This window comes from Microtus oregoni, unplaced genomic scaffold (genome assembly GCF_018167655.1).
Source record: "Microtus oregoni isolate MIOR12 unplaced genomic scaffold, Mior012 000080F_ref0000499, whole genome shotgun sequence".
NCBI classification, from domain to species: Eukaryota; Metazoa; Chordata; class Mammalia; order Rodentia; family Cricetidae; genus Microtus; species Microtus oregoni.
In genome coordinates, this window is record NW_024544538.1 from 569155 (window position 1) to 641243 (window position 72089).

Here is a 72089-nt window from a genome sequence, read left to right on the forward strand (position 1 = left end):
TATTAGGCATAAGGTGAGCTCTAGGAGGGACCAACAGACCACAAAGACATGCCATAGAATAATGGGTAGGCAGCCAAAGGTCCTGAAGTAGTATAAAGATAATTTGGTGGCCTACCTGGGGTCAAGAGAGAAGGCGAATGGCAGTGGGAGACTCGGGATGGAGCCAGAGCAGGACCTTCCAAACAGAATGTGACCAACAGTGGTGGACAGTGGTCCATATGAGCTGAATCAGATTAAAACAGCCTCAAGACTGCAGGGCGGCATGCAGAGTGTTCTAACCCTTTCGCCTAGTAAACGTTCAACTTTGCTTTGCCCTTTCTTTCTTTCTTTCTTTCTTTCTTTCTTTCTTTCTTTCTTTCTTTCTTTCTTTCTTTCTTTCTTTCTTTCTTTCTTTCTTTCTTTCTCTCTCTCTCTCTCTTCCTTCTTTCTTTCTTCCTTCCTTTCTCTTTTTCTTTCTTTCTTTCCTTCCTTCCTTCCATCCATCCGTCCGTCTGTCTTATTATTCTGAGTTTCTCTGTAGCCCTGGCTGTCCTGGAACATTCTTTATAAACCAGACTGGCCAAGAACTCAGAGATTCATGCGCCTCTGCTTCGAAGTCCTAGGATTAATGGCGTGCACCAACATAACTGACAAACTTCAGTTGTTTCTTAACTTGTTACATATTCTTGCATCATATACACTTCTGAGAAAAGCACAAACTTTGTCTAGAAGTATCCATTCTAGGGTGAGCACAAAGGAGAGATGGACAGTGAGAAGAGAAATTTAGGCCCTGGGCCCACTAGAATCTAGGTTGCTGCATCTTGACTTGGCCGGTTGGGTTTGCCTTCGTGATTGCTCTGCTTACATTCTTGAGTACTTGACCAACTACTGCATCCTATCAGAATTCTTCTCTTTTGAAAACAAGAAGGATCAAATGAACAAATGAATGAAAGTAAGAGAGACAGAAAGAATGAAGGATGGAAGAGCGAAAGGAAGAGACTGCTTCTAAGGTCAAGACCAGAAAAAAACAGAGATCCTCTCCACTTAATAAGAAAAACCAGTGAGGTAACTGGAAGTAGGAGTCAGAAGGCTGGAATTACATAGGGTAATATCACCTGATTTCTTAGCACTGATACATGGAACTCCTCTCAGGCAAATCAAATTATCCTTTGGGCATAAGGTCCAAAATTCACTCACTCTCTCTCCCACCCTTCGTGTGTGTGTGTGGGGGTATGTTGTGAGGTTGTATTGGTGTGTGTGGTATGTAAACTCCTAGTATGATTTCGTGAGGTATCCAGGGATGAGAACCTCCACACCAGATGATCAAATGTAGGTGTGTGTGTGTGTGTGTGCGCGCGCACACACACACACACACAGATGTCTGTGCACACATTTGGTGGATGCCAAAGAACAGCTTTGGGTGTGTTTTCTCAGGTTTGTCTACTTTTTTTCTGAGACAGAGTCTTTCATTGGCCTGAAGCTCACAAAATAGGGTAAGCTTTCTGATCGGTAAACCCCAGGAATATTACATCTCCACAGTTTTGTGCTGGGATTCCACAACTGGAGTTTTATGTAAGTTCTGGGGATTGCGAAGCAAGCACCTTGTTAACTGAGCCATCCCCTCAAATCCTAGGATGACGTTTTTAATTGGGGAAGAAGATAATCACTTAGAAATGTGGTTTTTAAAACGTGGATGTACTTTTTAAAAAAGGAGTGTGGTGTATTCTGAAAACATTTACTTAGATTCTGAGTGCTAAGTGTTTCCCAAATCAGGTAGGGCTCCAACAGACCAAGGTATTATTCCACCAAAACACAGCTTGGTGAGCCAAAGAGTTTAAAAGTTACAGCTTACGAATGAGGGATTGCTTACAGCAGCAAAGCAGCAACTGACTGCTGGGTGGAAGAAGGATTCCTTCTCTGTAGCTGGATAGATGAAAGTGCCTGCCGCGTCAGTTGACCGCCCACACTCTTGGTACTCTAGCGTCTCCAGAGGCTAGGAAACCACATGTAACTGGGAGAGAATCAACACACAGCTGTAAACGTGATGCCTCAAAGAGAGGCTGGATTCACAGGTGAAAGTTCAATAACACCCGCACCAAGCCCAACACCTTTAGAGAAACTTCCTCTAAAAAGTGGTGACAGAAAAAGTTAACTCAGTCTCTTACCCATTGAAAACATTCTCCATGCCTGAAGGTGACAGAGATGCTTTCAGAAAGAAAGAAAAGTAAGAGTCCTGGGAACAAGCACAAATACACAAATATAAACAATCAGAAATTCTTCTGGTTGAAGAAAAAGACCAGAAACAACAATATCCTTTGGTGCAAATAAAGACCATGAGAACGCTTGAATGTCATCTTAATACCAAGTTCCCTATTTCCACGTTTTTCTTTATAATACCCACAGTGCCTGGCAAGATGGCCCTGTGCCTACAGATGCTTGCACCAAGCACAATGGCCTGAGTTTGACGCCGCAGGTACAGTGAAAAGAAGAAGTGACTCCTAAAAGTAGCCTGCTACCTCCACGTGTATATTGTGACAGACATGCATAAATACATGTGTACAAAATGTAAAATATATGTGGATGCTAAAAAGCAAATAATGATATTTTAGGTATGTTTAACATATATGCACATGAATTAACCACAGTGTATTGTAGAATAAAGAGCACTAGAAAATGGCAAATGAATTTCTATTGTTAAAAAGTTTTACTTTTGAAATATGGTCTCACCTTGTAAACTATAATAAACTGAACCTCACCATGTGACCCCTCCTGGCCTCATATTCATGTCAACCCCTTTGCTTCCACTTCCTGAGCCCTGGGATTACAGATGTGAGGCACCACACTAATATCAGGATTTACTTTCTGGATAAAGGGGTCAAAAAGCAATACTGTGTAGACTATAAAAGAATAAGGGCATATAGTTTATAATCAACAAAACATATCAGAAAGGCTGATGAGAAATTAGAGTTCTTCTAAAGCTAAAACATTAACAATAAGAATTAAAGAAACAAAATATGAGGGGGATAAGAGTGCAAATGATAAAGAGTAGAACGTCACAACAGATACATTAGCTATTAATGGATCAAACACTGCAAATAAAGAGTAGAACGTCACAACAGATACATTTGCTATTAATGGATCAAACACAGCAAATAAAGAGTAGAACGTCACAACAGATACATTAGCTATTAATGCATCAAACACTACAAATAAAGGTGGAATATTTTCTGAACAGATGCAAAAGCAAGAACAGTAATACCTTATCAGTAAGATAGAGATATTGAGGGCTGGGAGGATGGCACAGCAGTTAGCATCACTGTCTGCTCTTCCAGAGGACCCGGGTTCAATTCCCAGCACCCACATGGCAGCTCACAGCTGGCTGTCAATAAAATTACAGGGGACCTGGCACCTTCACACAGGCCTATATCATGCAGGTCAAACACTCACGCACGTAAAATAAAAATAAGTAATTCTCTTTAATGTAGATGGAAAAGATGCTGGTGACAGTGGTAAAGCTGTCACTGCCTTTATAATCATTTACTGCTCATTTAGGAAGGGCTGGTTGCTGGGAATAGCTGCTGCCTTCAGTTCAGTTTAGTCTACTTAGATTGTTGGTGGGGTTTGCAAGTTTGATGGTTGAGCACTTAGCCCCCATCAGGTGGCACTGTTGTAGGACTGTGGGGAGCATCCCAGGCCTGTAGCATGAGGGCAGGGCCTTTGAAGGTTGTTACACTTGCCACTCACTGAATCTGATCTATAAGCTTTGCATCCTGTCCACTGCCACATGAGGAGTCTCCACCATGTGCCGCGGTCCCCATTAACAGCACCGTGATGGCATTGGTGACACTTTTCCTGGGTAGGGAACCCATGAGAGACCAAATTGTGGGTAAGGAGTTTACAGAAACAGGGGTGATTCTAAAGCACTTGCATCACTAAAAGCTCACTCTGTCACGGTTGAGGACCCACGGAGTCTGCATCTATCTGAATCTACAGAGGAGTTGGATGACTCCAAAGCAGCATCGTTCTCCAGACCCAACAGAGCTGATGCACATAGGACCCCACAGAGACAGTGAGATAACTCACAAGATCGGCAGGAGCTCAAGCCAGATAAAATCCCAGCATGGAGGAGGGGAAGTGGTCACAAAGCCCTACACCCAGCCATGTAGCTGTTTGTGATTGATAGTTGCTTTCTCAATGGAGTGACACTGCATATAGCAAACACACCCCAGAAAAGGCCCCATGCCCAGTAGTTTCCAGTATAAATAGGACTCCATGGTTTTGTTATTGACTTATAAACAGACTGTTTTGTTTGTTTTAACCAAGAGAAAGAGCATGATGTTGAGTTGGGAGGAGTTGGGGAAGAGAGAAAATATGATAAAAGTAAATTAAAATTTTAAAAACAAAGAAAACTTAAAAGTAAAATATATATGTTGAGGCAAGGCTGAGGGGATGGCTCTTTCAGAGGACCTGACTTCAGTCCCGAGACCCTAAATGGTGGCTCACAACTGCCTATTATTCCAGTTCAAGGGATCTGACACCATTTTATGACCTCTGTGGGCAAATACACAGACACACACGCAGGTAAAATAACCATACAAATAAAATTAAAATAAACAAAACCTGAAATAATAATAAGATACATACTTTGATCTGGATAATGCTCTTAACCAGCGGACCTGAGTTCAGGTTGCAGTACTTACTAACAGCAATCTAGAACTGTGAGGCCTCCCTGGGTTATTTCGCCCATGTTTATGTAGCCCATGTTACATAGCAATACATACATACATACACACACACACGTTCTCCACATACTCTGTACATTTATATATTTACTTCACCATTAGAGTGACTCCATATCATAAGTATTGTTGCCATCCATATTGTACACAAGACACAAAACGCCCAGAGAGGATGAATAAGTAGCTCCCAAGTCACAGAGCAACTAAGATGTTACCAATAATTTAGTCATGCCTCCTAGTCATCCTGATCATTGTGAGGTCAGGATGCAACCTGGGCCCTCAGTATGTAACCATATGAAAAAGGCAGTAGACACAGGAAATTGAGAAACACCCCAAGATGGCAAGTTCATGCCTCATTTCCTAGATTCTGCCAATTACTCGCTCTCAGCTCTATGATTTGGAAAAAGATCGGAAAGTAAAGCCTGGGATCCCTGGTGGGCCATATACTGGTTCTCAGACTTTATTCACTGGAAGACTTATATGAAAGAGAGATATGAGTGTGTGTGGAGAAAGTATGGGGACACTTGTTTGTCTGCCTCCCTAATTTCCTGTAGTGGACCAGAAGAAAATCTACCTGTGATTGGAAATGTTGGCCCAGCCTGAGAAGAACAGAAAAGCTTCTTGCCAGTATCTCTGTCAACGTCTAGTGGTCGAAGATGTGAATGACACCTCACTGGGAATGTGCCTGTGGGGTCCAGCAATGAAGACAGTAAGGACCATGAGCAGAAGGGGAGAAGAGTCACGGCTGTGAGAACAAGACACCCAGTCACTGTGAGGAGCTGCTCTGATGTGTTTCCTGGCAATTATTGTCACGTTGTCCACAGTGGGCACAATGATGCATAAAACTGATGTCACAAAGCTTCTGAAAACCAGAGCTGGAGCCATGAATTCATGTGTTCACAGTAGAGAACAAGTCTCCACCCATCTAGCCATGGTTTTGTAAAGATATGAACCACAGGAAGGCCCTTAGCCCTATGCTTCCTGCTTCCTATTCTGGAGGGCTTCCGGGTGCTTGATGGACACCCCTGGGGTCAGAGAACCTGACAGGACCTGCCCTTTTGGGACCATCTACTTTCCTTGGCCAGAATGGACTGGCGGTACACCCTGCCACTCTCCTCTCTGCTCAGCATCCCTGGGGCCCTTTTCAGGCCTATCACCTCATTCTTACCTTCCAGGTTTAAGGTCTGAGGATTCTGCCTCCTCTCCAAGCTGAAGCCATCCTCCTACTACTGCAGTCGGCTTCAGTGCCCTTCCCGACCATGGCCAGACCAACTCGCTCTGTCCCAATGGTCCCAGATAGGATGTGTTGCTCACTCTTGCTTAAAATGCTTTTGTTGGTCAGGCTTGAAACATGAGCAAGAAAGTAACTTCCAGATGGCTAGACTCACCCTGACTGGTGTACAGTTTCATCATCTTCTCTTTCCACTCAGCATGATTCTGGGAAGACTGTGCTGGCTGTCGCTGGCTGCTTTCTTCTCTGAGAGCTGGTGCACTGCCCCAAATGAGCTGAGGAATAACCAAGATCTGAGTCAGATGTCCGGACACCAGACTGTCTCCATTGTGCTGAAGGAAAAACACTTAAATGACCTTGGATTTGGAGTATGATGTCAGTTGCCAGTGAAGCTATTAGGATAACGTGAGCTCTGGGAGGGACCAACAGACCACATACAATGGGTAGGCAGCCTAAGATCCTGAGATGGCATGAAGATAATGGTGGTGGCCTACTTGGGGTCAAGAGAGAAGGAGAATGGCAGTGGGAGACTCTGGAAGAGTCAGCTCAGGACTTTCCAAATAGGATGTGACCAACAATGGGGGCGGTGGTCCATATTAGCTGGATCAGATTAAAACAGCCTCAAGAAATCCTCTGCAGGGTGGCATCTAGAGTACTCTAACCCTTTCCCCTAGTAAACTTTCAATTTAGCTGTAATCTATCTATCTATCTATCTATCTATCTATCTATCTATCTATCTATCTATCTATCTATCTATCTATCTATCTTTCTTTCTTTCTTTCTTCCTTCCTTTCTTTCTTTGTTCCTTTCTTCTCTTTCTTCCTTGCTCCCATCCTTTCTTCTTTCTTGCCTTACTTCTTTCTTGTTTATCTGAGTTTCTCTGTGTAGCCCTGGCTGTCCTGAAACATTATCTCCAAACCAGATTGGCCGACAACTCAGACATTCATCTGCCTCTGCCTCCAGAGTTCTGAGGTTAAAGGTGTGCACCACCATGCCTGGCAAGCATCAGCTGTTTCTTAAACTTCTATTCATATTCTTGCATCTTATACACCTACTTACGTATAACAGATTGAATTCTAGGTAAGCTTGGCTTCTGAGAAAAGCACAGCCTTTTCCAAGGAGTATCTATTCTAGGGAGAGCACAAAGGAGACATGGACAGTGAGAAGAGAAATTGAGGCCCTGTGCCCATGAGAATTGGGGTTGCTGTATCTCAACTTGGCCAGTTTGCTTTGCCTCCTTGATTGCTCTGCTGACACTCTTGAGTACTTGTCCAACCACTGCATCCTATCTGAATTCTTCTCTTTTGAGAACAAGAAGGATCAAATGAAGAAATGAATGAAAGAAAGACAGACAGAAAGAAGAAAGGAAAGAAGCGAGAAAGGAAGAGACTGCTGCTAAGATCAAGCCCAGAGAAAAAGAGAGATCCTCTCCACTTAATAAGAAAAACCAGTGAGGTAACTGGAAGTAGGAGTCAGGAGGCCGGAACTAGATAGGGTAACATCACCTGATTTCTTAGCACTGATACCTGAACCTCCATTCAGGCAAATCAAATTAGACTTTGGGCATAAGGTCCAAAATTCACTCACTCTCCCTCCCACCCTCTGTGTATGGGGACGTAGTTTGAGAGGTTGTAGTGGTGTGTGTGGTATGTAAGCTCCTATTATAATTTCGTGAGATATCCAGGGAGGAGAATCGCCACACCAGATGATCAGATGTAGGGGTTTGTGTGTAGGTGCGTGTTCACGCGCAAATGTGTCTGTGCACACTTGTAGTGGATGCCAAAGGAGAGCTTTGGGTGTGTTTTCTCAAGTGCTGTCCACTTTTTTCTCAGACAAATTCTTTAATTTGCCTGAAGCTCACAAAATAGGGTAAGCTATCTGACCGTTAAATCCTAGGAACATTACTTCTCCACAGTTTTGTGCTGGGATTCCACAACTGGAGTTTTATGTAGATTCTGGGTTTTGGAAATCAAGCACCTTGCTTACTGAGCTTTCCCGGAAGGTACTAGGATGAAATATTTAATTGGGAAAGAAGATAATGCGTTAGAAATGTGGTTTTAAAAAAAGTGGATGTACTTAAGAAAAAAGTGGGTGTTTCTGCAAACCCTGAATTAGACCCTGAGAGTTAAGTGTTTCCCAAATCAGCTAGCGCTCCAACAGACCAAGGTATCATTCCACCAAAATTCAACTTGGTGATCCAAAGTTTAAAACTTACAACTAACGGATGAGGGATTACTTACAGGAGCAAAGCAGCAACTGACTGCTGCGTGGAACAAGGAGGCCTTCTCTGTAACTGGATAGATGGAAGTGCCTGCCATGTCAGTCAACTGCCCAGACTCTCGGTAATCTAGTGTCTCCAGAGGCTACAGAACCACATGTAACTGGGACAGAATCACACACAGCTGAAAAGGAAAAGCCTCATGAGAAGCTGGAATCTCAGGTGAGAGTCTAATGACACCCATCTCTAGCCCAACGCCCTTGTATAAAACTTCAGCAGGCAGGTTGTGGTAGGGCATATAACAAGGAAGGTAAGTAAGCCATGGAAAGCAAGCCAGTAAGCAGCATTCCCGCCATGGCCTCTGTATACTGGTATATTTGTGTTTAAATGAATAAAGCTTGCCTGAAGATCAGCGGGCAAAGCAGCCACACTCGACGGCTATACAGGACAAAGGGGTGGTGGTAGCACACCCCTTTAATCCCAGGACTTGGAAGACAGAGGCAGGCAAATCTCTGTGAGTTCAAGGCTACCCCGGGCTATACAAGATTGATCCAGAAACAGATCCAGGTGGTGGTGGTTTACTCCTTTAATCTCAGTGTTTGAGAGTCACACACTTTTAATCCCAGCACTGGGGATGTAGAGACAGTGGCAATATGCTGGGCAGAGAGATAAATATAAAGGGGAAGAGACAGGAACTCACTGGAGTGTAGAGTCGGAGGATTTGTGGAGACAGCATCTCGCCCTTTGAGTCTGATTACTTGGTAGAGGTAAAAGTTCTCTCTAGTGGTTCCCTGCTTTGCGTTTCTGATCTTCAGCTTGAACCCCAATACCTGCCTCTGGATTTGTATTATTCTGCTACACCTCTGTTGATTCCTGCTTCGAGATTCCTCCTTGAGTTCCTTTCATGATGGACTACAACTGTAAACTTAAATAAACCCTTTCATGTTGCTTTTGACCATAGTGATTACAATTTAAAACTAAGACAGCATATTCCCAAGTGGGGCATAAACCAGACACCTTAAACCTCACATTTGGGCCATCCATAATCTTCAGCATGACACATACCCTGTATTCAGAGCCCCTAACCACCATAAGGCCATTTATCTTTAAGAAAAAAAAATTAATTAAAACGGTTTATATTTACAGAAAATTTGCAAAAATAGGACAGAATATTCCCAAATGCCCTGCTCCTGTTTGATTCTTTTGTTACTACTTTGAGTGGATGTGTCACTATTGTCGAGCCAATCAAGGCATTTCTAATTACTAAACCCATGGTTCATTCAGATTTCCTTACCTTTTACGATTACTCTTTACCATTGTCCATTACAAAATCCCGCGAGGAGCCTAATTCCTACAGCCATGGGTCCCATGGCTTTCCTGCAAGACATTTATATTGTGCTGAGGAATCTTTTATACTTCTAGGGTAAAATGAAACGTTAGTCTGTTGCATCCTTTCATCCTGTCTTTATCTTAATGGTGTCAATTTTAGGGAAGAGCATGTGCACATTAGAGCATGGTCAGGCTTCCGTAAAATGTTCTTTTTTAAAGTAGATCACCTCCGTCAAAGTTGCAGAGAACATGAAGTTTTTCATGTTGTATATTGTTCATTTTATAAAAGCTCCCTCCAAAAATTGAAGCCTCAGAGACACAGTGAATAGAGTGAGAGAGGAGGAAAGCCTCATTTGTATACATGGATAGCCAGAAATCCCAAGACCACGTATTGAAAAGATGGCCAATCCCCTCCATAAACTTGATGTGCTAGCATATCATGCATTACATGTTTTATCAAAAAGCTGTGACTTTCTCATCAGTGACCATGCAAACTAGAAGAGAGCAACTTCCTCTAAAAGGTGGTGACAAAAAAAAGTTAACTCAGTCTCTTAGCCATTGAAAACATTCTTCATGCCTGAAGGTGACATAAATGTTTTCAGAAAGAAAGAAAAGTAAGAGTCCTGGGAACAAGCAGAAACACACAAATATATACAATCAGAAATTCTTCAGGTTGAAGAAAAAGAAAATCTGAAATAACAACATCCTTTGGTGCAAATAAAGACCATCAGAAGGCTTGAATGTCATCTTAATGCCAAGATCCCTATTTCCACATTTTCCTTTAAAATACACACAGGGCTTGGCAAGATGGCCCAGTGCCTACAGATGCTTGTGCAGAGCATGATGGCCTCAGTTTGCCTCCCTGGGTACAGTAAAAAGAAGTGACTCCTAAAAGTAGCCTGCTACCTCCACGTGTATATTGTGACAGACATGCATAAACACATAAACACAGATAAAATATAAAATATATGTGAATGCTTAAAAGCAAATGATGATATTTTATGTGTGTTTAACACATATGCACGTGGATTATCTATAGGGTACTGTAGAATAAAGAGCACTAGAAAATGGCAAATGTATTACTATTGTTAAATATTTTTCTTTTGAAATATGATCTCACCCTATAACCCATAATGGCCTGAACCTCACCATGTGTCCACGGCTGACCTCAAACTCATGTCCAACCCTTTGCTTCCACTTCTTGAGTTCTGGGATTACAGGTGTGAGGCACCACACCTAACATCAGGATTTAAACTCTGGAGAAAGTGGTCAAAAAGCAATACTGTGTAGACTATTAAATAGTAAGGACATATAATTTATAATCACTAAAATATATCAGAAAGGCTGATGAGAAATTATAGATTTCTAAAGCTTAAACATTAATAATAAGAATTAGAGAAACAAAATATGAGGGGGATAAAGAAGTCAAGAAACTAGATATCAAGAGAACAAATATCACAATTAAAAATCGTTATAGATATAAGCAGAGAATTCTCTTTAGAGGAAACTCAGATGGCTAAGAAACACTTAAAGAAATGTTTAACATCCTTAGCCATCAGGGAAATGTAAACAAAAACTACTTTGATGTTTCTTCTTACAACTGTCAGAATGGCCACGATCAATAAAAGAAGTGACAGCTCATGCTGCTGAGGATGTGGAGTAAGAGGAACACTCCTCTGTTACTGGTGGGAGTGCAAACTTGTACAGCCACTGTGGAAATCAATGTAGTGGTCCCTTAGGAAGTTGGGAATCCATCTACTTCAAGACCACTATAGGACTCTTGGGCAAATACCCAAAGGCTTCATCCCACCACAGAGACACTTGCTCAACCATAATATCCAGAAATGGTGGCCAACCTGGATATCCCTCAACAGAGGAAGTGCTGAAGAAAATGTGGTACATTGACACAATGGAGTATTACTCAGCTGCTAAGAAAATGGCATCATGAAATTTTCAGGAAAATGGATGGAACTAGAAAAAAATCAACTTGAGTGAGGTAACCCAGACCCAGAAAAACAAATACGGTGTGTGTTCACTTATATGTGGATATTAGCTGTACGTCATTGATAACCAAGCTACAATCCATACTATCAGAGAAGGTGGGTGTAGAGTAAGAGACTATAGGGAACAGATAGATCTCATTAGATAAGAAATTGAACAATATATATGTATAGAAAGGAAAGCTGGAATTGGAGGATCGAGTGAGGAGTGGGAATCGAGGGGGTTGTGGGAAGGAATATGGGGTAAAAACAGGTAAAATTAAGGGGCATTTCAGGGGTAGTATGGAAAAATACAGTAGAAATTAAAATATATACATATATGAAGGCAATCCAGATGAAATCACCAAATAGTGGAGGAGACAGAGTCACCAAATGAAGCTTCCAGTATCAGGATTGGGTTATCTAATTGAGTTGTTGGCCAAAGGGGTTCCATGAGAAATGGCAAACAACTCAGACTATTGCCAAGATTGTAGGTTTCTCTCTGTAAACCGAGAGCGAGGCTCCATTGATGAAGACAACACCCACACAAGTCAATAAACATGTCAAGCTGGTGCCTACATAAAGTCTTCACCCCCATGTTCCAGTGTCTCCGATACAGTATGGTATTCTGTATGTTATCAGAAGAGAAACGTAACCATCGAGTGAGCTACAAACCATTCGTCTACAGAGGTGTGCTCTCTGCAAGATATACGAGGGCAGTGGTGGCACAGTGCTTGTGGGAGTAACCAAACAAGAACTGATTTAACCTAGGGTTCATTCCATGAGACGGAACCCATACCTCACACTGCATGGGTGAACAAAAAGCTGAGATTAGAAAGCCAAGAAACCTAGGGCAAAATCAAATACTTCTAATATTGAAGAAGAAAAGAACATAGTGATGACGCCTAATGATATTCTGCTAGACTCATCACCAGAGAAGCTTCCTCCTGCAACAGATGAGAACAAACATTTTCACTTTCTGCTTTCAGGACACATGTGGTCCATTGTGCTCTGTTTTTTTCCTCTCCATCCTCAAGACCTCTTCCTCTCCTCTCAAGTTCCCCTTTCTATTTTCATGCCCTACATATGTATGTGAATATGCACACACATATACAGACATTTAACTCTAGAATGTATACATGAGGAAAAATGAGATATTTTGCTTATCTTAATATTTAGATGTTTGTAGAAATGTCTGTGTGTACATCACATGTGTGTGGGTGCCCTAGGAAGGCAGAAAAGAATTTTGGGTCTACTGGAGCTGATGTTACAGACACTTGTGAGTGGCCAAATGTGGATGCTAGAAACTGAACTCCAATCCTCTGAAAGAACAGTAAGTGTTCTTAACTGCTGAGCCATCTCTTCAGTCCCTTTTGCTCGTAAAATACATTTATCACCATCATTAGTGGTGGTGGTGGTGGTGGTGGTGGTGGTGGTGGTGGTGGTGGTGGTGGTGGTGTGTGTGTGTGTGTATGTGGTATGTGCAATGACCCGTGTGTAAAAGTAAGAGGGCAGACAACTTTTTAGGAGTTGTTTCTTTCCTTCCACTGTGTTTGGAAGTAAGTTCTCCCTTGAAGTTTGTCATACTGAGTTCCCCAAACTAATTGAGCCACTACATTCATCCATTTATAAAAGACCTAAAAAGACAAACTACTCAGGATGTGGGAGGAGAACCTACAAGTACCACTTTACTAAGCTAGATATCAATTTTTATATACATATATATGCTGTGATAATTGTATTTTAATGGCTACAGGAAAAACCTTTTTGGCAAATAATTACATAATATAAAGTCTAGTCTTTTTAGGCACATTTAGTGACATTTAAAGTCGCTTTTCAAAATAAAAGATCAAAGAAAGGGAAAACTTTCAAAAAAGAATTCTCATTTGCAAATCATGACATTGAAATACATGTCCCCAAATTCCTGCACAAAGACAACAGAGAGACAGAGACAGAGAGAGAATGCATATAAACAAATGGTAGAACACCATAGATTGAAATATCAGCTGAGTTAATATGATAAGGAGTAACTTAAGAAGTAACTTCTGTCTTATAATTACCCAGCTTATCATTTGTTTTCTCCATGTGTATATTATCCTCAGGAATTGGTCAACAAGTGGGTTGTAGATGGTATAAGAAGAAGCTTCAGGGTGGGGGCATGGTGGTGCAGATCTTGGGACAAGGGAGCCTGAGCCATCGGGTCTTGAGTTGAAGGGTAGCCTGGGCTACAAAGAGAGAACCTGAATTAAAAAAAAAAAGAATGTTATAAAATTAAAACAAGCCAATGAATATTTATTCTGTTAGAAAGTATTCATTTTGCAATGCTAGATAAATAAACAGTGGCAGAAAACACGACCATTAGAACTGGGATGTGACTGAAGAAAATAAATAATGAAGTGTTTATGTGTGAGTGAAGGCGCTTCAGGCATCTTGTAAGCAAACAGTTTATTGACGTGCAGGTGGCCATACGCATTTGGTTAAACAATGTCGGTTCTCATGAGTAGCTGTACATCTTGTTTACATTTGAACACAAGTACCCATTAAGGTGCCAATAGGAGCTCCCCTGGGACAGGCTGATTTTAGATAAAGTGCTTCCATATGGCTTTTATAGACTTGTGTATGCTACAAGAATTTTCATAATGCTTATACATGTGATTCAGTAACAGATCCAGAACGTAATTATTGTGCTGTCCACATGTAAGAGGCTTAAGTATATATGCACATATATTTTAAATTTCTTAAAAGATTTTTTTTCATTTTACATACCAACCACAGTTCCCCTCCTGCCACTGTTTCTCCCCCACCTTTCCCTCACCCAGCCCCCCACCCACTCTTCAGAAAGGGTGAGGTTTCTCTTGGGGAGTCAAAATGGAAGCACCTAAGACTTTAGCTAACATAAAGTTCTGTCCCCAGCCACTGGGTATTGTCCTGTTCTCTGCAGTCAGATTCTGCTACTAAAAGTACCCTACACCTCGGAGATCCCACGCACGTGTTGGTCTCCTCGGTGGTCCAAGGGAAAAAAGGTGGAAAGTCGGTCCGCGGGTGGCCTCCCTAGTCCCGCCTACTCTCCGAGAGTACTATCTTCTGTAACATGAAGAATAAACATCCAGAGACAGATATTGGGGTTCAACCTGAAGATCAGAAAACCAAAGCAGCCATATGGTCAGCCGTACGACCCAGGGAGTAGTGGCACACACCTTTAAACCCGGGACTCCTGAGACAGTGGCAGATGGATCTCGTGGAGGAGATAGGTTCTTTTAGATAGAGTTCTGAGTGCGACTCCGCCATGGTGAGGACATTTCTGGAAAATTTTGCGAAGCTTTTTTTTCCAACAGAGCAATCCCCACAGGGCAGATTGCATCTTTGGTTCTCAAGACCTCCCTCTGGAGTCCACGTGTGGTGAGATGGCCTATGGAGGAAGCGCAAGTAGGGGAGGTGCTGAGAAGCAGCGGGAGGTTCTCGGAGAGTAGGCGGGACTAGGGAGGCCACCCGCGGACCGACTCCCCTTCTAGCTGTTCTACTTTCCGCCTTTTTCCCTTGGACCTCCGAGGAGACCAGCACGTGCGTGGGATCTCCGAGGTGTAGGGTACTTTTAGTAGCAGAATCTGACTGCAGAGAACAGGACAATACCCAGTGGCTGGGGACAGAACTTTATGTTAGCTAAAGTCTCAGGTGCTTCCATTTTGTTTCAGAGACTTAGAGAGGAGTGGAAGAACCAGGGTAAGCGAAAAGAAGTCAGGATGTGGAGGAAGCCGACTACGGCAAACTTACTGCAACCACAGAGGAGACCAGAGGACCGAAGACGAGCAGCCAGGTCATCTGCTAGAAGTGAGTAACTTAGCTTCGCTTTTTCAAACATAGGTGTTATATGGTAGGTCGTAATTTGGAGGCATGGTTGTTTCTAGAAAATACAAAAGCAGGAGAATTTTTTTTAAAGCATCAGCATTCTAAAGATTACTAATATTTTTAAAAGCAGTAAAGCTACAAATGAGGAAATCTAATGATTTAATGCCCAATGTACAAGGGAATGTATCCATTTTTTTAAAAAAGTCTATATTCCACACGCAAAGCAAAGCTTTGAGAATGTGTGGCAAGGCCGTTTTGGTTGCTTTTGCGATTAAGGTGCCATTTGTTTTTACTCTGTAATTTCTCAAAATTGAATACTTTGCCAGGAGCAGGTAAACTTTTATTATTTTTTGAGGTCGAAAGGGCTTCCAGGGTAAAATACAAGCAGTGATACTAATTCGAAGCAGTTAGAATTCTACAGTGATTTGTTGGGCAGCAAAATGATTTAGCACCGAGCACTTTGCGAAAAGCTATACCCGACACGCGTCCGGGTATGTTTAAAGAGAAGCGAGCAACGAGTTCATGGTTATATGCAACCATTTCCTTGTAGACATTGTTTAAAGGTTTATACTTTCAATCCTGGTCGGTGTTAAGCCGGAATGACTGCGCTATTCAACCTGAACATCTCAGCCAGTGTTGGGTATTCCTATCTATATGGTATTTATATGCCTATACTATACAAAGACATAACTGAAAGAATACTGCGACGTACAAAGAGTGTGAATTGCATCTGCTGGCCAGTTTTCTTAGACTATACACGTGTGACTGTATTTCGGAAATACCTGTTTTGTTTTCATAAAGAAACCTGCTTTTACTAACTGAAAGAATACTGCGACTTAGAAAGAGTGTGAATTGCATCTGCTGGCCAGTTTTCTTAGAATAAACACGTGTGACTGAATTTCGGAAATACCTGCTTTGTTTTCATAAAGAAACCTGATTTTAAGATCAAAATAACTGCTGAATTCTGTATAGTGACTAAGTTCTAAACAGATAGCTTTTTTTCTGCCTTTACTAAAATATGATTAACACATGAAAATTGGGTGGGTGTATTCAGGTATACTACATGTTTATATATAACATGTATTCTGAAATGATGAGCCCAATCAAGCTGAATGCCACAAGTTACTGTTTTCCATGTGTGGCGAGAATGTTTGAAATCTTCTGGGTTGGCAATTTTCAAGAGAAATACCAATATCAACCATTAGTTGTTAAATTCTGCTTGTTTTCCAGTGTTTAGAGACATTTTTTGAGATGAAGATTTGGCTAGAGTTCCTATGTTTCTTAAGCTTCATTGTGTAGTACCTGTTTTTTTTATCGCGTGGCAGGTTAGGTAAGGAAGGCCTCGCTAAGAAATTTGAAATTCTTTGAATGGTAATATAGTTATTTTATATGCTATGTAGATTTTTTAATATTAAAGGAGAAAATAATATTCTTTAATGAGCAAGGTCAATGAAGAAACTCTTTGTAAATCTTTTACTTATCTAAAATCCAGGCCTTTCAAATATTTCAGGTTATTTTAATCTACCCAGAAATACAGGTTTGAAATTTAAAATGTGAATGTGTGTCAGTCCAATTTTGTGATAAATTGATTGCAGTTTATCGACCTTATGTGTGCTGAAAAAATGGGTAAACTTGAAAAAATCAGGGTTTAGATAGTGCTTTCATTCCTGATCAAGACAGGGCAACTTTCTAAATTCTTTGCAAACACTGGATCTTAGGAGAAAACACTGTAAGGCCGACTCCTAAGCCTTGATGATTGTACAATAACGTTATAGGAAGCATTAATGGTTCATGTGTGAAGGAAACGTGTTTGTGCTCCAACATCAAATGAACTTATGAGATAGACTCATGGTCCTTTGGCAGGAATGATAAAGTCACTCCAGGAGGGACATAATACTATGGAATTGGGCTGTGCAGTTCCTTTGACCCTCCATTTAGACTTCCAGCCACACTGCCTCCTACTGAAAGACAAAAGGCCAAAGACCTTGGTGAGAAAATGGAGGATTCATTGGGCATCTATCCTGAGACCTAAGTCACCTAAAATGGTGCCGAAATTTGCATTTCTCTAGGAGCTAAATTTCAGAGTGCTCTTTTAGAATTCATGAAAACAAAGCAGAGTTAATGAAACTAGGTGCTACAGGCCTGCTTGATATCCCCCATGGGAGCAAATGGATCTTTCCTCAAAGAGGTTTTGGTTTGTGTGTGTGTGCGCACGCGTGCGCACGTGCGTGTGTGTTTTTTCCAGCCAACGAAAGGGAGTAGAAGCGCCAGGGCTAAGCAGGTTTTCCAGAACAGTATTACTGCCCAGAGGAAGTTGTTTGCCAATATCCTGTGGTGTGAGTGGGATCTCCAGTAAGTTTAGCAGTTAAGAAAGCTTGCCTCTTTGGTAAAGTTGAGTGAGTAAAGGCCCTGAGCAGACCGGCAGACCTCCTTCAATTTCAAAGTAGGAGTCTGATGGACTCCAAGGGAAGAAACTAATGGGGCAGACAGTGGCTGTAGAACTGGGGCTAACTACCAGGTAGATCAGGGCCTAGTGGAAAGGATACTCTAGAGCCGGCGGCCTCCAACCATAAAATTATTTGGTTGCTCCTTCATGACTGTCATTTTGCTACTGTTATTATGCATCATAATGTGAATATCTGTTTTCCGATGGTCTTAGGCAGCCCCTGTGGAAGGGTTGTTCGACCCCCAATGTGGTCCTGACCTACAGGTTCATGGACTGTAGGGGGACATGCTCATACCTCAGTTTTTTTTTGGTTTTTCGAGACAGGGTTTCTCTGTGGCTGTGGAGCCTGTCCTGGAACTAGCTCTGTAGACCAGGCTGGTCTCGAACTCACAGAGATCCGCCTGCCTCTGCCTCCCGAGTGCTGGGATTAAAGGCGTCCGCCACCATTGCCCGGCTATACCTCAGTTTTTATAATGGGGTGAGACTTTGCCTATTTAAACCTGTTGTCATTCTGGTAATAAAACTGAAACTCATATGGGACCTAACTGTTTATTCATGTTAGCAGGTATTCAACTTCCTGCTTCATAGCATTTTCTATTGAGTATTCGTTATAGGCCTACTGTGATACCCTCTTATGAGAATTTTAAGTGCACCAGGAACCCTAGGTCACTCGGTCAAGCAAAGTAAGAAATATTGAATATTTCATAGGATTCGCTGAAATGCACATTTCTTTGTACCAATGACAGTGTTGGTAATGACCACTTACAAGAGAGGACAGAATTGTATTTTGGTATACTGTTGTAATGTTTTTCTCACCACTTGAACACTATTTACCCCGAATGTTTCACCTCTACTATGAAGCCTTCATCTGTTGGACCCTAGCGTTCAATCACTGAGGAGGAGGAGTCGCCCGAAGAGACCATCTGTCATATCACAGCTGACGTAAAAGCATGAGGATTTTACTAATTCTGTCATGACAGGGTCTTCCAGCAGTCGGGAGGCTAGAAGTCCCTGAATGGCTAGTACAGGCTATTTTTAAAGGGAAAAACCACAGAAGGAACGGGTGTCTAGGGGTTGTTCTTTAACTATTATGATTGGCTTAATCAAAGGGGCTGTTACCAATAATTGGCTGGAGAGTGGTTACCAGATCAGATGAGGTAAAGGAAAACTTCTGAGGGTCACTTTGCCTCTTCCCAGGGAGTAAGTCAAAACATCAGTAACTGAGTCAACACCTAAGGGTTATCATGCCCCTATTCAGGGGGATGGAAAGTTCCCAACATCTCAGTACATGTATGCATAGCTGTTATGTCCTTGGTTCCCAGGGGAGGAGGGGAAGTACTGAGAGTTGTCAGAAATGACTTCAGAATTGTCTTAAAGTTCTACATTTCCCCCTCTTATGTGGTCAAATATCCCAATCCTGGGATATTAGTAAATTTGGGGCACTAATTTGATCAGTACAGAGAAATAAGCAGTATCATCAGAGATACAAGGGGTTAAACCAATGTTGTAGGCCCATCATAGATCAATAGAGGGCACCAGTACCAGTTTCCTGTTGTCTTGGGATTTGGGAGAGTCAGGTTACACAGGTACTGATATTGAGGGGTTGGAGTCCCCAAACATACTTTTGTTAAGGTTAACTTTTTCTCTTGCCCCCATCTACAGGACGTATGAGAGGTGATATTGTTGAAACTGCCAGATGAGGCTATTCCCTCGTAATAGGGAGATCTTCCTGACAGGCAGAGCCAGCAAGATTGTGTCAAGCTGGGGTCAGTACTATTTAGTAAGGAAAAGGCTCCCTGCACAAGGTTGAATAGTCCTTGGCTGGTGGTGGGAGGTGCCAGCAGAGAAGCAGGGAGAGTAGCTTAGTCCAGCTGGCAGCAGCAGGCTCTGGTCAGATAGTACTTGGTTCTCTACCTTAGCATAATGGAGAAGGTGGCACCTAAATCTTGCTGCTGTATCCTGTTTGGGAAATACCATGGCATGCCCCAATTCCTTTCCGACATCCATGGAGACAGTCCTGCTGCTTGCCCCTGGGAGACAAGTGTGGGAGATGTCACAGGTCCCTGTGCTCCACATGGAGCATTGCTTTGGAAGTCTAATTTTTACAAACAGTTATCCAGTCCCAGGAAGAACTAGATTTTCAATAAGCATCCCCAGTAGTTTTACATTTTCAGGCACCACAGTATAAAAATCTAGCTTTCCCAAGTGGCATCTATGTTCTGGACCCCCATACCTGAATATTTCCTACAGGGGAAAATCTTCTGCCAGCCTTCGGGGCAGCTGTGGGGGATGTGCATCTCGGATATCCCAGGATACTAGTTGACAGAAATCAGGGACTGTTTTGGAGTTGGTCCATACCACCTTTCCAGTTTGTAAGGAAACCTGCCAAGTCAGTTTCTGGGGTGCATAGGGATCATTACAAAAGCGTTGGAGTAACAAAGCAAGGGCTTGAGGAGGCGTGGATTGCGGCACAAACAGATGTGAGCTGGCGGTTGCTGTTCTGGCTGTGGAGATTTTGCTGTGCTTTTCTCACGTCCCTCCAGATATACCCCAGGAGTCACAATTCTGGAACGGATGCGAGATTTCCGGGTGCCCGGGCTGGTTCAGATTGATAGATAACAGTCTGGGAAGAACAGCATTAGGATTATATACTGTTTTACATAGGATCCTGAAAGGGGGGTTTCGGACCCAGAACAGGACAAAGGAAGGGAGGGGCTGCTCAGTCATTCCCCCCACGGTCTTTTTTTTATATATATACCTGTCCTGAACACTGGAGTCAGTAATTTTTCTCAGTCTTGTCCACATCCAGATTTATCTGGGCAACAAGGCAGTTTTATCAACAATCCTGATTACCTCGAGCAGGCCAAACCTCAGAAAGATTTCTTTTTCATTTGCTTTACCACCAATTGAGCTATTTCTCATTTGGTGGGAAAAACTTCTGTCTAACCGGAGAAGGTGCTATAAAAACTAGGAGATATTTATTACCATATTTTCCTGGTTTTATCTCAGTGAAGTCCACTTGTGTACCAGGTCGGTCTCCCCTTATTCTTATGCCCTCCGGGGCATTCTGATGACCTGCATTTACCTTGGTACAGGGGACACAAGTTGACATTACCTGCTGTATGAGGGACTTAAGGTCTGGAATATAAAAAAATCTGTCTTTTTCATTAGAGATTTAATTTTTTTTCCTAAATGAGTCCATCGGTGCATATGGGCGACCAGCTCAGGGGCATCCTTCTTGGGTAACATGATTTTGTCCTGATACTTTCAAGCTTTTTGTTGTTCATCAAAGTCTTCATTAAGTTTCTGGATAGTCTCTAGATCCTGGGCAGAGTATTGGAACTAATTCTCTGACTCTGGAGAATCTGGTATCTCCACCAGAGACAATATTCTCGAGCCTAGTGCAGCATGCTTGGCTACCTTATCGCCACACGATTTTCTCTGACTGCAAGGTCATTGTCTTTTTTTGGTGTCCTGGGCAATGAATAATGCTCACCTTTTTTGAGCAGAAAGAGGGCCTTCAATAGCACCAAGATTTCAGTATTGCTTTTAATCTCCTTTCCTGGCTGATGTTAACAATCCCCGCCTCTTATAGATCTCCCCGTGCAGTGGGCCATTGCAAACAATAGCGGCTGGAGGAGGCGAAAATTTTTTTCAACAACAACAAAAAAATAAATAAACAACAAAAAAAAAACGCATAACGGCTATCGGTGTAGATGTTTACTTTTTGTCCTTCTGATAGATCTAGTGCCTTCATCAGGGCTATTAATTCTGCATATGGGCTGAGGTTTCTGGCAGCAGTGCCGCTGCCCATACGATGTCTTGCCCATCTACCACCGCCGCCCCTCCCGCTTTGTGCTCACCTTCTTTGAGGAAACTGCTGCCATCTGTAAGTCTGCTCAGCTCTGCCACCGGCTCTGTTTGGGCAACTTTGTTTGAAGCTGGGAGCTGGGAGCTGGGAGCAGTTGTTTTCTGTGAAACTTGCAAGCAGCTCCGGAAGGCTGTTTGGAATTGCTCCAGCACCTCCCGGACCCCTCCTCACTTCAGTCAGTCGCTGCCTGCTGAGACTGGCGCTGTAAGCAGAGTTCCTGGGCTTGGGTTGCAACCAAGGCAGCTTCCTCAGCGAGGTGGGCAAGGCGAAGGCTGAGAGCAGCCTGCTTTTCCCTGCAACACTCGGGAACAGCAGGGAGTGAAAACAAAAAAAAAAGGCTTTTGATCACCTTCACCTAAACCTAAACGGGGCCTTTGACTTTGTCAGTAAGTCTCTTTCTAATGAAGTCCTGAGACACTCAGAGTCACTGGATCTTTTTCTCAGCCCTACAGTTCCTAAGGTGGTTCGCTCATAAAGGTTGTTTTAACATAGAGTGCTCAGCCCTTGTGTCCACAGTCAAATGTTTTAGACACAGCAGTCAAATGTTTTAGACACAGAGAGGAGGAACCCCTCCCCCTTTTCCCCCCCGTACACCCAGCCTGGGTGCACAGCATAAGCAAGGGAGGGTGTCAGGCTACTGTGCTCCAGCATGGTCACCTCGGCAGTTGCGCGGCAGTTGCATAGACCTCTCAGGTGGGCAGAGCGCTGCTTCAGTAGCAGGCTGTGCTCCTTGCCGTTCTCCACCCCTCACTTCTGCTCAGGAGCTGCTTTAGGAAGGGTCTCTTTCTGCGGCTGCAGGGCCGCTCCTCTTCACTGTTTTCTTTTGTCACTGGGCCCAGGCGGTGGTCCACAAGTCTGCATTCGGCCAGGTCAGGGGCTGCTCTGTCTGAGGCGCGCAGTCTCTGAAGCTGCTGTCTTTTGTTGCGTCCCTATCTGCCTAATTCTTTCTCTCCTACCACTGTGGCCAAAATTCTTTACAAATTTCTTTCTTGCTTACGATCCCTCCGGTCTGCTTTCTTTTGCTTCCTGCCTCCCCCACTTTCTTTTCACTTTCTCAGCCTCCTGCTTCTGAAACAGTTATTCAGACCTTTCGTTTAAATCTAACCACTGTTCTTTCCCCTTATCTCTGATGCTGACTGTTCTATGAAGGCCATAGCTCCCGCTGCCTGCTGACTATCAGAGGCTGGGTCAAAGGGAGTAAAACGCCTGGAAATCTTAAGAAACACAACTATTTGTTTAACTGGCCCCTGAAGAACCTCTCTTACCTTGACCAAATTAGTGGGATGCCTTACAACCAACCCCCTGAGATAGAGAGACTGGTGGCTTTGACTGTCAGCCACCCCCTACCTGCTGCCATATTAAGATTCCAAGTGGGCTGGTGGGTAGTCAGAACAGATTCTATGAGTCCAGTCACAGCCTGAGAGTCTGAGAAAAAGGGGAAATGTTTGGGAGGTCCCTCCCCTTTTACTCCCTTCTCCACACCCGTTCCTGAGGAGCTAGAAGACCTTGAATGCCTGGTACAGGCTATTTTTAAAGGGAAAAACCACAGAAGGAAGGGGTGGCTGGGGGTTGTTCTTTAACTATTATGATTGGCTTATTCAAAAGGGCTATTATCAATAATTGGCTAGAGAGCGGTTGCCAGATCAGATGAGGTAAGGGAAAATATGAGGGTCACTTTGCCCCTTCCCAGGGACTAAGTCAAAACATCAGTAATTGAGTCAACACCTAAGGGTTATCTTGGCCCTATTCAGGGAGATCAGTACATGCATGCATAGCTGTTATGTCCTTGGTTCCCAGAGGAGGATGGGAAGTACTGAGAGTTGTCAGAAATGGCTTCAGAATTGTCTTAAAGTTCTACACATCCATGTCTACAAGAACAAGAAAGTTCCTGGGGAAATTGGTGATGGGCCTGGCTGGCCTTGAGGATGCTCTTGAGTGAGGTAAGCTACCCAGTGAATGGTGATGTTTGATGAAACAGCATGTTTCCATGGTTTTGGGTAATAGATGAAAGCCCTGAAGTGACCCATGCCTTCTTCAGCGCATTGCAGATACGCTCGTGGGCATGAGAAAAGCTGTGCTGGCTAGGTTAAGCTGCGTGCAGTGAAGTAATAGTTTCTCCAGGGTCTAGACTAAGGAACCTGCACCTGTGATGATGGTGTGTTGTTTCTGAAGTCAGACTTTTGGATCACAGATAAGATAGCAGAAGCCCCTGCCTCCAGAGGGCAGGCGGATCTCTGTGAGTTCGAGACCAGCCTGGTCTAGTTCCAGGACAGGCTCCAAAGCCACAGAGAAACCCTATCTCGAAAAAACCAAAAAAAGGGCTGGAGAGATGGCTCAGCGGTTAAGAGCATTGCCTGCTCTTCCAAAGGTCCTGAGTTCAATTCCCAGCAACCACATGGTGGCTCACAACCATCTGGAATGAGGTCTGGTGCCCTCCTCTTCTGGCCTGCAGGCATACACACAGACAGAATATTGTATACATAATAAATAAATAAATATTTAAAAAAAATAGCCTAAGCCCTAGAAATCATCAGGTGTGTGAACTTCCTATTTGCCTGGCTGTAGTGGTGCACACCTTTAATTCTAGCACTTGGCTAGCGGAGCTCTGAGTTCAAGGCCTTCCTGGTCTAGAGAGCAAGTTGAGTTCTGGGACAGCCAAGACTACACACACAAAAAAAAAACAAACCAAACCAAACCAAAACAAAAACAAAAAAAACCCCATCCTATCTTGGAAAACCAAAAACCAAACCACACCAAGTTTGTATTCACATACATTTTAGTTTAGACTAAGAGGTTACATCTAGCCAGTCCTTTTCAGGACACAGATATATGCCTTTGTTTTAGGAATGGAAAACAAACTTTAGTTCTTTTTTGTTGTTGTTGGAACTTTAGGATGAAGCTATTTTAGTTAGGGAATACAAGAGAAACAATGTGTCTTTCTCCACTTACTACATACATGTTTAAGTCAAGTAGACCACAGAAACATGGATTCAAAAAGTGAGTAGGTACAAAGGAAGTATATGGAAACTTTCAAAGGAAATAACTAATTACATAACTGTCAGTTGTTTAATTGCCTTAAAAGTTTAAAGGTGTGTGTGTGTGTGTGTGTTTGCGCGCGCGTGTGCATACTTTTTATTTTCTGCGAATGGGTATTTTGTCTGTATGAGAATGGAGACACACATGAATGGTGCGCCTTGGAGGCCAGAAGAGGGCATCATATCCCCTGGAACTGGAGTTAAAGCTGTTGTGAGCCACATGTGGGAGTTGGGAACAGAACTCAGGTCCTGGAAGAGCAACAAGAGTGCTTCATTACTTAGTCACCTCTTCAGCCGCAGCCTTGACTCTTTAACTTAGTCTTGTGTTTAGACTTATAATGTTGAAATTAGAAAACATGTCATATTTGAAATAATTGGTAGTAATAATTACCAATAAAAATAAAAGGTAAACCTTGGTGCCAATCAAAAATACAATTGGAAAATATCCTTGTGTTTTTTCTCTAGAAATAATCATACTTCTATCCAAGATTTAAAGACCTCACGTTTTACTGGCCTGAATTACTGTACAAAGTAGTGGGTTTCACTTTGGTATTTTTCTATTTTGTAGGGAGAGGGCCAGGGCTTAAGACTCTCAAATTCAGACTAGGCTGGAACCATGATATAGTCCAGATTGTCCTCAAATTCGTGACCATCCTCCTGCCACTCTGGAATTAGACATGCACCATCATAGAGATGTGTAACAAACTTTGATAATATATATCCCTTCTAATACCTTGTACCTTGTAACACACTTTTTCCCCATTTCATATCGCCTTATCCCCAGTAGCCCCTAAAGGCCCCACTCTTAAAAGACCTCACTCTTCACTCTTCTTTTTTATGCATGTGTAATGCTATCTTTAACTTTTATATCTAATGACACATGACAAGTTTTGTGATTGGAGAAAATTATAATTGAAGCAACTGAAGAGGTATATATCATACAAGTCAAAGTCCATGCCAGTAAATCCTTTGGCCTATATACATACATGTCCCCACACATGTCTAATAAACATAACAGCAGAATGTAAGGGATCAAAGATTACATAGCTATAACATATTTTAAGAGTATTTGCTCCAGCTGCTATTATTTTGTTTGTGTTTTGTGGGCTTTTTGTTTGTTTGTTTTTGCCACAATGCATTTTAGTCTTTGTATTTGCTAACTACAAGGTAATACTTTGAAGGGCCTGGAGAGATGGCTCAGCAGTTACAAGCACTGGCTGCTCTTGGTTAAGAGCACTGGCTGCTCTTGCAGAGGATCTGAGTTCAATTCCCAGCACCCAGATTGTAGTTTATAGCCTCTATAACTCCAGTTCCAGGGGATCTGATGCACTTTCCTAATTTCTACGAGGACAAGGCACATGTGGGAGACATGCAAACAACATTCCTACAATAAAAGTAAATTAAAAAAAAATTAAAGAAATGCTGTCTTCGGGGCTGGAGCAATGGCTCAGCGGTTAAGAGCACTGGCTGCTCTTCCAGACGACCTGAGTTCAATTCCCAGCACCCACATGGCAGCTCACAACTGTCTGTAACTCCAGTTCCAGGGCATCTGACCATCACACAAATAAAGATAAAGTAATAAAAATAAAAAAATAGAAATGATATCTTTCCCCCAAAAGCTCCTGTCAATTGTTAATGCTTACTATCCCGTGTTGAGTGAAGGACTCATGCACCAAGCTGTATGTATAATGTAATAAAAAAGGAAAAAATAGAAATGTTTTGTGTATGTCAATAAGCCTGCCTTAGATAATACAGGAGTAACTGGGCTTAGCACTTGAAAAGTGCATCAAGAGTTCAAGACCAGTGTCATAACAGGTTGTAGGACAGCCTGGGCTGAGACCCTGTCTCTCTTACAAAAGAATGTGGGGGGAGCTGTAGAGATGGCTCAGAGGTTAAGAGCATTGCCTGCTCTTCCAAAGGTCCTGAGTTCAATTCCCGGCAACCACATGATGGCTCACAACCATCTGTAATGAGGTCTTGTACCCTCTTCTGGCCTGCAGACATACACACAGACAGAATATTGTATACATAATAAATAAATAAATAAAATAAATTAAAAAAAGAATGTGGGATGTTTAAATAATGAGGGAACTAAAACTGATTTAGTTAGATAACTCCAATCCTTTTACAGAGTTTTCCATCACTTTGGTAATGTTTAAGCTGGGGCTAGGAGTACCGCTTAGTGTTAGAGCATCTACCAGCATTGCAAGGCCATGGGTTCCATCCACTGTGATGCGTCTAAAGAAATAGGTAGCCGAAAAACTTTTAGGGTTTTCGAGACAGGGTTTCTCTGTAGCTTTGGAGCCTGTCCTGGACTTGCTCTGCAGACCAAGCTGGTCTCAAACTCAGAGATACACTTGTCTCTGCTTTCCGAGTTGTGGGATTAAAGGCGCGCGCCACTACCGCCTGGCGATGGATGAGAATCGAAAGATGTACTGCTCTCAGCTCTTAATAGTCTTTGCAGAAAATTGAATTTGTGTTAGATAAGTTGTGATGTCCAGAGAATCTTTAAGAATTGTGAATCAATTTAGAACAAATAATGTGCAGAAAAAATTGCTCATGAAATGTGATTCATTGGCTATTTGTGATTTCATATATTTTTATCTCCAGTTGTTCATAGGAAACAGAACTAAAGACACTTTATAAAATCCTTTGTGTGCCTGAATTTGTGGTGCTGGTAACCTCTGCACTTTTTTTTTCTTTTCTTTTTTTTTTAAAGATTTATTTATTATGTATACAACTTTCTGCCTCCATTTATACCCACACGCCAGAGGAGGGCGCCAGATCTCTTTACAGATGGTTTGGAGCCACCATGTGGTTGCTGGGAATTGAACTCAGGACCTCTGGAAGAGCAGACAGTGCTCTTAACCACTGAGCCATCTCTCCAGCCCCACCTCTGCACTTTTTATCCATGACTAGTTCGCAACTCAAAGAAATGTTTAATTCTAAAACCATTGGAGTTAAGAAATATTAAAAATATTATACTCCAGGGCTGGGTGTGGTGGCACTGCCTTTAGTCCCAGCAGCCAGTCATTCACAGGCAGGTGTGTGTGTGTGTGTGTGTGTGTGTGTGTGTGTAGTTGGATTTTCTTTGTGTTTACTCTTTGGGGGCCCACAGCCCAGCTCCCATATGTAATGTATCTTCAACTAATATTCCATATGTAGTGTGTGATATGTGGATAGAGGCAATATGAGAATATATAAAGAAGTTGTTCTAATTTTGATTAGGTGTTTAACAATCTTTTGACTTTGTAATTCTCCAAATGAGAACACATTACCAGCAATGGTGCGATTTTTGTAATTTGGAAGAAGATCTACTTCTAAGAATAAATATAAAAAGATTTCCGTCTAGGGAAAATGTCTTAATATGGAAGTAATGGAAGCCTGCGGAGTATATCATTGACATAGAAGACAAAAGAAAATCCTACTCGGGATGAGTCATTGTCATTAAGGTTTCAACCTTAATGTGCATTTATATACGTATGGATACTATGTAGCACATGTGGGTGAATATAGTGAATGAAATGACAAGTATCTTTTGTAATGATTTACTTTCTAAAAATGAGAACTTGATAATTTATATGTAATTTTGTTACTCCGTGAATTTGTTTTGGCAGCTTTCACTGAGTCCAGGCTGCCCAGGAACTTAATGTAGCCAAGGTCTTAATCCTGTGCATTCTGCTTCCACCTCCCAGTTTCCAGGAACTTAGCACCTAGTGCCTGTTTGGAGGTGCTATTTTAAAGCAGCATATGTGCTTGCTCAGGTATATGGACACAGCAAAAGTCTATCTCATTGCCTTGAACAACGAGAGCAACTGGAGAAGGGGTAGAGGCCAAGTTGGCTTCAGGATCTGAGTTCATTTATTTCCTTGGCCCAAAAATTAAAAATTTGGTTTAGGGCCAATAAATAGAAGATTACAGGGAAAGAAGCAGTGCTAATATTAACATCAAACTAACACACTTGAAGTTTTCCTTTCAAGGATATTTGCAATGATAAAGTAGAGTAGCATAAACTAGATAAGTGAAATCAAATTCATATCTTTATATCTGTGATCAAACCATTTCGTCATAGCCAATCCTGGTACTTTTTTATGAGATCTAACTAAAATAATTATTGGTAGTGTTGTACATGTTTTTAATAATACTAATGATTTTTATTTCATTTTTCTACTTTCATTATCTTCAGGACTCCACTCAAAAGTTTGAGAAATGAAGACTTTTCTGTTATTTGTGGTGTTAGGAACCCTTTCGCTAGTTTCCCACTGATCAGTAAGTTAAATGTAGATTTTTTTTAAATGGAAATTACTTGTACAGTATCAAGTTTCCTGTGACATTTTCATTTACGTTTAGCATGCTTCGATTTTATGCATCCGCAGAACCCTAACTTTTCATCTCTTATCCTTTTCCTGTTCCCTAGTAAACGCCCATCTACTTTCGTGGCCCAAGGAAGATATCTGAGAATGCCTTCTAGGAAGCAAATAGGTACTTTCTGATAAGCTTCTAATTTTTAAAAAATTTATTCTCTGATTTTTTTTTTCTTTTGTTGTTTTTTGAGACAGGAGTGCCTCATCTCCTGTCGCTACCTTGTCCTGGGGTTACAGGGATGTGCCACCATTCTTGCTTTGCTATGCTGGGGATGGTGTCCAGGGTCTCCCTCCTTACTAAACAACATATTTCCCTCCCCTACCCCTGTGGACTCCCCCTCCACGCATTATTTTCCCTGCACATCTCTCCATCCCTCCTTTAGCTCCTGCCTGTAAATCCCCAGCTGCCTCTGCTGAATTCAGGATTGAGCCTGATTTATGTCTTCCCCCATTGAAAAATTCCTGTAGCAATAATCTTGGTTGTTTTAACAATGATCAAAGTAATTTTGTCATTAATATTAGTAAGTCAAGTCAGGATGCTTACAGATGGCCTATTTCTGCCACTGATTTTTTTGAATTTCTTTATATCCTTTAGGTGAGGCTTATGAAGATTTGCTCATAAAGCAAGAAGTTGAGAATTTGGGTTGCCAAAGACAAAGCAAAGAATGGTAGTAAATAATCGCAAGATATCAAGACTACTGCTGAGAATGTAGTGAGGTAGTTCTCGATTTGGTTTCAAACAGAAACTAAGAATTTACTGCTGTGAGCTTATCCATACAAATCAAATGTAAAGCAGCCTCCATGTTTCTTGATGCCTTTGCCTCTGATTAGTATTTTTTTTTTTTTTTTTGAGATGGGCTAGGCAGGGGAGGAGTACGCATATGTACAAATAATACCCAGAGTGCTTCTGCAAACTTGCTAGTTTCTTTAAGAAAGAAAAGGTGCCTAGTCTGGTGGCACCGCTAATGGCAGCGTGATTTAATTGCAGCCCTTGAGTGGCTGGATCTGGCAGATTTTGGCGAGCTGTAGGCTGCCAGTCTACGCAGTGAGTTACAGTGGCCAATTTACTGGACAGGTACTGCGGTGGAAATTTACCTTGAGAAAAGGCGAAAGTCCGAACTCAGTGGTTTTAGTTCTTAATTTGGCCTAGAAGGAAGACAAAAGTAAAATGGCTGCTCTAGGGGCTCCACTGATTTCGAACAGGACGGAGGATGGTCGATTTTCTTGGCCTTTTTTTTTTTTTTTGGTCTCAGTGGTGTTTTTGTTTTTTCAGACTACGAAGGGCGGGAGAGGAGACAGCTAAGATGGCGGTGCTGGCGCTCTCTGGAGCACTACTGCCATCGTGCGGTCAGAGTTTCAGAGACTCAATGAACAGTTTCTTCACTGTATGCAATGCCAAGGCCGCTCTAGGCATACTTCTTTAGGCATGGGCATATTCTGTGTTAGGGTTGGTTCGCTAGGCACAGCCGTATTTCTAAGGCCCTAAGTATGATCCGAACCCAAGCACTATTTGTGTAGAACCTGGAACGCGAGAGGCCTGTGTACCAGGGACTTGGAAGCTTCCAGGACGTAAAGACACAGGAAGTCCTAGGGCGGGACTTATGTTTTGAATACAAACAAACACTTGGCATTTGTTAATTGTGTCTGAGAGAGGATTTACAGGCTTCATAGTTGTCTCTTCTCTGCCTTCATCCACCAAGTTTAGCCTTTGAAACACAAGTTAACTTCAAGGGAAGTAAAACATGTCTGAATGGATAAGGTTCAGTGGAGAATTATCAGTTACAAAATGCTAACCAACCACGTTCCTAGGCCTTTGTGTCTAGATTCTGATTCTGACTATTACTAGAATCACTATTGGGCTTGGAGGGCGGGAGTAAAGCAGTCAAGGGTGGCCCTTGTGACTGTCTGTGGAGCACTATTGCCATTGTGCAGGAATAATTACAGTACACACGGCACCATTACAGCTTCATTCCCGTGAGTCTAGCAGTGGGGAAAGAATTCCTGGAAGGATCCACCTGGCTTAGACTTTGGGGCCCAGGGCCTTTCCCCTGAGGCAAGAGGAGAAACTTGGACAGCAGTACAATCGTAGTATTAAAAATGAAGTAAGTGCAAGGAGCCAACAGAGGACCTGCAGGTGCTTAGACTAGCAGACAGGAAGTTGCTGGTTGGCATTTTGGTCCTTTTATCTGGGTCATAAACTTTCAACTCTTGGTGGGGACGCCTGTCTCCTGCTCCTTATAGTATGAGTCAGCAGGATTTTAAGTAGTGTCCTCTTACTAACAGGCTACATCTCACCTACGTGACCACGAGATACATGCCATGTTTGTGGGGTGGAAAGCTAACTATAGTTAAGTTGGCCATATTACCAGAAGAGATTTTCAGTGTTATGGCAGACCTCATTGTCCTAATGACCATTCTGCAGAAGCAGAATGCCTGACCCTAAAGGTCATATGGAATTTTGATTGACCGACAAATCTAAAATTATCTTAAAATAACCAAATTACAGCATCTAGATCTCATAACTTAGTGTCAAAATGGAATTAATCTAACAAGCATGTTACGTACGTTAATCTAACAAGTATATTTGTGGCATATAGACAGGTTGGTGAACTCTATTGCGAACCCAGAAATCCACTGAGGCAGAATCTCAGCATCAAGCTTAAGCGACCCTGGAACACATTATGTAGGCCAAGGGAAAGTGTAAGACTAAAGTATGCTAAACAGTCCAGTATAAAAACAACAACATGTATGCAGTTAAACTATAGGAAAGAGCAGTGGGCTGCCTATGTTCCCATGGGATAGGAGGGAGCCCCGAGAGAAACTCTGATATATCCAATTGGAAATCAGAGACATTTCAATACACACATGTGTTTCTCCTTGTAGGGATTTGTCCAGCATTTGGTGTTGACAGGTATCTGTGCCACTAATGTCAGCCTCCCACTGTGCACCCAGGCCCATTTTTCTAGATCTCTTTCTGTAGATCTCCAGTGGTCTATGATAGCCAGGTAAGTTGTGGTGTGAAGGTAGATAATAACAATTAGATTTGCTTTTTTTCAAGCACTGTGGTGACCGCATGTTTTTTCCTACCTAGACCTGGATGCCTAGTTCTGCGAGGCAAGACCAGAAAACAGGCAGCCACCCTGAGCAAGCACTAGATGGAGAAGCTGCTGGGTGCAGACCAGGAGAAATGCAAGATTGGACCATTGACAGAACATTGACTTCTTCCAAAGAGAAGGTGGTTGCCTCAGATCTCACTTTCATCTGTCTTTTCTTCTTCCTGGTATTGCTCTGAGATGTATTTATTTATCCATTTACTCATGTATCTATTTACGGGCTTCTTTTTGTCTTTTGATACTGGAGGTCCAATGCAGGTGCAGACCCATTAGATATGGCATTGATATAAATGAAAAATAGAAGCTAAGTTCTCAGAGTGCAGTGCAGCATGCACCCAAACAGGGAACAAAGAAAGCAAGGCTCACTCAGTTACTGGAGACTTTGCAAGGGATTTTTTTTTTTTTTTTTTTTTTTTCCCCAGTCTGGAAAGGCCTGCTTGGAGATGCATGCAGGATGCCTTCTCTATTCTGGGGCAACACTGCCCTCGTGTGGAAATTGTTTCGTACATACCCTTCCATGTGTAAAATCGGCTTCTACCCATTTGGAAGGTGAGGGTCAGGGAATTTTAAATTACCAAGTTTGCCTGGCCTCATACCATTTTTTTTTCTTTTTCTGTAGGCAAACTGAAACGAGGAGCCCTTTTAGAGTCTTAATATAAACCCTGTTGACTGAAGGCCCAGTTACTAGTGCACAGCTGTCCTGAGGTCCAAAAACAGGAAGGGGGGGCGGGGTTTGCACTGCTCAGATCGCAAATTGAATCTACTAGCACGTATCTTGGGGCAGGAAGGCGCCTCCTTCTCCAGGTTCTGGTGAGAAAACTGAATGGTCTGTATTTCTCTTGAGGCCTGAGGAGAAGTCGAGGAAGGCCATGTGGGCTTCTAGTTGTCTTGTAATTGTCATCTTCCGCCATGGCTAAGAATCATGGGAAGGAAGCTTAGCTCAGGGGCGCTGTGAGTTGTGAAACTCTATCCTGATGATGGCAGTAGAGCGCCATGAAGGACCCGGTGCCCGCTGGTCTCCCGCCCTATCTGGCTGAAAAAAGGGCATCCAGAGACAAAAGACCCAAATAAAATGGTTGCTGAGAATTTTGCCCAGCTCTGAGTAATTTGAAAGCCATTTTTTTTATCTTGTTTTCCACATTCATCAAAAGTGACACCTAAATTTAGCAGAGATCTTAGGACTCTTTTTGTTATGGGGAGGATGTTTCCTTCTTTATAACTCTTGATTTTTACCCTTGCCGGATACCTATACTGTTCTTAAAAATTTGGTCACATTAATTTGTTGTAGGTCTTACACAATAAAGTTAGGAGATTGAGGAGGAAAGAATTATGTTACCCCATACAGTGCAATGGATATACACGTGGGGTTTGTTGCTTACTTAGCATGCCCTAGGTACCTGAGATTTATTTATTATACTGATTTTTGTGAGGCTACTTTCTATTTAGCCAATTTGCTTAACATGTTTAGGCGTTTCCTCGTGGAATTTTCAGGATGACTTCTGTCTACTGTCGTCATCTACAAGTAAAGGTACCTTGACATCTTCCTTTCCAGTGTATCATTTGCTCTCCTTCAGTTGTCTTATCCCTCAAGGGAAGACTTTCTAAGAAGAGACAGGCCCCACCTAAAAGGATGGGACAGGGAATTAGATGTAACCTGGCATGCTCAGTAGGAGGAAACAAACCCACTTACTCTTTAGGAGGCGATAAAAGATTCAGAGATACCTGCACCAATATACCTGGCCTTTCAAACTTTGTATGGCTTTGATGAAAATTGCTCAGAAATCCATAATGAAAAGTACCAGTTTTTTTTGGGTTTTTTTTTTTGTTTTTTTGTTTTTTTTTTTTTTTTGGTAAACAAATTTAGCCCTTTTGAGCTTCTTCTACTTAAATCTTGGACAGCACAGTTTCCTTTTGCTACGTTTTTCTTCCTACTTCCTCAAAAATAGAGGTATGAGGAGCTATGCATAACATGGTCCAGTGTAGATGCAATTTTTTTTTTCGTATTTAGTTTTATTTATGAGAGAAAAGTTTATAGGTACAGCCCTGAGATCTCTGTGGGTGGAATTTATACTTTCCATTTTCCCTTCTTAAGATTTTTGTCTTTTGTGCTTTGATGGTAGGTTCCTGTGAAGGTCTAGACCTGCCAATTGTGACATTGACAGAAAATTAGAAAATTAAAATGGAAGCTAAGCTCTCAATAAATCACTTCTCCCTTTTAAAGAAGTTCTGCCTGTCACAGCTTTGCACTCTGCCTTTGTATTGTAGTTTTTTCATATTGGAAAGGCGGGAACAGAGCAATGCATGAATGTTGCCCTCTTTGCAATGGGGCAACAATGCCATCATGTGGAATGTGTTTCGTTTATCCTTGTGCATGTATGCACTGCTTCCTCAAGACTATTTCTGTCCATTCTCGCCTCCTTCGTGAAGGCAGACTGGAATCATGGGATCCTTCAGAGACTTAATATAGACCTTATTGTCCTAGTGCCCAGTTACTAGGGCACAGCTGTTCTGAAATCCAGGAACAGGTAGTGGGGGGCAGGGTTTGCACTGCTCCCCTTGCAATAGGAATCTACTAGCTAGTGTCCTAGGGCTGGAAGGCGCCCCATTCTCGAGATTCTGGTGAGAAAACTCTGCAGTCTATCTATCTGTTGGGGCCTGTAGAGAAGTTACAGAACCCAAGTCGACATGTATGGTTGTAGTTCTCTGCAACCTCCATCTTCCACCATGGCTAAGAATCATGGGAAGGAAGCTCAGTGGCGCTGTGAGTTGTGAAACTCTATCCTGATGATGGCAGTAGAGCTCCATGAAGGACCTGGTGTGCGTTGGTCTCCCGCCCTTCCTTTCTGAAAAAACGCTACCCAGAGACTGAAGGAGATGGCTTCTGGAGTTTTGTCTGGTTCTAAGGACTTCTTGTGTTTTGATTTTCTTGTTCAGTCAAAGAGAGACATAAATTTAGCTGAGGGGGATATTTCTTTTTTTATGACATTTTGCTTTTAGCCTTGCTGGATACTTATGGTGTTCTTACACTTTTGGTCCCATTAATTTATTGTTGGTTTTGCACAATAAAGTTATGCTGAGAGATTGGGAAGCAAAAGATTATTGTGTTAACTCCTGTGGTGAGATGGCTAAAGATGAGGGGATCATTGCTTACACAGCATGATCTAGGCATGGTTCGTTTTTGTTTGTTTGTTTTGTTTTTCTAGACAGGGTTTCTCTTTAGCATTTGGAGCCTGTCCTGGAACTAGCTCTTGTATACCAGACTGGTCTCAAACTCACAGAGACCTGCCTGCCTCTGCCTCCCTAGTGCTGGGATTAAAGGTGTGCACCACCACCACCACCTGGCCCTGCAATTGAGTTTAATAAACTGTTACAAGTGACTGGGTGGGGTAACTAATAGACACATAGTATATGTCATTTAGGTCATTTCGCAATGCCTAATTTTGGAAGAACCATCCATGGCAGTAAATCTTACCTATGTGGATAGAAATGTAGAAAACGATTCTTAATAGTGAGACCTATTTATTTTGCTGTAATAGTTTTATTAATCATTTTATTGAATAATTTTAATGCATGTGAATCAGTTCAATGTTTTCAATGCATTTGAATCAATTGTAAAATATCAAATGTTTTCACTGATTTGATATTGCCTGCGTACTTCAGATCTCACAATTTGTTAGAGAAAAATGAACTTTCTAAAGCCTGCTCCATGACATCTAAAGAATAATAATAATAAAATAAATTAAACCCAAACTAATTGGATTCTGACAACCAAAGACAAAATGGAACTAGCTAGGCTATGGCGGTGCTCATCTTTAATTCCAGCACTCTGGAGGCAGAGGCAGGCACATTTCTGTGAGTTCAAGGTCAGCCTGTTCTAAAATGAAAATTGCAGGGCCAATAGGACTGTTACACAGGGAAAACATTTCTCAAAAGAAGCAACAAAACTAAACTCATCTAAAATAAAAAAGGGAACTAAAGAAACACTTACAGAGACACACATTTATACACATTGGAATAACACAACTGGAAACCAGAGTGTGTATGTCTTGTGTATATATGTATCTTGTATATGTGTGTGTATATATGTATATATGTATATGTGTATATATGTATATATGTATATATACACACACATATATCTGCAAAATTTTCTGGTTTTGTTTTTTAAATGCTCTGAGTTCATTATGAGATAGAAACTACAAATGTCATTAAATCACTTTGTGGTGGCCTTCTACTGCTTGGCATGAGGCCTAGCTTCAAGCGTAGTTTGATTTCTCAGTGTGCTTCCCTTGAGGAAGGCTAATTTTGCATTTCTAACTGGCTGTCAATGGGAAACAGTTTTGGGGTTAGGGTTGGAATTGTGTCATCTTCTCCTTTCAGCTCCAGACCGCATCTTGAGCAGTGCCATGTAGGCCTTGTGCATGCTGCCTCAGTGTGTGAGTTGATATGTGTTGTAGCCATGTTGTGTCCAGAAGGCCTCAGTGGCATCCTCCATCCCCTCTGACTCTTAAACCACTCTATCCATCTTCTCTCCTGAGAGCTCCTGAGCCCTGGGGGGCGGGGGGGAGTTTCCTGGAGACTTTGTTCTTTTTCTCCTTCCTTCCTTCCTTCCTTCCTTCCTTCCTTCCTTCCTTCCTTCCTTCCTTCTTAGGGTTGAGTACTTTAAAGTTTGTTACTTTCTGCATATTATATGACTGTTGGTCTCTGTTTTTGTTCACATATGCTGCAGGAAGAAGTTTCTCTGATGTTGACTGTGTAAGGTCCTGATCTTCAGTTGTCTTATCCCCAAGGGAAGACTTTCTAAGAAGAGACAGGCCCCACCTAAGAGGCTGGGACAGGGAATTGGATGTAACCTGGCATGCTCAGTAGGAGGAAACAAACCCACTTACTACTTTGAGGTGGCAACTTAACTTAAGAAAAGATTCAGAGATGCCTGCACCAACATACCTGTCTTTAAATTAAAGAAAGGCATTTGAAACCTTGTATGGCTTGGAAGAAAACTTCTCACAAATCCATACTGAAAAACATCAGTTAAAAAAATATGTTTTTTGAGAATGTTCTACTTAAAACTTGGAGCACACAATTTCATTCTACAGTTTTTCTCCCTACTTTCCTTGATATCCATGCTTACATTGACATTAAAACTCTGTGTAACCTTGTAAGGTTTCCCAACAATAAAGGTTTGAGGAGCTATGTATAACATAGTCCAATTTAGATGGAAATTTATTAGATTTTCAGTGTTATTTGTAGGACAAAATCTATAGATACAACTCTGTGATCTGTCTGAGTGCCTGGATCAGGATATGGGTTGGTTACCAGAAAATCTGTGAAGTGAATCTGGCAGAGAACCAGCCTTCCTGGCTTCTAGATATGATTGACTGGCTGCATTTTCTTATTCTTCCTAGAACTGGAGCCTAAGATTTAACGTTGAACACCAGACAGTCCTACACCAGCATATGCACTGGAGGTAGAATCGGCTGGAGAGGAGGAAACTCAAGGCTTGATCACTGACTGGCCACTGACTGCTTCAAAACAGAGGAGTCCTGAGATGGTGGGCACCTCAGCTCTCCATCTCCTTCCCCTTTTTCTCCTGCTTCCATCAGTTTCCTGTACTTTCCTTCTTCCCTTCTTTGGATTTTTGTCTTTAGTCATTTTTGGTGGTTTCTGATGAAGGAACAGAGCTACTAGCTGTGGCACTCAGATAAAACTAAAATGGAGGCTAAGCTGTCAGTGAATCACTTTTGCTCTCTCTGAAGGAAGGAGAAACATTGTTGGACTCTGCTTTGGTTTGTGTGTGTGTTGTTGATTTTTTTCAAATAGGAAAGGCGGAGAAGAGCAATGCATGTTCTTTTCAGTGGGGCAACAGTGCCATCATGTGGAAAGTGTTTCCTTTATCCTTGTGCATGTATGCATTGCTTCCTCAAGACTATTTCCAGCCATATTTGAAAGTGTGGGTCAAAACGATTCTCAAGTGGCCTAGCCTTACCTCCTTCCGTTTTCTACTTTTTTCGTGTAGGCAGACTCGAGTCTTGGGTCCTTCAGAGACTTAATATAGACCTTAGTGTCCTAGTGCCCAGTTACTAGTACACAGCTGTCCTGAGATCCAGGAACAGGACGTGGAGGGGCGGGGTTTACACTGCTCAGATCGCAAATTGAATCTATTAGCTTGTGTCCTAAGGCAGGAAGCTACCTCCTCTCTAGGTTCTGGTGAGAAAACTCTACAGTCCATGTTTGTGTTGGTCCCTGAAGAGAAGTCAGGGAACCCGAGTAGAGTCAGCACCTCCAGCATGGCAGTCGCCATCTTCTGCCATGGCTAAGAATCATGGGAAGGAAGCTTAGCTCAGTGGGGCTGTGAGTTGTGAAACTCCATCCTGATGATGGCAGTAGAGCTCCATAGAGGAGCTGATGAGCATTTGTCTCCCGCCCTTCCTGTCTGAAAAAACGCCCTCCAGAGACAAAAGGTCCAAAGAAGATGGCTGTCTGGAATTTGTCTAGTTCTAACAACTTGTGTCTTGTTTTCCTGGTTCAGTCAAAGTGAGACCTAAGTTTAGCAGAATTATTGTGTTAACTCCTGCGGTGCCATGGGTACAGATGTGATCATTGCTTACACAGCATGACTTAGGCATTTGAGTTGTTTTTTTCTTAGTGTGTTCTGTTTTGTTTTTTCTTAGACAGGGTTTCATTGTAGCTTTTGGAGCCTGCGCTTAACTAGCTATTGTAGACCAGGCTGGCCTCGAACTCACAGAGATCTGCCTGCCTCTGCCTTAGGAGTGCTGAGATTAAAGGCATGCTTCACCATCACCCAGAGGCATTTGAGTTTTATATACTGCTACAAGTGACTGGGTGGAGTAACTAATAGACACACAGTTCATGCCACTGGTCCTTTCCCAATGTATAATTTTGGAAGAAACATCCATGGCAGTAAATCTTACCTATGGGGATGGAAATGTAGAAAAAAGAGTCTTAATAGTTATTGAGATCTATTTATTTTGCTGTAATAGTTTTATTAATCATTTTACTGAATAATTTTAATGAATGCGATTCAGTTCAATGTTTTTAATGCGTTAATATTGGTTGTAAAATATCAAATGTTTTCAGTGATTTGGTGTTGCCTACGTACTTCAGATCCCACAATTTATTAGAGAAAAAAGGAACTTTCTAAATCCTGCCCCTAGTACCTTTACAAAATCTGTGTGTTGCATTCACATGTTACGTGTGAATCAACTTTATATACTTCTGTAACTCTAAAGTGAAGTATTTTTATATATTATATGACATCTAAATAATAATAATAATAATAATAATATAAAATAAACCCAAATAAATTGGATTCTGACCAAACAACCAATGACAAAATGGAACTAGCTAGGCTATGGTGGTGCTCATCTTTAATTCCAGCACTCTCGAGGCAGAGGCATACACATTTCTGTGAGTTCAGGGTCAGCCTGTCCTAAAATGCAAATTCCAGGGCCACTAGGACTGTTACACACGGAAATCCTGTCTCAAAAGAAGCAACAAAACTAAACTGATCTAAAACAAAACAAAACAAAAAGGGAGCTAAAGAAACACAGAGACACACATGTTTATACACACCGGATTACCACCAAAAGCAAAACAGGAAACCAGTGTTGCGGGAGGTCCTCCCACTCCTCCAGCCTATCACCGCTGAGGTACCAGCCCACTGGGGCGTGGTTTCTCTCCCTTTAAAAAAGCGGCCACTTCCCTCTCCTCGCTCTCTTCACTTCCTGCTCCGCCTGTGACTAGACTCCTTTCCTGGTTGCATAGAGGGCTGTTGCCTGGGACAGTGTAAGTTTTTTCCCCTTTAAATAAATACCACCCTAATAATCATAACCCCGAATTGGTGTGGCATTGTTTGTGACTTACGCCTTCATTTTGGCACCCAACGTTTGGTTTTAGAACCTCTCCTTTCCCCATTCGCAGCCGCGAGTTCGGCTTGGTGGCCCCAAGTTCGGCTTGGCGGCTGCGGGCTTGGCGGGCGCAAGTTCAGCTTGGCGGCTGTGGGCTTGGCGGGCTCTAGTTCGGCTTGGCGGGAGCCCCTCCTTCCTCAGCCGCCAGCGGCCTTGGACTCCCCAAGTGGATTTAAACTCCACAGGCCCGCGTAGTCTCTGGCCGCGTGGTTTGCTCTTTTCTGAGTCATTTTTAAATCTCCCTTGCAAGTACAGCTCTTAAGTGGCACGAACCAGAGCACGTGGTTGCTGAAAGCTGCAACCCCTCAGGGTGACTCTGTCACGTGGAGGCATAAACGGCTTCCAGATTGCTCTTCTCTACCCCTGGATTCTGGGTTTCTGGTTCCGTCTCAGGAATTGATTTAATTACATTTACTTTGTTGAGAAACTTGCATTTTCCAGTTTTTAACATCTACTAAGGCACTGAAACAGGACCATGTTTTCACCGCGACTATGCAACAGCGCCACCTGCTGGATAATAGGTAATATTGCAGTTTTTGTTTCCAACGCAAATTTTACTGCTTTGTTTTCACTAATACAATGGATTAGTAAATTTATATTTACTAATACAATGAATTACATCATACAAGGTTTATATGATTATGGGGATACCTTAATTTGCTTGTTACTAGCCTTCAGTTTTCTTTTCCATATTCTATCATTAAGGAAGAATATGGCACTCCTAAGAACGATTGAATCTTTACGTACTAATAATGAACAGAAGAATATGGCACTCCTAAGAATGATAGAATCTTTACGAACTAATAATGAACAACTAATTGACAGGATTAAAATTATTGAAAATCAGAGGTTATCTGAACAAGTGGATACTATGACAGACAAAATTGATTCCATATCCAAGGGTATTAGAAAGTTACCTGAAAGGGTTCAGGCTGTTGAATTTGACGTTCAGACTTTATCACAAAGTTTTGATAAGGTAACAGACAGAATGTACCTCCAAGATGGGAATCTACATGATATACTAGAAAAGTTTAAGGAGGACATGTTATCTTTGAAGGAAAAAATTAAAGCTTTGGAATCACAGGTGCAGAATGGGGAGCAAAAAATTAATACCTCAGTGAAATCACAGGAAATATATACAGGTCAGGAGATTCAGGATTTAAGAGAGACAATGATAAAAAGATTTGAAAAGATTGGGGAAATTATTGCAGCTGGTGAACAGAGTAAGGAGGCACAAGGACAGGATACAAGGCCTCCACCAGCTATTAGAATTGGCTTACCCAGGGTTCTAGCGACATACCCTATACTTAATTCTGAAAAAGCATCAACTTCTAAAGGCTCAAAGGGAGTCAGAGAAGCTAGATGGACGCCAATAGCAATGAATGATCTGAAAGAAATTAAGCAAGCTATTGTTAATTTTGGCTTGCACAATGCATATGTAAAGGAAATGATAAGGACTTGGGCTTCTAATGCTAGAGCTATTCCCCATGATTTCCATCAGTTAGTGTCTGCAGTTTTAGATAATGGACCTTCCTTGATGTTTGGAATTTATTTCAGAGAAGAATCCAAACATATGGAACAGCAAGGAAGAGCAAAAGGTATTGAGGTTTCCCAAGATCAAATTCTTGGTGCAGGAGAATATGCTGATCCACAGGTCCAAGCTCTTTATGACGATGAAGTACTGTGTCTATGTCACCAAGCAGCTTTAAATGCTTGGAATAGGATACAAGATCCAGCAAAAAGAGTTGAATCATATACCAGAATTAGGCAGGGACAGAGAGAACCCTTTATTGACTTTTTGCAAAGATTAATTAAGGTTCTGGACATAGGGGTAACAGACCCAGAAGCTAGACGAATACTTCTTGAATCTCTAGCTTTTGAGAATGCAAACATAGAATGCAAAAAGATAATTGGGCCTTTAAAGTCTAGATCAGCACCTATGGATGAATGGATTCAGCATACGATGAATGTTGAGACGTTTAGCTATAATGATGAATCTTGGGTAGGAGAAGCGATTTCCAAAGCAATGAGGAGACATCAAACTGCCAGGTGTTTTAATTGTGGTCAATTAGGACATTTGCAAAGGAATTGCAGGCAAAGAATTTCTAGGAATAATATCTCTTCTGGGAATGACAAAAATAGGAGACCTCGGCCTTCAGGTATATGTAGGAGATGCGGTAAAGGCAGGCATTGGTCCAACGAATGTAGGTCAACAACAGACAGCCGGGGCAATCCGATATCATCGGGAAACTCCTTGGGGGGCCTCTCGCAGGCCCCCAAGCCAACAGTGGCCCAGTCATTCCCAGTCACAGTGGAGAACGTGCCTCACCAAGAAAATTAAAAGCTCCAATTTCTGCTGTAAAAAGTAATACTGGTCTAAATGAAGAATTACGTGTGGAGGATGAGTCAAAAAACCCAATAGGACAGAGTAAACGTATATTTTGGCAGACTTCTATTAATGATCAAAGACCAAAGCTAAGAGTCTGTATAAATGGCACTTTTTTTGAAGGCTTATTAGACACAGGTGCGGATGTAAGTATCATTACCCCAGAATCTTGGCATCCGAATTGGCCTCTTCAAGAGGTAGATGTTCAGTTCCTGGGAATTGGAACCCTATCTCGTGTAAAACAAAGCACAAGATGGGTTGAATGCATAGGGCCCGAAGGGCAAATAGGAAGACTAAGGCCATATATAGCCAATATTGCCATAAATTTATGGGGCCGTGACCTGCTACAGCAATGGAATACCCAGATTAACATTCCTGTATTTCCAGGAACTCATAATTCTGGGAAGGATATGATGAGGTATTATGGAAAAAGGTCACCAGCCATTCAGGCTGTACAAGAACATACAGCAAATACCAAACCTTTAGAGGTACCAACGGCCCTAACTTTAAAATGGCTAACTGACAAGCCAATATGGACCAAACAATGGCCTCTAGCTGAAGATAAACTACAGGCATTGGAACAGCTGGTGCAAGAGCAACTAGATGCTCACCATATTGAAGAATCAACCAGCCCTTGGAATTCTCCTGTGTTTGTTGTAAAAAAGAAATCTGGTAGATGGAGAATGGTGACAGATCTAAGAGCTGTCAACAAAGTAATTCAATCTATGGGCCCACTACAATCTGGAATTCCTTTGCCTTCTCTGTTACCAAAAGGATGGCCTCTTATAGTTATTGATTTGACAGATTGTTTTTTCACTATACCATTACAAGAAAATGATAGAGAAAAATTTGCCTTCACAGTTCCTACTTATAATAATTCTCAGCCTAATAGGAGATATCAATGGACTATCCTCCCACAGGGTATGCTCAATAGTCCTACATTTTGCCAATATTTTGTAAGTAAGCCATTGGAAATAATTTGTAAACAATTCCCCAAGTCCATAATTTATTATTACATGGATGACATCTTGTTTTCTGATTCAAATAAAGATACTTTAGAAAGGATGTTTGAAGAAGTAAAGAAAGTCTTGCCTAGGTGGGTATTACAAATTGCCTCTGAAAAGATTCAAAGAGGAAATTCTATTAATTACCTAGGTTACAGAATAGGGTTAGAGAAAATTAAAACGCAAAAGCACAAATTAGGAGAGACCGGTTAAAGACCCTTAATGACTTCGAAAGATTGTTAGGAGACATTTCCAGTCTACGACCAGCTGTTGGGATAACACCTGATCTAACAGTTCATTTAAACGAAACCTTAGATGGTGATAAAGATTTGAATAGTCCAAGAAAACTGACAGCTGAAGCAGAAAAGGTACTGATAATGATTGAAGAAAAATTACAGGAGGCACATGTGGATAGAGTGAACCCAAATCTTAGCTGCATCCTAGTCATATTGCCTTCCAGAATTTCTCCTACAGGGATTCTAATGCAGAGGGAAGATATTATTTTAGAGTGGATATTTATACCTAATAAACCAAGTAAAAAATTAAAAACTTATGTGGAAAAGGTCTCTGAATTAATTATAAAAGGTAAGCTGAGACTTCGTCAACTAGCAGGAATAGACCCAGCAGAAATTATAGTGCCTTTTACTACTGAAGAAATAAAAAAGTTATGGGAAGACAATGAACCGTGGCAAAGAGCTTGTGCTAACTTTTTGGGAGAAATTAATAGCAACTATCCCAAAAGTGATAGACTTAATCTCATAAAAAGAACTTCTTGGATTCTTCCTAGAATTGTACGTGATGCTCCAATAACTGGAGCCCGTACGTTCTATACTGATGCAAATAAATCAGGGAAAGCAGGTTACAAGTCAGATGAATTGAGTAAGGTGGAACAAAGCCCTTATAATTCTGTCCAGAAGGCAGAATTATATGCCATTCTTATGGTGCTAAGGGATTTTAAAGAACCTCTTAATATAGTTACAGATTCACAATATGCAGAAAGAGTTATCTTGCATATTGAAACCGCTGAATTTATACCAGATGACACAGAGTTGACTTCATTGTTTATCCAGGTACAAGACATAATCAGGAACAGGCTTTGTCCGATATACATAACACACATCCGGTCCCATACAGGTCTGCCTGGTCCTCTAGCCCAAGGCAATGCTGAGATTGATCAATTATTGATTGGAAGTGTGTTGCAGGCCTCGGAATTTCATAAGAAGCATCATGTCAATAGTAAAGGCCTAAAGAAAGAATTTTCCATTACTTGGCAACAAGCTAAGTACATTATAAAGAGATGCCCTACTTGTTCTTTCTATAATCAAACACCGTTGCCTGCAGGGAGTAACCCAAAGGGTACTAAGAGAAATGAAATCTGGCAGATGGATGTGTTCCACTTTATGGAATTTGGTAAATTAAAATCTGTACACCACACCATAGACACGTATTCAGGTTTTCAATGGGCTACTGCCCTGAGCTAATCATACATTTATTGGAAGTTATGGCCATCATGGGTATACCTGCGCAAATAAAGACAGGTAATGGTCCAGCATATGTATCTAAGAAAATGAAACGCTTTTTTGATTATTATAATATAAAACACATTACAGGTATACCAAATAATCCTACAGGTCAGGCAGTTATAGAAAGATCAAATCGTACTATAAAGGATATGCTGAACAAACAGAAAGGGACTGAAAATACCCCCAGAAATAGATTACATAATGCTTTATTAACCTTGAATTTTCTTAACGCTAATGAGAAAGGAACGACAGCAGCAGAAAGACATTGGATAATGGAAAAGTCTGCTGAACTAAATCAACCGATTTATTTCAAAGATGTGCTGACCTCTCAGTGGAAGCCAGGAGATGTGCTACGTTGGGGAAGGGGTTTTGCTCTTGTTTCCACAGGAGAAGAAAAATTGTGGATACCATCAAAATTAATAAAGTTTCGATTTGAAGAGGAGAAACCTCTTGGAAAGGAGAAATGACAACTCATCCACAACGATGATATTCATACAGGTGGTAAGAAAAACATATAGAATGGGGGCAGGGTTCTGTTCTTATCTCCACAGGAAAACACTCATCTTTGAGAAATTCAAGGGACCCTGGATGTTTGGATACTGACAGATGGAAAAATACCTGCCCAATAGGAAATATCAAGACAACTGAATGGGTTGTGTAAGTAATATTAAACCATATTTCTAAATTTATAAAGCTGGTTTTGAAGTTGGACTCTGGCTCAGTCCCTCTCCAATTCCAAGCCTGTTAGTAAGAGAAAAACCCAGAGTTTCTGGAGTTTCTGTCTCATGTCAAGAACCATGATATGGGACAGAAAGAAATATGAGTTTAGAAAACATCTTTGCTTTTCTTCATATCTATCATACTTTTCATTGAATATATCTATCATGTCTTTCATTGAATATATATATATATGTCTATATATGTCTATATGATTAATGTTTAAGTTTTTCATAATGAACAATGAGTTTTTCCTGAAGTGACATTTGAAGTTTCCAGGAAGAAGATGGGGCCCCATAACAGCAACTCCACCTGGTTGATATGACGTCATAATACTGATAGCGCTACTACAAGACCTGCTTTGGGTACCAGCTGCACAAGACAGTTCCAACTTGGTTAGCTGAAAATGGTGCACATCTTATACAACATTTTGGCCAGACCTGCACAAAATACTCAGAGACTATTGGCAATTTTAAAAGACATTGATCTTGAAATTTAACCATCATTTCACTTTCACAGGATCCCCCAGAAAGAACGTCGCCCCCATGACAGCTGGAAGTAATTCTAGAGGACGACGTCCCCTTTCCCAATAAAACTTGCCCTTGGGTTTAGGGACATCATTTAGGGGTCGATTATAATTAGTATACGATTGAGGGTTGGGGGAGGAATTTTATACGCTCAGGGATCATTTTGAAAGAAAAAAAAGAGGGATGATGGGATAAAAGATTTGTAATTGTGAGTTACTGTTTTTAGACAAATACATTGGTATAGATTCTTGTATATTGATACAAAGTTAAATTATATTGACTATTGTACGCATGCATGTTTCTACCTCTGTTTAAAACATTTTTTATGTATTGACATATATTGTATTGATATATATATATATATTGTATATATTTACCATATTGCAGTGTACATTTCTACCTCTGATTAAGATACTTATATAATGATTGTGTATTGATATATATTTACCTACTGCAATGTATATTTGTACATTGTTTATATTTGGAGGTCCTTGTCGTCATTTGTTTCACAGTCGTTTATTGTCTTAGTCTTTAAGTTAGATAGATATTGAGAATTATATAGACTAATAGTCATCTAAGTTTGTCATTTATAATAGACTAATCAGGTTCTTTATATATAGAGAGATTATACTCAGTATAGATAGATAATCTTCAACTTCTTCAAAGAGCTGTAGAAAATGGCCTTTAATCTAACTCAAAGTTTTGTGGTTGTGAGACACAATTGCTCCTGGCAACACCACTCTATTCCCGAGAGAATGTTGAGCACCAAAGACACTCCACCTGGAGCCTTTCTTTTTGGCAGAACTGGCGTTTGGGCAAAGAAATGCCCATACCTCAACAACTGACAAAGATACAGAGCATGCATCAGTGGATAAAACAGGGCTGTCATATCCTGCCAAGACAGGGTAAGATAGTTTTGAAAAGTTGCTTGCCTTTGAAAATGGTATGTCAGTTATGTTAGGCCTTAGCCAAAGTTGGTTGCTTCAACGCTGCTAACGTGATTTTGGGTGATTGCCCAGGTAGCCAGTTGTCTCTGTGATTTGTTGCATGTTTTGGAAGTTGTTTTACTGAACTTCCTAATTACCCAGGTAACATTATTTCCCTTCTCAGATCTTTGATGGGGTTGAAGACTATATAAATGTAGTTACTTTCTCTCATGACTTGGCCAAGTTATTTATTATACAAGACCTAAGCTAGTTAGAATAGGATATTTGTACTTATTGTATATAATTTCATAGTAGGTTTAGAACTCTCTTATTTAAACAAAAGAGGGAGGTGTTGCGGGAGGTCCTCCCACTCCTCCAGCCTATCACCGCTGAGGTACCAGCCCACTGGGGCGTGGTTTCTCTCCCTTTAAAAAAGCGGCCACTTCCCTCTCCTCGCTCTCTTCACTTCCTGCTCCACCGGGGACTAGACTCCTTTCCTGGTTGCGTAGAGGGCTGTTGCCTGGGACAGTGATCTGTAAGTTTTTTCCCCTTTAAATAAATACCACCCTAATAATCATAACCCCGAATTGGTGTGGCATTGTTTGTGACTTACGCCTTCAAACCAGTGTGTGCGTATGTATGTTGTAAGTATGCATTGATGTATGTGTGTGTGTATATATATATATATATACATATATACACACATATATACACACACACATATATATATATATATATATATATGTAAGATTTTTCTGTTTTGTTTTTAAATTTTCTGAGTTCATTATGAGATAGAAACTCCAAATGTAATTAAATTTACTTTGGTGACCCTCTACTGCTGGGCATGAAGCCCGGCTTCAAGAGTAGTTTGATTTCTCAGTGTCCTTCCTTGAGGAAAGCTAATTTTGCATTTCTAACTGGCTGTCAATGGGAAATAGTTTTGGGGTTAGGGTTGGAATTGTGTCATCTTCTCCTTTCAGCTCCAGGACCCCATCTTGAGCAGTGCCATGTAGGCCTTGTGCATGCTGCCTCAGTGTGTGAGTTGATATGTGTTGTAGCCATGTTGTGTCCAGAAGGCCTCAGTGGCATCCTCCATCCCTTCTGACTCTTAAACCACTCTATCCATCTTCTCTCCTGAGAGCTCCTGAGCCCTGGGGGGCGGGGGGGAGTTTCCTGGAGACTTTGTTCTTTTTCTCCTTCCTTCCTTCCTTCCTTCCTTCCTTCCTTCCTTCCTTCTTTCTTAAGGTTGAGTATTTTAAAGTTTGTTACTTTCTGCATATTATATGACTGTTGGTCTCTGTTTTTGTGGGCATATGGTGCAGGAAGAAGCTTTTCTGTTGTTGACTGAGTAAGGTTCTGATCTTCAGTTGTCTTATCCCTCAAGGGAAGAATTTCTAAGGAGAGACAGGCCCCACCCTAGAGGCTGGGATAGGGAATTGGATGTGCTGTGGTATGCTCAGTGGCAGGAAACAAATCTACTTACTACTTTGAGGTGGCAACTTAAATTAAGAAAAGATTCAGAGATGCCTGCACCAACATACCTGGCTTTAAATTGAAGAAAAGCCTTTCAAACTTTGTATAGTTTTGAAGAAAACTTTTCACAAATTCATACTAAATAATAGTTACAAAATTTGAGAATGTTCTACTTAAAGTAGTGCACAATTTCATTTTGCAAATTTTCTCCCTACTTTCCTTGATATCCATGCCTCCATTGACATTAAAACTGTGTGTTACTGTCACCTCTAAAATTGTCCCAAAAAGAAAGGTATGAGTAGCAATGCATAACATGGTTCAATTTTGACGGAAGATTATTAGATATTTAGTGTGATTTATAGGACAAAAGTTTATAGATCCAACTCTTTGATCTGTCTGAGTGGAACTTATCATCCTTTTAATATATGTGTCACTCCAAATACTATGGACCATTAAACCTTGAGTCCTAGGTAGGTCATCACAGAGGGGTTGTCAACCTCCAGCTGCACATGCAAGTCCTGTAGCCTGGATCAGGATGTGGGTTGTTCCCAGGGAATCTGTGAAGTGAATCTGGCAGAGAACCAGCCTTCCTGGCTTCTAGATATGATTGATTGGCTGCATTTTCTTATTCTTCCTAGAACTGGAGCCTAAGATTTAACGTCGAACACCAGACAGTCCTACACCAGCATATGCAGTAGAGGTAGAATCGGCTGGAGAGGAGGAAACTCAAGGCTTGATCACTGACTGGCCACTGACTGCTTCAAAACAGAGGAGGCCTGAGAAGGTGGGCACCTCAGCTCTCCATCTCCTTCCCCTTTCCCTCCTGCTTCCATCAGTTTCCATGTACTTTCCTTCTTCCCTTCTTTGGATTTTTGTCTTTAGTGTTTTGATGGTGGTTCCTGATGAAGGAACAGAGCTACTAGCTGTGGCACTAAGATAAAATTAAAATGGAGGCTAAGCTGTCAGTCAGTCACTTTTGCTCTCACTGAAGGAAGAAGGCAGGGCTGATATATTGCTGGACTCTGCTTTCTTTTTTTTTTGTATTGTAGTTTTTTTCAAATTGCGAAGGCGGGGGCAGAGAGATGTATGCCTCATACCTTCCTTGCAGTGGGGCAACACTGCCATCATGTGGAACGTATTTCAAAAGTACCCTTCAACATGGCCACATTGCGTATTCAATGCTACTTTTAGGCATTTTGAAGGTGAGGGTCAGGGAGAGGGGACTCTTATTTTTGGCCTCATAGCATTTTCTTTTTCTGTAGGCAGTCTGAAATCATGATTCATTTTAGAGCCTTAATGTAAACTTTATTGATTGAAGGCCCAGTTACTAGTACAAACCTGTCCTGAGATCCAGGAACAGGATGTGGAGGGGCGGGGTTTACACTGCTCAGCTTGCAATAGGAATGAATCTATTAGCTTGTGTCCTAGGGCTGGAAGCCGTATCCCTCTCCAGGTTCTGGTCAGAAAACTCTACATCCATGTTTCTGTTGGTGTCTTAATAGAAGTCACAGAACCCGAGTTGCCACCTACAGTTGTAGTTGTCTGCAGTGGCCATCTTCTGCCATGTTCTGCTAAGAATCATGGGAAGGAAGCTCAGTGGCACTGTGAGTTGTGAAACTCCATCCTGATGATGGCAGTAGGGCTCCGTGGAAGAGCTGGTGAGCATTTGTCACCCGCCCTTCGTGTCTGAAAAAATGTCTCTAGAGACAAAGTCAGCAAAGAAAATGACTGCCAGTATCTTTGCACAGCTCACTGCTGTGAAAAGTGGTTCTATAACTAAACAGTGCCCTGAGCTCCTGGCATCTAGTTGGAGAGAGAGAGGAGCGATATTTTGAGTATATGGGTCAAGACCATGATGGAGTAACCCACAGGAACAGCTGACCCTAGCTAGGTAGTGGGAGCTCACTGAATCTGGACTGACAGCTGGGAAACCTGCCTACTACTGAACTAGGTCCTTGAATATGCGACAGTTGTGTGGCTTGGGCAGTTAGTTGGCCACTGGTAGGTAAACCAGTATGAACTGGGTTTCTTATGTCAGTTCCCTATGAAGGGATACTTTGGTCAACATGGATACAGTGGGGAGGGCCTTCTTCCAGCCTCAACTGAAGATGCCAGGCTTAGCTGACTCTCCATGTGAGGCTTAACCCTCTCTGAGGAATGGATGTGGAATGGGGTTGGGGGAAGACGGGATGAAGGTGGGATCATTGGGGGGGAGGTCTTCCACGTCTACCCAAACTGAAGTTTCTGTTTTAGGGATATTTTCCATTTCATTCATTTTCTTTTCTCTTTGTTCATTTACCTAGCAGTTTTTAAATGTCTGGTATTCTTTTTGTAATTTTTATTCAGTTAAGGTGTTCTCTGAGATTAAGAAGCAACTTCATATGAAGTTAAGACTGCAGTTCAATGGATATAGCTGCTGGATTCAATATTTGGGTTATTTAGTGTAGGCCCTCTTTTTGAGTCTCAATTCTGGGGTTGCTAAGCAAATTCATGTAGTAGTTATGTGCCTGGGGAAACTTCCCAATTCCTAAAATTGTGAAAAGTATCTATGTAGGAAATCTTACTAATAATATGATTAGAATGGAAATTTAGAAAGTAGCTGATGAGATTCATAATCATTCAATTATTGTGCTGAGATAATTTTTTAATTTTCATTATTTAGGTATTGATTTTATTGTTTGTTTTCCACTCTGGGTTTCTTTATATTTCCTTGGGAACATCCTCTGTTGTTCAGGCTGGTCTCAGAGATCCACTTGTTTCTCCCTCTGTGAAAGTGTGTGCCACCACCTCCTGGCTTATTAATCATTTTTACAGAATTATTTTCTGCATGACGCCACCACTGTCCAGAATGTGTATGTATTCTGGATGCTAAGAAAATTTACTGAATATATATGTATTGCCCTTGGACATCAGATTCCACAATTTCTGAGAGAATAATTGGCCTTTCTGAAGCCTGCATTTATTAATCTGTACTACACACTCCATATTGCTTTCAAGTATTATCCCTTATCCAACTGTATATACTTCTATCTCTTCAACTTATGCATAGACCCACAAACACAAGAAAGACATACACAGAAGTTAAAAAATGCTTCAGTTGCTTCCTCTTACTGTTGATGGGAACTATTGCTGAGTTCCACAATATGCACAAGTCCCATAATATGCACAGAATCAGATTTGTGGACCACTAGATCATGAATGGGATGTCTTCACATCCTTCCCATCGGGGCCAAGGGAAATAAATGTGCAGAATAGGCAGACAGGTTCTAAGAGCCAGAGGGCATGGATGATACCAGCAGGACTGACACATATGAACTCAGAGACTGGCAGTCCTCAAAGGGTCTGCATAGCATGCAAATGGTCCCATTACTTGGAATGGAGAGTGTATATTGAGTTACCCAAACACTCCAATTCATGCCCGCAGGGAAGGAAATTTGAGATTTCTCCGATGGAGTCTCAATGGGCATATAAAGTATACTTATGGTAGGTCTTTCCTTTGCATATTTTTATCTTACTAGTCTTGATTGTGCGTTATGATTTCTAATTGTGTTTTTATAGATTTTGGTTTCTACATGTGTTTTATCTGTACATGACACTTGTGCTTTTTCTTTCAAAAAATTGTTTTTTTTCTCCTTCCTTCCTTCCTTCCTTCCTTCCTTCCTTCCTTCTTTCCTTCCTTCCTTCCTCTCTCTCTCACTCTCTCTCTCTCTTTTTCTTTCTTTCTTTCTTTCTTTCTTTCTTTCTTTCTTTCTTTCTTTCTTTCTTTCTTTCTTTCTTTCTTTCTTTCTTTCTTTCTTATAGAATCTATGTAGTTCTAACTGTCCTAGACCTCACTATGTAGACCAGGCTGACCTAGAACCCACAAAAAGTTTCCTACTCTGACTTCTGAATGCTGGAATTAAAGGAGTGAGTCACCATATTGGCTCTTGCCTGTTTTTTAAAGAGAGAGAGAATGGAGGTCTGTCATTAGATGGGTGGGGAAATGGGGGGTTCTGGGAGATGGGGAAAGGGAAACCATGATCAGAATATATTGTACAAAAGAATTAATTTTCAATTGAAAAGAAAATACTTCATAACAAAGGAATGTGCTTTCTTTCCATTATAAATGCAAAACTTAAGAATGAGCAAGACTTCCTCTGCTTCCTTTTGGAAATTCATAGCATGTGCAGAGAATACAATTTACATAGCTGGGGCAAAGATGTGAGCTGTCTTTGATTCTTGGGTCTTTAGACAAAGAGTTGCCAACAGCTTGACTCAGAGTAAGTAATCTAGGCAAGCTACAGGGTAGAGGGAGAGCACAGCTAGGTATGTAGTTACTTGGTAGCTCAATCTGGTTTGCTTTTAAAATTATTTGTCTTACATCATGACGACAGTTTTCCCTCCATTCTTTCCTCCCATTCTGGCCCTCCACTGCCCTCCCCCTCCTTCCAATCCACTCCTGGTTCTCTTCAGAAAGGGACAGGCATCCCATATCCATAGGACATGTCTAGATTTCTAGAAGTCTTGTCCTATGGATATGATGGCATATGGTGGCATATCAACAAGTCATGGCATGTGCTCTGCAGTAAGACTATGCAATTCCCTTTGTATTAAGGCCGGGCAAGGGAACCCAGTATGGGGAATGGATGTCTAAGAGCCTCCAAAGCCTTAGGGATAGTCTCTGCTCCCACGGTCATATAAAATGTAGAGGGCCTAGGTCAAGCCCATACAGGCTCCCTGGATTTTGGTTTAGATTCTGTGAGTGCCCATGACTCAGGCTAATTGTTTCTATGGTTTTCTTGTAACTCTTCAGACTTTTTAAATCTTTCCTTCTCTCTTTAGCAGAATTTCCCAAACTCTGCCTAATGTTTGGCTGTGGATCTCTGCATTTATTTCCATCAGTTACTGGATGAAGGCTCTCTGGCAATTGGGGTGGCCACCAATCTGATCACAGGAGATGGCCAGTTAATGTTATGTATCCACTATTTCTAGAAGTCTTAGTTGAGGTCATCCTTGTAGATTCCTTGGCATTTTCATTGCTGTAGGTTTCTAACTGACCCCAAAGTGCGCCCTCTTCCCAGCCATCTTTTTTAGTAATCTTCTCCTCCACCTACCCCCTAAGTGCGTCCCTCAAGTTCTTATCCCCACCTACACCTAGGAGATATCTTCTATTTCCCCTTGCCAGGGAGAGCCATTTGTCCCTCCCTTGAGCCCTCCTTGGTACCTAACCTCTCTGGGTTTGTGGATTATAGATAGCATGTGTTATCTTTTACTTTACAGCTAATATTCACTTATGAGTGAATACATACTGTTTGTCTTTCTGGGTCCAGGTCACTTTACTCTGGATTTTTTTTTCTTGTTCCGTCCATTTGCCTTCAAATTTCCTGATGTCATTTTTTTAAGCAGCCGAGTAATAATTCCATTGGGTAAATGTACCACATTTTCTTTATCCATTCTTCAGTTGAGGGGTATCTACATTGTTTGCAGGTTCTGGATATTCCCAGTCAAGCTCCTATGAATATAGCTGAGCAAGTGTCCTTGTGATAGGATGGAACATCCTTTGTTGACATGCCCAAGAGTGCTAATGTTGAGTCTTGAGGTAGATCGATTCCCAATTTTCTAAGAAACCTCTATTTCGACTTCCGAAGTGGCTGCATAAGTTCGTACTGCCACCAGAATAGGAGGATTGTTCCCCTTGCTCTACACTCTCTCCATCTTATGTCATTTGTGTTTTTGATCTTAGCCATTCTAACAGGTGTTATCTCAGATTTGTTTTGATTCACTTTACCTTGATGGCAAAGGATGATGAACATTTCTTTGTGTATTTTGGCCACTTGAAATTCTTGTTTTGAAAAATTCTGTTTTTGTCAGTATCATACCCGTTTTTTAATTGGATTTTTTTTATGTATTGTTTCTTGAGCTCTTTATATATTTTGGAGATCAATTCTGTGAAATGTGGGGTGGTGAATATGTTTTCCCATTTTGTAGGCTGCCAGTTTTTTCTTATCAAAACTTAAAGAGACTTTTCAGTTTCATGAGGCCCTATTTTTCAATTGTCGATTATAGTGCCTGAGCTATTGGTGATCAGTTCAAAAAGTTGTCTCCTGCCCCAGTACTTTCTTTTTTATTTTATTTTTTTTTGGTTTTTTGAGACAGGGTTTCTCTGTGGCTTTGGAGCCTGTCCTGGAACTAGCTCTGTAGACCAGGCTGGCCTCGAACTCACAGAGATCCGCCTGCCTCTGCCTTCCGAGTGCTGGGATTAAAGGCGTGTGCCACCATCGCCCGGCTCTGCCCCAGTACTTTCAAGGTTACTTCCCACTTTCTTTTCTTTCAGTTTCAGTGAAACTGGATTTATGTTGAGGTCTTTGCTCTACTTGGTCTTCAGTTTTGTGTAGAGTTATGGATTTATTTGCATTTTTCTATATGCCCAAATCCAGTTATGCCAGCATCATTGGTTGAAGATGTTTTCTTCTCGACTTCTTAGTCAAAAATCCGGTGTCCATAGGTGTGTGGAGGTATGTTTGGATCTTCAATTTGATTCCATTGATCCACCTGTCTGTCTGTTTTTCTGCCATGTTGTATGGCTTGAGATCAGAGATGGTGATACCTCTGGCCGTTCTTTTACTCACAGAATTGTTTTGCTATCCTGGATTTTTTTGTTTTTTTTCATAGAAGTTGCGTATCGTCCTTTCAGGTTTGTAAAGAATTGGTTTGGACTTTTGATGGGGATTGTGTTGAATCTGTAGACTGCTTTTGGTCAGATGGCCATTTTTACTATGTTGATCTTAAAGATCCATGAACATGGGAGATCTTTTCTTTCCATCTTCTGATATCTTTTCTAATTTCTTTCTTCAAAGACTTGAAGTTCTTACAGATCTTCCACTTGTGTGGTTTGAGTTATCCCAAGATATGAATCTGTTCCCTTAAGGCCCAAACTTAACCTTTCATTTCAGGCAGGATCCACCTAATTGGCTAGAGGAGAGGATTCGATGTGGTTTGAAGTGCTTGGTGATAGATAGGAAACACACCTGCATACAACCGGGAGGGAAGAATTTAATTTATTAAGAAAACATTAAGCGTGGAGGTTGTAGATTGAGGCCACAGTTTGATTTCACAAAGAACACTCGACTTAGAGCACAGCACTGTGAGCTTGTCCCTTTCCATTGGGAAAAATGCAAGGCAGCCCTATTTCTTGTTTTTGTTTTCTTTTTTTTCAAACATGAAGGGCGGGAGAAAATGGCGCTTTCATGCGCTCATAGAACAACACTGCCCCCATGAGGAAAGAGTTTCAACACAGACAGTGCCATTCTGGTTTTTTGAGACAGGGTTTCTCTGTGGCTTTGGAGCCTGTCCTGGAACTAGCTCTTGTAGACCAGGCTGGCCTCGAACTCACAGAGATCCGCCTGCATCTGCCTCCCGAGTGCTGGGATTAAAGGCGTGCACCACCACCTCCCGGCATTCTTCTCCCTCTTTATGTGGAATATCTCTTTTGTCTCTTGAGATTTGATGCTGTGGCCAAATAAGCGACATGAGTGCTGGGAAGAAATGTCCAGATGAGTGAAAAGTGCTCTCTAGAGAAAGCAAGGGCGCACTCGATTTCTGAGACATGAATGCTCTTTCTGAAAGTGGTAGATTTAGGACACAATTTGGTTTCAGATGGAAAAAAAAAGATAAGACCCTTCAGCAGTTCTCACCAAAAGGCGAAATGGTTGTGTTTTCTGAAACCTTTTCTCTGGTGATGTTTTCAGGTAGGAAGGGTAGGAGAAGAGCATTAAGGTATTTCTTTTGACCACAGCTGGTGCATTACTGAAAATGCTTGGGATTCTTGAACATTCCTTCCTTCGCAGTACCCACTTCTTCTTCACAGACTGCACACAAGGCCTATTGCATCCATCACAATATGGAGCATGAACAAGTGAGTTGGGCTAAGAAGCAAGTTCCCTGATGCCTAATTTTTCTCTAATCAATGCACTGAGTTAGCAACACTTTCACTTCCCACCTCCAACTGGATGCTGAGATTTGCCCCCAGGACCACAAGAGAATCAAGTATCATGAGAAAGGCCTGGAGATAGAAGTCTGCTGGGTGAAGAGGGGAGAAATGCAGGGCTGCATCATTGACTGCACTCTTCTTTAAAGAGAGGAGATGCATGAAGAAGGTGGTGCCCCAGATCGCACTTCAGTTCTCTGCTTTATTTTTTATTCCCTCCTTTGGTGCTAGAGTAATGGTGTAGGTCCTCATCCACTAGATGCGGCATCAGTAGAAAATGCTCATAGAGGCTGAAGTCTAAGAGAGATCACTTTGAAGAAAGAAGGCAGGGCTGCTGCTGCACTCTGCCTTTGTAGTGGAGTTTTGTTTTGTTTTCCTGACCAGAAAGGTGGGCACAGAGAGCTGCAGTGAGGTTTTCTTGCTCCTCTGGGGCATCACTGCCATCATGTGGAAAACATTTCATAAAGAACTGAATCCACACTGATTTCGCAATATGGCTTCTCGCCATGTTGAAGGTGAGGGTCAGGGAGATTCTTAAATGACCAAGCCTGGCTCCTACCACATTTTTTCCCCCTGTGTGCACAGACTGAAATCATGGTACCTTTCCCATGATTAAATATTTAATTTTATTTATAGAACAGGTTTATAGACAGAAATCTCTGATCTCTCTGACTGGAATTTGTCGTCCTTTTAATGTATGTGTCACTCCAACGCCATGGCCTGAGAAGGTGGGTGCCTCAGCTCTCCATCTCCTTCCCGTTTCCTCCTGCTTCCATCAGTTTCCTGTTCTTCTTCCCTTCTTTGCGTTTTTGTGTTTTAATGGTGGATTCTGATGAGAGAACAGATCTACTAGCTGTGGCACTCAGATGAAATTAAAATGGAAGCCAAGCCTTCAGTAAATCAGTTTTACTCCCTCTGAAGGAACAAGGCAGGGCTGCCACAGTTGCAGGACTCTGGCTCTGTATTGTCATTTTTTTTCAGACAGGCAAGGCGGGAGTAGAGAGGATGTATGGGTGGTGCCTTTTTTTTTTTTTTTTTTTGCAATGGGGCGGCAGCGCCATCTTGTAGCAGTTGTTTCATCTATCCTTTGGCATGCACATACTGCTTTCTCAATGCTGGCGTTTTTTTGCCGGTGAGGGTTAGGGTGATTTTTAAATGGATGTGCTTGGCCTTTTTTCCATTTCCTATCGGTCTTTTCGTGAAGGCAGACTGGACTCATGGAATCCTTCAGAATCTTAATGTAGACCCTAGAGACTGAAGGTCCAGTTGTTAGTGCACAGCTGTCCAGGAATAGGACGTGGAGGGGCGGGGTTTGCACTGCTCCCCTTGCAATAGGAATCTACTAGCTGGTGTCCTAGGGCTGGAAGGTGCTTCCTTCTCCAGGTTCTGATGAAAAAAAGGAAGTCTATTTGTGTTGGGGCCTGAGAAGTCACTGAGGCCCAAGCTGGGAACCTACAGATGTCTGCTGTCGCCATCTTCCGCCATGGCTAAGAATTATGGGAAGAAAACTCCCTGGCGCAGTGATATTTGAAACTCCATCCAGATGATGGCAGTAGTGGTCCATGAAAGAGCAACTAGGCACTTCACTCCCGCCCTTCTTGTCTGAAAAAAAAAAAACGTGATCCAGAGACAAAAGCCCCAAAGAAAGTTGGCTGGCCTGAGTTCACCCAGCTCTGAGTACTTTATTATTTCATACTGGCCTTTGGACATCAGATTCCACTATGTTGTAGAGAAAAATCGGCCCTTAAAAAGCCCACATCTAGCAACCTATAAAACCAACTCATACATTGCCTTCCTGACGCACAAGGCAGATTTACAGGCGCAGACACCTGAATGTGCCAGCTCACATTACATGCCACATTTGGTGTTTCTCTGAGTCTGGCACTTTGCTTTGCGTGGTGACTTGTTCTCTACACTTTCATTTTCCATATTTTTGCCGCCATGCATTGTGCAGCCCTAAACATACAAACATCTTTGTAGCAGAGTATCCAAGAGTAAGTTTTACTGTGGCCTGGTGCCTGGTTCTGGCATTCGCTTTCACCTGAAGATATTATTATTGTACTCAAATCTATTAGAAAAGTAGGTAACATTTGATGAAAGTAGATGAATTTTTTTTTTAATTCAGCCTTGGGTGCCTAAAGAGATCTCTCAGTGGTCAAGTGCACCTTTTGCTTTTGCAGAGATTCTAGGCCCAGCACCCACATGGCAGCTCATACTGGTCTGTAAGTCCAGTTCCCGGGGCTAAGATCCCCTTTTCTGACTTCCTGGAGCGATGGCACTCAATTTGTAGACATACATTCCCGAGGGAAATTGCTGAAACACACAAAACCTTAAACTAAGTCAGCATCCATTGATGCTGTGTTTGTAGCTCAGTGGTAGAGTGTTTTCCTGGCATAGAGGAAGACATAGATTCCATCCCTAGCACACTGCAACTGGAATTGGAACCAGTCCTTGGCCCTGAGACTATGTCAGAGAATATCTAAGAAAGATCCTTAAGAATATCTAATAACTGTATGATTTAATATTTTATAGGATAATCAGTAATTTATTTACATTTTTACGTAAAGACAAATACTGGGGCTGTTAAGTGATAATGATGCTTTCTACCCAGCCTGAGCATATAAATTCCATCCCTGGAAATCTAACGGTGGAAGTGAACAGATTCTGCAGGTTATCCTTTCACATCTATACATCGGTCAAACACATAAAATCAACACATAATGTACATCAATTTTTAAATGGCAAGTAGATATTTTTTTTCTTTTTGATTCAGGGTTTCTCTGTAGCTTTGGAAGCAGTCCTGGAACTAACCCTTATAGCCCAGGCTAGCCTCAAACTCACTTAGATCTGCCTGCCTCTGCCTCCCGAGTGCTGGGATTAAAGGCATGTGCCACCACTGACCAGCAAATACATTTACTTTAATATATTTATTATATTAAAATATAAAAAATTTATTTTATATTTTAAATATATTTACTTAAAAATGTTGCTGCAAAACACTCAGCGTCAATTAAATTACAGCATATACATTATTCTTCAGGATGTTTTCAAAGAACCTATGTATCAAAGTTCTTGTTCGTACATGTAATATAAAGGAAGTGAAACAAACCTCCCAAAAGTTATCATTTATCTAACAAGGGATATGGAGTAGTGATAGCAAAGAAAAACTTTTTCCTAACACACACACACGAAAATGAAAGAAGTTGAAATCTGCTTCATCAGTTTCCTCTTGTAGTAGATGGGAACTAATATAGAGACCCATGTGTGGCCAACGTGCAGAAAGTGAGAGACTTTGGAACACTTAGTCCCAAGGCTCAGGGATCTTTGCAGAAGAGGAGGCAGTAAGGAAATAAGGGTCAGGGAAAGGGAGACAAGGGACAGTGTCTATCAGATACAATAGGAGTGATACATGTTACAATTCACAGAGGCCAGAGTGACAACGTGCACAGGGCCTATACAGGTTTAAGCTAAAGATGGTCCCAACCTTGAGAGTGGAAAGTGGACCCAAATCTGCATCCCTAAGCAAGAAGCTGTCTTCAGTTGACACCCACGTGCAAGGGGAAATTTTCATGTGCTCCAGTGGAGTCACGGCAGGCACATAAAAGACATTTAAGGGTAAGCCTCACATCCAGCAGGGCAGTGGCCATCTCAGAACAAACTCAATGGGATTGTTGTAGGTTTTTTCCTTTGGGCATTTACTCCTATTTTCCTTGCATGTTATGGTTTCTGAGTTTGTTTTTAGGATTTGTGTGGATGTCATTTTGTTCTGGTTTGTTTGTGCTTATGTGCTGGGAGGAAATGGAGGGTAAGTGTGATCAAAATATATTGTATGGAAAAATTATTTTCAATTAAATAGAAAGGAAAAATATTTTCTATCAAAGGATCTCTATTCCATGGGTTGAGAGGGGTGTCTATCTCTAGTTGAAATTCATAGCATGGGTAGGGACCAAAGATGTGAGCTGCTTGCCTCTTTTCGGTCTTTAGATAAAGAGTTGCCCACAATTCTACTAGAGTAGCAAAAATGGAGGCCCGCTACAGGGTAGAAGGTGAGCACAGTCATTTGGTGGCTCTTTATTTCACAGAGAATCTGCCTAATAGGCTAGATCGCAGAGTTCGATGTTATTTGACATGCTTGGTGATAAGTAGCAGGGAGGTGACAATTTAGTGTAAGAGAATGTTCACAGTGGAGATGGTAGGTTGAGGCCACAGTTTGATTTCATGGAACAACAGCCCAAAAAAAAAAAAAAAACACTGTGAGCTTGTCTCTCCCAAATGGATAAAATGTAAAGCAGCCATATTTCTTTTTGGTTTTTTTTCAAAGCAGAAGGGTGGGAGAAAATGTCTCAAAATGGCGATTTCATGAGCCCTTAGAACAACACTGCCACCACGTGGAAATAGTTTCAACATAGACATTACCATTCCTGCTTCCTGCATTCTCCTCAGAGAGGCATATAGAGGCATGGCACCTCATTACGTAGGTTCTGATGAGGAAGTTCTATAGTCTGTGTTTGAGTTAAGGCCTGAGGTGAAGGCAAGAAAGCAGTGTCACTATGTGCAGGCAGCTGTTGGTCCTCTCTGGGTGCTACACTCTCCATGTGCTGATAAGAAAGCTCTATTTACTGAGAAACTAGTATTAACTGCACAGCTGTCCTGAGGTCCAAGAGCAGGAAGTGGTGGGCGGGGTTTGCACTGCTCAGCTCACAATAGGAATCTACTAGCTGGTGTCCTAGGGATGGAAGGCGCCCCATTCTCCAGTTTCTGAAAAATAGGCGAGAAAACCCCACAGTCCATGATTCTGTAGGGGCCTGAATAGAAGTCACGGAAACCCAAGTGGGCACCCACAGTTTTAGCTTTCTTTAATCGTTTTTTCCCCCCACCCCATGGCTAAGAATCATGGGCAGGAAGTTCAGTGGCACTGTGAGTTATGAAACTCCATCCAAATGATGGCACTGGAGGTCCATGAAGGAACAAGTGGGTGCCTGTCTCCCGCCATTCCTGTCTGAAACAAAAAAATGCCACCAAGGGACAAAGATTCATGAAAACAGGGCTGCCCAGACTTTTGTCCATCTCTAAGTACTTTGAAAGCCCTGTGTGTGTGTGTGTGTGTGTGTGTGTGTGTGTGTCTTGTTTTCCACGTTTATTCAAACTGAGACCTAAGAGGTCACAGGACTCTCTCTGTTTCTTTCGTTATAACTCGTTAATCTTACCCATGCCAGAAACCTAAGCTGTTAAAATTTTGGTTCCATTAATTTGTTGTAGGTTTACATAATGAAGTTACGTTAGGAGATTGAGAAGCTAAAAATTATGTTGCCCCATACAGTGCAACGAAGATACGAAGATACATGATGCTTACTTAGCATGCCCTAGGCACCTGAGATTTATTTATTATACTGATTTTTGTGAGGCTACTTTCTATTTAGCCACTTTGCTTAATGTGTTTATCAGGTTTAGGAGTTACCTAGTGGAATTTTCAGGATGACTTCTGTCTACTCTCTTAATCTACAAGTAATGGTACCTTGACGTCTTCCTTTCCAGTGTATCATATGCTCTCCTTCAGTTGTCTTATCCCTCAAGGGAAGACTTTCTAAGAAGAGACAGGCCCCACCTAAGAGGTTCGGACAGGGAATTGGATGTAACCTGGCATGCTCAGTAGGAGGAAACAAACCCACTTACTACTTTGAGGGGGCAACTTAACTTAAGAAAAGATTCAGAGATGCCTGCACCAACATACCTGTCTTTAAATTAAAGAAAGGCATTTGAAACCTTGTATGGCTTCGAAGAAAATTTCTCACAAATCCATACTGAAAAACATCAGTTAAAAAAATGTTTTTTGAGAATGTACTTGGAGTACACAATTTCATTCTGCAGTTTTTCTCCCTACTTTCCTTGATATCCATGCTTACATTGACATTAAAACTCTGTGTAACCTTCTAAGGTTTCCCAACAATAAAGGTTTGAGGAGCTATGTATAACATAGTCCAATTTAGATGGAAATTTATTAGATATTCAGTTTTATTTGTAGGACAAAAGTCTATAGATACAACTCTGTGATTTTTCTGAGTGCCTGGATCAGGATATGGGTTGGTTACCAGAAAATCTGTGAAGTGAATCTGGCAGAGAATCAGCCTTCCTGGCTTCTAGATATGATTGACTGGCTGCATTTTCTTATTCTTCCTAGAACTGGAGCCTAAGATTTAACGTTGAACACCAGACAGTCCTACACCAGCATATGCACTGGAGGTAGAATCGGCTGGAGAGGAGGAAACTCAAGGCTTGATCACTGACTGGCCACTGACTGCTTCAAAACAGAGGAGGCCTGAGAAGGTGGGCACCTCAGCTCTCCATCTCCTTCCCTTTCCCTCCTGCTTCCATCAGTTTCCTATACTTTCCTTTTTCTCTTCTTTGGATTTTTTGCCTTTAGTGTTTTGATGGTGATTTCTGATGAAGGAACAGAGCTACTAGCTGTGGCACTCAGATAAAACTAAAATGGAGGCTAAGCTGTTAGTGAATCACTTTTGCTCTCTCTGAAGGAAGGAGAAACATTGTTGGACTCTGCTTTGGTTTGTGTGTGTGTTGTAGATTTTTTTCAAATAGGAAAGGCGGAGAAGAGCAATACATGGTCTTTTCAGTGGGGCAACAGTGCCATCATGTGGAATGTGTTTCCTTTATCCTTGTGCATGTATGCACTGCTTCCTCAAGACTATTTCCAGCCATATTTGAAAGTGTTGGTCAAAACGATTCTCAAGTGGCCTAGACTTGCCTCCTTCCGTTTTCTACTTTTTTCGTGTAGGCAAACTCGAGTCTTGGGTCCTTCAGAGACTTAATATAGACCTTAGTGTCCTAGTGCCCAGTTACTAGTACACAGCTGTCCTGAGATCCAGGAACAGGACATGGAGGGGCGGGGTTTACACTGCTCAGATCACAAATTGAATCTATTAGCTTGTGTCCTAAGGCAGGAAGCTACCTCCTCTCCAGGTTCTGGTGAGAAATCTTAACAGTCCATGTTTGTGTTGGTCCCTGAAGAGAAGTCAGGGAACCCGATTCGAGTCAGCACCTCCAGTTTTAGTGTCTGCAGTCACCATCTTCTGCCATGGCTAAGAATCATGGGAAGGAAGCTTAGCTCAGTGGGGCTGTGAGTTGTGAAACTCCATCCTGATGATGGCAGTAGAGCTCCATAGAGGAGCTGATGAGCATTTGTCTCCCGCCCTTCCTGTCTGAAAAAACGCCCTCCAGAGACAAAAGGTCCAAAGAAGATGGCTGTCTGGAATTTGTCTAGTTCTAACAACTGGTGTCTTGTTTTCCTTGTTCAGTCAAAGTGAGACATAAATTTAGCAGAAGAGGATATTTCTTTTTCTTTCTTCTTTTTTTGTTTTTTAATAACATTTCGTTTTTACCCTTGCCGAGACTTAAGGTGTTGTTACATGTTTGGTCCAGTTAATTTGTTGTTTTTGCATAATAAAGTTATGCTGAGAGATTGGGAAGCAAAGAATTATTGTATTAACTCCTGAGGTGCCATGGATACAGATGAGGGGATCATTGCTTACACAGCTTGATTTAGGCATTTGAATTGTTTTTTGTTTTTTTTTTTTATTTTTCCGAGACAGGGTTTCTCTGTAGCTTTGGTGCTTGTCCTGGAACTCCCTTTGTAGACCAGGCTGGCCTCGAACTCATAGAGATCCGCCTGCCTCTGCCTCCCGAGTGCTGGGATTAAAGGCATGCACCACTACTGCCTGGCTTGGTTTAAGAATTCTGGGATTAAAGGCATGCTTCACCATCACCCAGAGGCATTTGAGTTTTATATACTGCTACAAGTGACTGGGTGGGGTAACTAATAGACACACAGTTCATGCCACTGGTCGTTTCCCAATGCATAATTTTGGAAGAAACATCCATGGCAGTAAATCTTACCTATGGGGATTGAAATGTAGAAAAAGAGTCTTAATAGTTATTGAGACCTATTTATTTTGCTGTAATAGTTTTATTAATCATTTTACTGAATGTTTTTAAAAATGCATGCGACTCAGTTCAATGTTTTCAATGCATTCGAATCAGTTTTAAAATATCAAATGTTTTCAGTGATTTGATGTTGCCTACGTACTTCAGATCCCACAGTTTATTAGAGAAAAAAGGAACTTTCTAAATCCTGCTCCTAGTACCTTTACAAAATCTGTGTGTTGCATTCACATGTTAAGTGTAAATCAACTTTATATACATATTATATGACATCTAAATAATAATAATAAAATAAATTAAACCCAAACAAATTGGATTCTGACCCAACGACCAAAGACAAAAAGGAACTAGCTAGGCTGTGGTGGTGCTCATCTTTAATTCCAGCACTCTGAAGGCAGAGGCAGGCACATTTCTGTGAGTTCAGGATCAGCCTGTCCTAAAATGCAAATTCCAGGGCCACTAGGACTGTTACACAGGGAAATCCTGTCTCAAAAGAAGCAACAAAACTAAACTGAACTAAAAGAAAACAAAACAAAAAGGAAGCTAAAGAAACACAGAAACACACATGTTTGTACACACCGGATTACCACCAAAAACAAAACTGCAAACCAGTGTGTGTGTTTTGTGTGTGTATATATGTGTGTTTATGTGTGTGTATACACACACACACACACACACACACATATATGATCTCACCCCACCCCCCCATCAGTTTCCATGTACTTTCTTTCTTCCCTTCTTTGGATTTGTCTTTAGTGTTTTGATGGTGTTTTCTGGTGATGGAACAGAGCTACAAGCATTGGCACTCAGATAAAGTTAAAATGGAAGCCAAGACTTCAGTAAATTAATTTTGCTTTCTCTTAAAGAAGAAGGCAGGGTTGCCACAGTTGCTGGACTCTGCTCTGTTTTTTGTTTTTTTGTATTGTAGTTTTCTTTCAAATAGGAAAGGCGGAGCAGAGCAATGGATGGTTTTTTCAGTGGGGCAACACTGCCATTATCTGGAAAGTGTTTCAAACATTTACTTGTGCATGCGCACATTGCTTACTCAATGCTACTTCTAGGCATTTTGAAGGTGAGGGTCAGGGAGAGGAGACTCTTATTTTTGGCCTCCTACTATTGTCTTCCTTTTTCTGTAGGTAGGCTGAAATCATTCATTTTAGAGCCATAATCTAAACTCTATTGACTGAGGGCCCAGTTACTAGTGCACAGACTTCATGAGATTCAAGAACAGGAAGTAGAGGGGCGGGGTTTGCCCTGCTCAGCTTGCAATAGGAATCTATTAGCTCCTGTCCTAGGGCAGGAAGCCGCCTTTCTCTCCAGGTTCTGGTAAGAAAACTCTACAGTCCATGTTTCTCTTGGGGCATGAATAGAAGTCACAGACCCCAGTCTGCACCTAAAGTTGTAGTTGTCTGCAGTGGCCATCTACTGCCATGGCTAAGAATCATGGGAAGCATAGTTCAGTGGCGCTGTGAATTGTGACAGTCCATCCTGATGATGGCAGTAGAGCTCCATGCAGGAGTTGGTGAGCATTTGTCTACCGCCCTTTCTGTCTGAAAAAACGCCACCCAGAGTGACAAAGGTCTCAGAAAAGATGGTTGCCTTGGGGTTTGCCTAGCTCTGTGTCATTTGCAAAGTATTTTGTTTTGATATTTCAAATGAAGCCAAACTAAGGCCTAAACCTAGCAAAGGTAATGGAACTGTTCAACCTCTTCTGTAGCACATTTACCTGTCCTTTGTAATTGCTTTACCAATCTTCTTTAGTTTAATCTAGGCACCTAGCATTATTTAAATTTTTGTTAGTATTTCTTTTCTCTAACTTTTTTTTTATGAAACATACTCATTATAGTTTATTGCCATTCATCAGGCCTTAGATAGACAATCAGTCTTTCTCCTTTGTCTTTTCTTAGGATTCCATTCGTCAAGTCTCAAGCTGTTCTATGAGGTTTAGAAGCAAAGTTCCTTGGGGTTGGCATGTGCAGGGAAGTGGCTATAAATGATGTGTTGAATGCTTGAGTTCCATGTCCTAGACTAGGGGTGGTGGTGAGGTGGGGAGCTAGTTTTTGTATATGCCATGCAACAGAATATTACTGATTTCTAATATTGTAAGAAATATCCATGGTAGCTAGTTTCACTTATAATATGATTAGAATGGTATTGTAGAAAACAATGAGATATAATTATTTTACTTTAATAATGTTATTAATGTTTTACTGAGTGTTTTCTCTCTGTGTTTGAATCTATATTGGAGGCCAAGAGAATTCACCGAAAAATAAAATATGTTCTTAGTGATTTGATGTTGCTTATGGACATCTGATTCCTCTAGTTCCTAGAGAAGTAAAGTTAGTCTTTCTAATGACTTTATTGAGTCATCGGCAGGTAAAAACACATTGTATGTAAGTATTATATCTTAATAAAACTCTTCTATAACTCTTAACTTCAAGCTGGAAGCTCTTTACTTCAAACTTTATAATATTTATAAATAAATAACAATTGCATACACAAATTTAAATCTAGTTTCTGCATATGAGAAAGATAATATCGTTTTTATCTTTCTGAGCTCATTTTATTTGATATTTTTGTGTCTTTATATTTTACTTCAGTTCACGATTTTGTTTCTTTTCATGGCTGATTAAAATTTCGATCATCGTGCAGACTATATATTTTTCATATATTGATGAATATTTATGGTTGTTTCATTTCTTAGCTGTAGGCCATGATGCAGCAGTATCATGGAAGTGCAATTATATTTCATAGCAGAATGTATAGTCCTTTGAAGATATAAGGAAGAGTAAGATCAAGTTATCCTTTACTATGTTTTTTGCCTGGTTCTGATGTTATTATGACCTAGCTTCATTGTAACTGTACCAGAGATATAAGATGAACTTCAAGGGTCTAGGTAGATAGTTAGCAATTAAGAGCATGTAGAGACCTCAGGATCAAGACCTATTGGCTCACACCTATCTGTAACTCCATTTCCACAGCATCAAATTCTCTCTTCTGAGTTCTTGGAATTAAAACAGTCATTGAGTGTACATACATTCCTAGAGGTGAAACAATGATACATAGAAATTTCAAAATTAAGTCAACACGCATTGTTTCTGATTTTGTGGCTTAGTTAGTAGATTGCTTCCCCTGAATATCACATATGCCACTGTGTTTTACTATCAGCCACCAATACTATCAAGTCAGTGAATATCTAAGAGCAATCCTAAAGAATGTCTAAGAATATATGAACCTCTTGAGTTTTAATAAACACAGAATTTAAATGGTAGATGTCTGCATGAATGAAAACTTTTCAAGAGATGTATGTCTTATAGCTTATTTTAAATATATCTTAAATATCTTATAGTTTATCTTAAGATATGTCTATTATCTTTATGTAGATTGAAACTATGAAATAATACAGAGATTTCTCGTATCCCCTGTCTTCAGTGTGTACTGAGTTACAGTGCAAGAAAGCATTTACATTAAGTTATTGTCATGGATGTGTGCTACATTATTAACTACGTTCCTCATGATATAGGATAGTCAGTGCCATGTATTTGTGTTTATTTATGTAAACACGGATACTGGGGCTGTTGAGATGGTAGATGTACTTGCTTCCAATCCTGAGTACATGAATCCTGTATCTGGAAATCAAATAGTAGAAGAAACAGATTCCTGCATGCTGTCCTTACCATACACATGTGTTCACATGCATAAAATTAATAGATAAATGTAGATCAACTTTCAAAAGGGAAGGAGATAGTAAATATTTAAACATGTTAAGGTGTGATTATAATTACTTCGCATGTTGCTCCAACAGATACCTGGTGTTTTTTCAAACTACAGCATACACCTTAATTTGTAGTTTATTTTCAGAAAACCTTACAAAGAAGCAAATATATGTCTATTTAAAACACTGCAAGATAATCATCTAAAGGGCTTTAAGTTGGTTAACAGGCTGATATTCATGCAAACTTAGTATTTCTTAAACACTGGGTAGATCTGATATTTAAGGGATAAACTAACACACACATGCACACACCGCATGTATATGAAGATAATTAAAAGTAGTTGAACAGGGAGTGAGAAATGGCTCAGTGGTTAAGAGCACTGACTGTTCATCCAGAGGTCCTGAGTTCAATTCCCAGCAACCACATGGTGGCTCACAACCATCTATAATGAGATCTGGTGCCCGATTCTTGCCTGTAGGGATACACATAGGCAGATGCTGTGTACATAATTAATAAAAAAAATGTAATTGAACAATGCTTCATAGTAAAGAAATGTTTTTGTTGTTTTTATTTTAAATGGTGAACTGACAGATAATTGAGGTGTCTCTCCTAGTGGAAATTCCTACCATATGGGGGGACCACAGGTTGTAATGCACTGACTCACGTGAGCTGTCTCTTTTTCTTCTTAGATCCTTTGACAAAGTTGCCAACAATTCAACACAGATTATGAAAAATAGTGGTGGACTAGAGTGGCCTGCGAAGGTAACCTGGTAAAAGAGGAGGTGGTTATGCCAACTCGTAGCTAAGTCTGATCTTTCAGGACCGAAAGTTCCCTCTTCATTTTAGACAGGATCCAAGAATTTGATGAGCATAAACTGCTCAGTGGAAAGTACATACCTATATAGTAACAGGGTGGAGGTGATTTAAGAATGCATCCATTGTGGGGAAGTGGTAGGATAAGCCCAAGGTTTGTGTTTCTGTAGAACATCCAGGGAGTCAGTTCACAGTAAGGTAAGCTTGTCCTTCAAGTTGGGCAAAATGCATGGCAGCTGTATTTCCTGGCGACTTTCTCCTTGGTTGGCATTTTTTTCACACAAGAAGGGTAGGAGAAGAACTCTTGTCAGTGGCTCTGTGAACCTAGGTAGGACTCTACACTGCCATAAAATAATAGTTTCCACGCTGACAGCACCATTCCAGGTTCCTGCCTATTCTTAGGGCAAGGCCTCTCTGAACTGGCCTGGAAGAGGCCTTTCGGGCCTCGGAGATCCTGTGTATGCTAGTATTCTCTAGATAGTCTAATTATTGAAGCAGTTACATGTCCTGATTGAATAGTCTGGGGCTATGTTCTACTAAAATCTTAGGCTTTGTCATGACTGCAGCAAAAAAAATGGAAGGAGAATTTTTGAGTGCTTATTTTAATATGATCCTTTCCATTTTAGTATTTTCCTTTAACAAGCACTGCCTTATTTTTACAAATCTGTACAAGTGTGCTTCTTAAAAGAGGCAACACAGTTTAACAAATGATAAAAGTGAACTCTTGAAGCTATGGGTAGAGACTTGCCTCACATGCATGAGGCCTTGTGTTTGAGACGAGGCACTTCAGAAACAGTGGAGCCAGCACTAGAAGGTCGGCGAAGGAGCACCAGAAGTTTAAGGTCATGCTAGGCTACATGCGGTCAGCCTGGGCTGAGAAACTCCTTTAAAATAAAATAATAGAGAAAGGAGTAAAGAATTTAATGGGATTGAAGAGTTCAGTTTATATTTTTGACAATAAGTGCACGTTGATTTCTATGAAGAGTATAAATGGAAATATATCAGCCTGTGTTAGGTACCATAAGGATTACTGAGTGTAGAAAAGGGATCCCTTACAAACATATCTGTAGTAATAGAGATGCCTTCCTCTTGCCACTGAATTTAGAAATCTCAGCAGTCTTTTCCTGCTGTGCTTCCAATGTCTCTCTTAATTTTCACAACAGCAAAGCCTAGAACATAAACTTCTGGGCAGAAATACACAGATGAATAGCAAAAAGCCATCTGGAGACGCACTGAATGAAACCTTTTGTTTAGGTGGATTGCCAGAATGTGGGAGCTAGAGCAGTAAGAGCCTGATTCTATGTTAGACTCAGGTAGAGTATGTACTATGAGGTGTCTTCCAAGTAAGTCTGGGTAGTAGGGAGATTCTTTATTATACAAAAGGAGGAAGAAAGAGAAAAAACAAATAAAACTGTTTCACAACAATCCCTATTGTACTTTTTTTCAGACAAGAAGGGCAGGAACAGAGGGTACGACTGTTGCCCTCTTTGCAATGCAGCAACAGTGCCATCATGTGGAATGTGTTAAGTTTATCCTTGCGCATGCACACACTGCTCCCTCAAGCCTATTTCTAGCCATCCTTGAAAGTGAGGGGCAGCATGATTCTCCAATGGCCTAGCCTCACCTCCTTCATGTAGGCCGACTGGAATCATGGGCTCCTTCAGAGACTTAATATAGACCTTAGTGTCCTAGTGCCCAGTTACTAGTGCCCAGCTGTCCTGAGATCCAGGAACAGGAAGTGGAGGGGCGGGGCTTGCACTGCTCAGCTCACAATAGGAATCTACTAGCTGGTGTCCTAGGGATGGAAGGCACCCCATTCTCCAGGTTCTGAGAAATAGGTGAGAAAACCCTACAGTCCATGATTCTGTTGGTCTCTGAAGAGAAGTCAGGGAATCCGAATTAGCACCTGCAGTTGTAGTTGTCTGCAGTCGCCATCTTCCGCCATGGCTAAGAATCATGGGAAGGAAACTGAGCTCAGTGGGGCTGTGAGTTGTGAACTCCCTCCATATGATGGCAGTAGAGCTCCATGGAGGAGCTGGTGAGCATTTATCTCCCGCCCTTCCTGTCTGAAAAAACGCCATGCAAAGACAAAGGCCCCAGAAAAGATGGCTGCTGTGAGTTGCCCAGCTCTAAGTACTTTGAGAAGTATTGTGAGTGTATCTTGTTTTCTGCATTTAGCCAAATTGAGACCTAAATTTAGCAAAGAACTTAGAACTCATTTTGTTTTGGAGAATATTTCCCATTTCCATCTTTATACTACACCCCCCCCCCCCCCCCCCCCCCCCCCGGTTTTCTGCGTTCTAGATACTTTTGGTGTTCCTACAATTATGGTCCCATTAATTTTTTCAGGATTTACATACTACGATTATGCTAGGAGATTTGGAATCAAGGGATTATGTTACCCTGTGCAGTGCAATGGAAGTAGCTGAGGGGTTCATTCCTTGCACAGCACGCCCTAGGCCGCTGACTTTCAATAACTCCCTCTTGGCATAGGGTAAGGTATATATAGTATACTATTGGAAATTTACCAGGTCTTAATATTGACAGATAGATTCATGGAAGTAAATCGTATTCATGAGGACGGAATTGTAAAAAAGAATCAATGGTAATAATGAGATCTTTTAGCAGGGCTTCTGGTGGTATGTGCCTGGTACTGTTGTTACAAACCTTTAATCTCAGCACTTGGGAGTCAGAGGCAGGAGGATCTGTGAGTCCTTGGCCAGCCTGTTCTACAGAATGAGTTCTGGGATAGCCAGGACTACACAGAGAACCCCTGTCTCGAAAGACAAAACAACATCAACGAAAATGCTGGAATTATTTTATTTATCATTTTACTGAATGTTTTCCGTCTTTGCAAATGTTCTATAATAATAATAATTGTTGTTGTCATTATTATTTGGGTTTTGTTTTGAGGCAGGGTTAGTCTGTATAAAAGTCCTAAGTGTCCTGGAACTCACCTAGTAGACCAGGCTGCTTTAGAAGTCTCAGTGATCCCCTGGCCTCGGCC

General features: G+C 41.4%; 3 long non-coding RNA genes across 6 annotated transcripts in view; 2 read left to right on the forward strand and 1 right to left on the reverse strand.

Moving 5' to 3' along the window:
- Positions 1 to 1859: 1859 nt before the first annotated feature.
- On the reverse strand, positions 1860 to 15361 carry LOC121441640. Its single transcript, XR_005973481.1, has 8 exons — positions 15247 to 15361; positions 14673 to 14884; positions 13536 to 13715; positions 9462 to 9544; positions 8190 to 8351; positions 6107 to 6224; positions 2145 to 2212; positions 1860 to 1990 (listed from the first exon to the last, which is right to left on the reverse strand). It is a non-coding gene; the product is annotated as an uncharacterized LOC121441640 (long non-coding RNA).
- Positions 15022 to 49305, forward strand: LOC121441637. Of its 4 annotated transcripts, none has more exons than XR_005973477.1 (7): positions 15022 to 15036; positions 15168 to 15303; positions 28860 to 28942; positions 29091 to 29155; positions 31921 to 32042; positions 32129 to 32272; positions 37556 to 39437. It is a non-coding gene; the product is annotated as an uncharacterized LOC121441637 (long non-coding RNA). The 4 variants fall into 4 exon arrangements; XR_005973476.1 differs by adding an exon at positions 49273 to 49305 and having other exon boundaries at positions 15029 to 15303; positions 37556 to 37701; XR_005973475.1 differs by having other exon boundaries at positions 15029 to 15303.
- Positions 49306 to 62785: 13480 nt separating this feature from the next.
- LOC121441641 overlaps positions 62786 to 72089 on the forward strand; it is a 20672-nt gene continuing 11368 nt past the window's right edge. The window contains exons 1-2 of the long non-coding RNA XR_005973482.1: positions 62786 to 62924; positions 68959 to 69031. This is a non-coding gene — a long non-coding RNA (uncharacterized LOC121441641). The remainder of the gene's footprint in view (positions 62925 to 68958; positions 69032 to 72089) is intronic.